Source organism: Hemiscyllium ocellatum, chromosome 9 (genome assembly GCF_020745735.1).
Source record: "Hemiscyllium ocellatum isolate sHemOce1 chromosome 9, sHemOce1.pat.X.cur, whole genome shotgun sequence".
NCBI classification, from domain to species: domain Eukaryota; kingdom Metazoa; phylum Chordata; class Chondrichthyes; order Orectolobiformes; family Hemiscylliidae; genus Hemiscyllium; species Hemiscyllium ocellatum.
In genome coordinates, this window is record NC_083409.1 from 41662226 (window position 1) to 41734314 (window position 72089).

Genomic DNA, 72089 nt, shown 5'->3' on the forward strand with positions numbered 1-72089 from the left:
ATTTACCCCACACTACGGACAATTTAGCACAGCCAATTCACCTAACCTGCACATTTTTGGACTGTGGGAGGAAACCGGAGCACCCGGAGGAAACCCACGCAAAAATGGGGAGAATGTGCAAACTTCACACAGTTAGTCGCCTGAGTCGGGAATTGAACCTGGGTCGCTGGCACTGTGAGGCAGCAGTGCTAACCACTGTGCCACCGTGCCACCCACTTCTCCAGCTTCCACCCAAAACATATTAAAACAGCCATCCCCTATGGACAAGCCCTACACATACACTGGATCTGCTCAGATGAGGAGGAACAGGACGGGCACCTGGTAGTTCTCAAGGATGCTCTCACAAGAACAGGGTACGATGCTCAACTCATCGACCGCCAGTTCCGACGTGCCACAGCAAGGAACCGTAATGACCTCCTCAGGAGACAGAGACGTGCTGCAACCGACAGGGTACCCTTCGTTGTTCAGTATTTCCCAGGAGCTGAAAAATTACACCATGTTCTTCGTGGCCTGCAACACATTATCAATGAGGATGAGCACCTCGCCAAGATCTTTCCCACACCTCCACTACTTGCCTCTAAACAACCACCAAACCTCAAACAGATTGTTGTTCGTAGCAAGCTGCCCGGCTCTCAGGACAACTCCATACAACCCTGTCACGGTAGACGCTGCAAGACGTGTCAGAGTGTGGACATAGATACCACCATTACACGTGGGGACACCTCCCACCTTGTACATGGCAGGTACTCATGTGACTCAGCCAACATTGTCTATCTTATACGTTGCAGGCAAGGATGCCCGGAGGCATGGTACATTGGGGAAACTGAGCAAAGGCTACGACAACGGATGAATGAGCACTGCACAACAATCAACAGACAGGAAGGTTCCCTCCCAGTTGGGGAACACTGCAGTGGTCCAGGACATTCAGCCTCGGACCTTCAGGTGACCATTCTCCAAGGTGGACTTTGGGACAGGCAGCAGAGAAAAGTGGCTGAGCAGAGGCTGATAGCTAAGTTCAGTACCCATAGGGCGGGCCTCAACCACGACCTTGGATTCATGTCACATTACAGGTGACGACCATTGCACTATACACACACACAGATACCCCTACACAACACACTCTCACATACATACAGACACTCCTACACGCACATACACAGGGGCACATATACACACAGACGCGCACACAGACACCCACACACCCACACACACTCCCACACTCAACAAGCACCCCTCAAGACTTATGACACTCTGCACTCACGACACACACACACACATACCCTTTCTCACACTCACAACCCCCAACCCAGACAGACACGTACACACACACACAAAGACCCACATGCACACATATACTTTGTGGGGCGAATCTGTACTTGCAGGGTTACATTGTACTTTGCTCAAAAACTACATGCATTCATGTAGAACTCTGAGCTCAAACACTGCATGAATTTATGTAAAACTCCGTTATCTCACTTTTTAGATTAGAATCAATCTAAACATCATGGCATAGACAGAGAGCACAGGGGGACAATACCTTCAACATATTGTCTAGCTATCACCATTGTTAACAGCTAACCCGCGAATGCAATTTTGTATATAAAAAGATTTTGTGATTTACACATGAAAGAAGTGAAACTCTTACTGTATTCTAACAGATGAAAGGCTTAACAGACAATCAATTTTTCAATGTATAATTTCAGTTACATCATACTGTAAATTTTTGCTATAAATTCTGTGTTAGGAGTGAGCCGTCCACTATCACCAGATGAAGGAGCGTCACTCCGAAAGCTAGTGTACTTCCAATTAAAACTGTTGGACTATAATCTGGTGTTGTGTGATTTTTAACACAAATACAGAGGTTGCCTTGTGTGTAACAGAAGTGAATCAACAGCAACAATTACCACAAGAATAACATTCACTATGGGATTGACACTCCCTGTAGAAGAAACATCACCCGGAGAACAAGCACATACCAGATGCACAGCTGACAATAATGCACATGCATAACATTTAGAGGTATGTGCAAATTAATTGAAAGTATTTGCAGTACGCATCCAATGGCTATAAATGGGACTGATTAAAATTAACGTATGGTTTTGTCAATGAATGATAAATTTCTTTGCCGACCATGGATAACAAATATCTTATAATTTACAGCAGGAAATGGTGTCACATGCACATTTTTCTTTAGAAAAGGGAAGATGTTTGGATTATTATATTTCTGCTTAGTGAACTAGCTAGCTTGCTGTAGTCATGTGGTCTCTACCTCTGCTGTAAGAACTTTCACTTTAGTTTATAGCAATCACTACAACACATTACTTGAAATGCAGGGAGTGATAAAGAAAAAACTTCAAGGATAAATTGAAACTCTCCTTGAAGTAGGGAAGCATTGAAATTATTGACTTGGTGGAGAGTGATGTCAATGGTCAGAATGATGGAGTTAAGATCAGTGATTTATATGTATATTTTAATATAATTTATTTTAGAGTTTAGAGCATGCACTAATGACATGTGCATTTGGTCTGTGTCTATGAGGGTGTTTAATGATTTAACTTGTAATTCTGAAGTATTGGTGATTACTTTGAAAAAAAGCACTTTGAGAGAGATAGTTCTTTGAGACTAATGGGAATTTGTTTACATTGTGAGAGTTTTAGCAAGTGAAGAAAGAAAATAGCTGTGCACTAGATTTCAGGTGGATGATTCTCATTTTATTTGTCTTAGCTTAGAAGAAACAACCATAGCTAGGAAAAGCCTTTCCTTTGCAGTATGGCAGTTTTGTGGAAGTCTTGGCTGAAGCTTGATGTGTGGAACAGTTATCCCAAACAAGAAAGATCATTGAGAACTGTTAAAAGAAAGATTACCTTGATGGAAGTATTTTAATTTTAAAATTTCAGATTAAAATGTTTCGTTGAAACCCTGAAAGATTTATTTGAAGATGAAGTCTTAGCTCAGATGAATGAAGACTCAAGGAAGAGAATAAATTAGACAAGATAAATGTGATAAAGAAGGGAATTCTGTCTGATATGAGTGCTGTAAAGGAGTGCTATTCTGAATAATAGGGTTATCTATTAACCATATGTTTCAAAATCTTTGAACAGGCGTTCTATATAAATAGTTCTGTTTATTCTACTTTATCTTCATTTCTTTTGTGTGATAAGTTTCTGTTTTACTATTGAAACCAAATCGGCAACATTGCATGTCTGCATTTCAATGAAAAATTGCATTGTTCAAACCAAAAACAATAAATTATGACCAGTCATGCCATCAGTTGATACCATAACAATGTTGACAATTCATCGAACTATCTTCATCACATTCAGAGTGACAACATCTTAATGATGAGGAAGGGAAGGAAGAAGAATTGGAACCAAATCCTGCCTCATGAGACATCCTGTTGCATGTGTCAAAGACCTGTCCGTCACATGAAAACCCGTTGCTGAAGCCAGCATCTCTGTGTAGATGGTATTTGTAGATCGAGGAAGAGCTGATGCTGTACAGTTAAATGTCAGTAAGTCAACATCATGTGAAATCGGAACAATATAATTGTACAGCATGGAAACGGACTCATTAGTTCAACTTGTCCATGCCATCTAGATATCCTAAATTAATCAAGTCCCATTTGCCAGCATTTCACCCATTTCCCTCTAAACCCTTCCTATTCATATACCCATTCAGATGCCTCTTAAATGTTGTAATTGTACCAGCCTCTATCATTTCCTCTGGCAGCACATTCTATACATGTACCACCCGCTGCATGAAAAAGTTGCCCCTTAGCTCCTTTTTAAATCTTCCCCCATCTGCTTTTGGGCTCCCCACCCTGGGGAAAGGACCATGTTTATTTACTCCATCCATGCCCTTCATGATTTTATGAACCTCTGTAAGGGACCCCTCAGTCTTCGACACTCCAGGAAAAATAGCCCCAACCTCTCCCTCAAGCTCAAACCCTCCAACCCTGGCAACATCCTTGCAGATTTTTTCTGAACCCTTTCAAGTTTCACAACATCCTTCCTATAGCAGAGAGATCAGAATTGCATGCAATATTCCAAAACTGCCCTAACCAATGTCCTGTACAGCTACAACATGACCTCCCATCTCCTATACTCAATGCACTGACCAATAAAACAAAATCTTCATGATACATAACGTGGCCCTAAGGTCGCAGCCTCATGACCTCATAATGACAGCAGAAAAAGTGAATGAGGGATTATACCGTCATAAGACTAAGTCTTGAATTCTTTTAAGCTAAGTGCAAGTTGCATTGAGTTTTCTGAAAGGATCCTCGTCACAAGTCTGCATGAGATTCTTGTCTGTAGCTTAGCAACATTGCTTCATTAAATCAAATCTTGCCATAGCCCATGTTGCTCAGACTCTTATAAGATTTCACCTGTGGTCTTTTTAAAATGCTTTAAAATGCAAGTCTTCCTGTGTATCGGACAGGTTACAAGTGTAAAACAAAAGGCAAAAATACTTGGAGCAATCCCAATGAGACTCTGATACTGTCCATTTCCCAATTGCTTTTTCTGATGACAGGAGCCAGATCATCACTTGGATAGGTTACACATTTCATAAAACAGGGTCTTATTGTGAAATATACTGAATCTTTCTGCTTAATTCTTTTAAACTTGAATCTTTCCAAGCTTTTCCTCTCTAGGTATCTAGTATTCACCCCAAGCAATTGCAAGTGGCTTAACAAGTCTGCTAATCTGATATTGTCCATTTCTAAGTTTTGCTACTCTAGAGTTACCTTTGCAAATCTTTAGCTTAGCACAGGCATTGCACTGTGATATTCCAGCTGATTACTTTGACACAAATAGAATTATATTTCATCCAACTTGGACATTTTGTGATTTCACTGTATCTAAAAACAATACCATTGGTCAGAGCAAAAAGGTAGTCAGGGCGAATTTAAGTTATGGTTGCTCTTCCCCTATTTAGCACAATACAGTATGGTATCAACTGAGTTATTCTTTTTATCATTCCTGTCCATTACTGAGTTAGATTGAAAAGTTTTCTCCAACCCTTGTATTTTGGATTCCAATTTTTGAAATAAACCCTCGAAAAAATCCTTTAAAGAAATCAAGGAAGAGGCTAATTAACAAACCATTCAAAATGCAGTGAAAGTGGACTTTGCAACTGCATCCTTGCTCCCACACACCCTGGGAATTAAGGAAAACAAGACAGGAGGATAATCAGATTCAAAATGACAACTTCCATCAATTCATGTGAATTACAACTTCCTGTAGTAACTTGGTGAACTGGGCCCTGTGGTTTTTCCTTTTCACAGGTGAAGCGTTCTTTGGAGCAGACAACTTTAGATTAGATTACCTACAGTGTGGAAACAGGCCCTTCGACCCAACAAGTCCACACCAACCCTCCAAAGACCAAAACCCATTCCTCTACATTTAACTCTTCACCTAACACTACGGGCGATTTAGCTTGGCCAATTCACCTGACCTGCACATTTTTGGACTGTGGGAGGAAACCGGAGCACCTGGAGGAAACTCACGCAGACACGAGGAGCATGTGCAAACTTCACACAGTCAGTTGCCTGAGGCGGGAATTGAACCCGGGTCTCTTGCGCTGTGAGGTAGCAGTGTTCACCACCGTGCCACCCTGCCACCCAACTTGGAAGCAGTGAACTGTTGTTTGATGGAAGAATGGACCCTGAAAATTCTCCAGGGGTCAAGTTGCTTGTGCAGAGGAGAGACCAGCAACAAAACGGCGAAATATCTCAAATCAACCACCTTCCTCACTGGGGCTCTGGATATCCCTAGGACCTGTGTGAGTGCAGCTACAAACTCCTGGATGGTGGGATGTGGGAACGTGTAAACCACACTCAAGGTGGATTCATCCCTCTCCGAGGGATGGCATTCTGGCTCAGTGGTTAGTACTACTGCCTCATAGTACCAGGGATCCAAGTTCAATTCCAGCCTTGGGCAACTGTTTGTGTGGAATTTGGGCATTTTCACCATGTCTGTGTGGACTCCCTCAGGACGCTCTGCATTCCTCCCATAGTTCAAAGTTGTGCAGGTTAGGTAAATTGGCCACATGGGGATATGCAGTCTAAGTGGGTTAGCACTGCTTCCTCACAGCAGGTTTATTACTGCATGCTTGTAGGGTAGTGTTTGGGATGCTCTTTGGAGGGTCATTGTGGACTTGATGGGCTGAATGGCCTGACTCCACATTCAGGAATTCTATGATATGATATGATTCAGAGATGGAAGCTTCAAATCAGGCTGCAAACTGAGCCTGGAATCCTGTTCTCCCTCTGCAGGTCAAATAGAAACAGACGTAGAATTCCACAATTGTGTGTCGAAGCAACTTCAGTCATGTGACAAAGAAGCAGACAGCTCATCGTCAAGTCCTTTGTGCCAGCTTTAACTGGGACGTTCACATTCTGCAAGGGACTCAGAAGCCACAATGTTACCTGTTTTCTAACAGAAACAGACTTTAAACCTGAAAATACCGATGAGGTATTAGCTCTCTTTTGAGATTTCCCTTCATGCTCACTGGCCATGATACATTTATTAGCTTGTTCAACTTGGACTCAATAAATTTATTTGATAATTTAGATCTAAACAGTGTTTGATTTTGTGATACTCCATCAATCACTGAAGATGGGAATAGAATCCTTGGGGTGCTTTTGTTAATTTCATAATCAAAACAGTTCTTTGAGAGCTTTCCCTCTTAACTATCCTGAACACTTTATTGTGTAATACCTAGCTATCAATGTGAGGGATGATATTTTTAAAACCACAGTCAGTTGGGACTCAACTGCATGAGAAATATAAAATACAGAAACCATAGCATTGTGAGTAACAACATTCAAAGGTAAGTTATATTGCAACTTGTGGATATTCAAGATCTTTACAGAGCTTTGTTTGCACTCTCATTGAAATGCAATAGTGAAAAGTTTCAATGTTAAATTTAAATGTGACAACAACTTCATTCAGAGGCTAGTTTACAAAACCACTGTCTCACCAGATAGTTTGGGCTGCACTTGCTGTCTTCAGTTCAGGAAGTGTGAGTCAAGCCATTTCCCAATGTCACATTCTTGACTTTGGAAAATACATCCATTCAGCCAGAATTGTGATCTCTGATCATCCTGTATAAGTTGGAATCATGGCAGTCACTAAGTTTATATAAACTTGAGGTGGGAAACGAAGCTGGGCAGCTATTGAAGCCAGGAGATTTGACTCCTCACCTCTATCCACCTGGAGGTCATCTCAGTGTTCCACAAGATTGTTCTCATGCTCTCTTTTTGCTTCACATGCTAGTTCAGCCTGTCTCATATCTCCTATGCTCCCTCCATGCTCTTTCATACACAGAATGCCCTCCCATATCTCCCATGCTCTTTCATTCCTCATATCTCATGCCCCTACCCCTCTAGGACACATAACCTCTCCAAACCCACTTGTCCACCATCAACTGTGCACCAAAGTCACAATGGCGAGGAGTTTTACAAATGCACAGGCAACCAAAAAAGGTCTCAAAACGCCTATTAATAATATGCCCACATGGAAACTAAAAACCTCATCAAACACACAGCTATTGAAATACTCCTTAAAATAAAATACTTCCTTATCTCAACTGCTCACTAATCTGTCAAAATAAACATGCATTCACATGAAAAAGTCAATTCCTATGCTGAGAAAACTGGCATCTAAACAAAGTACAGAGACCGCTTGCAACTGTGTAACAAACCTTGCTGAGCTGAATTGAATCATAGTGCTTGGAACTCAGCCATCTATTCATAAGGAGATTAACAAATGCAGCTGAATAAACAGACTCCACAAATGCCAATAGCCTGTTAAATTTACCTAACCAGATTTGCTGCCATCTGTTCCATGTATTTAAAAGGCTTGGTGGAGTTTCAATCAGAGGAGTCTGGCAACTAAAAATTAAATTGTTAATATCCATAACACAGTCTGCAGATTGCCCATTTAAAAGAGATTTTCAATACCATTAAATGCAGAAACACATTCTACCCATTGGAGCTACTCTGCTCCATTCTGTGGTATCCAAGCCCATACAGGAGAAGAGGATGAACATCATCAACAATGATGCAAGCTGTGAAGTGATGTGTAAGCCATGGTTGAACAGCTAGAGGTTTATGAAGCCAGTGAAAGATGGCTGGTTGCATTGATAGGTGTGTGTGGATAACATGGAGTAGCAGGATGTTCTGCATGAATCATAGGTACAAATGACTGGTAATGTGAGGCTGGTAGGGATGTGTTGCATTGATTGCAATGAGAATCTGATCCATTTGTAGATGTGAGAGTTATTCATTGACGTTGAGTCTCCAAATATGGTAATTGATCTTCTTATTGGACTGTTTCTAGCTCCTCTGTCCTAAATGCCAAGAACTGAACTCCCTACTTACATGTTTGATATGTTTTCTGAGAGATGCTGTTAAAGACTTTGTCTTCCCCAATGGAACTGGGACCGCTTCCACCTTGCCCACAACCATCAAAGACATTCAGTACTGGACCCATGATCCTAGACCCATATCAATGCCCTGCTGTTCTATTTCCTTGTTTGAAATTGCAGCAATAGTATTCAGCAGTAATTCTTTGTCACTCAGTGCAGTTTCCTTTTACAAAGGATATTAACTTTACGAGCAGAAGGCTGGCTACAGTACCTGAGCTGAACAAATGCTACTGGGCACAAATACTGAAATGTCACACCATTCAATACATTCCAGTGATACAACAGGCAGTGAAACACAGCGTTTGCATAGCTAGCAGGAGAATGGCGCAGCTCGGACAGCAACATTTAGATTTTTGAATTTAATCACACATCTGCCACTTGTCTGAAGTTGCTGTCACATTTGCGCATAAACAGCAGCAAATGCCATTAGCCTCACTGTGAGCTTGACAGCGTAATCTGCGACACTCTTTTCCAAAGGTTGGTGCGTGGAAAATTCACCTAAACTAACTGGCAAAGCATTTCCATGGTGTGTGAGATTTGCAAAGATAAACCGGCCTGTGATAACAACTGCAGGCAGAACTGTTGGGTCTTTCTATTCTGTGTAGTGTAATTGCAAAATAAAAGAAAAAAAAGGCTTGCTTTTGCTAGATGAGTCTTGCATGAATGCTGCCAGATGGAGACTCTTGTACTCAATAGATTGTGCTCATTTGTGAACATGCAGAGAAATTTCTAATGCATAAGTAAAAAGGAAATCTGTATCAGGTATGAACTAGACAGATGGAATAGTCATGGATGTTTCTTCAGATGACAGGATGGTTGTCACCAGTGGAATATCTCCCAGTCAGATTTATATTTATTGGCTCCCTCATTACTGTGCGCATTTTGTGATGTTGTCATGGCACTTTTTAGTTGATTTATGCATTACATGCATTATCAGATAGCCTTTGTTTCGAATCACCTTCTTCTAAGTCCAAATACTCAGCTTGCATTTAAGAAGGAGATTATGGTAGTGAGAGATGCTTGTCCTCATTCTGTTTTTTATTATAAAAAGGCTTTTCTCTACTGATTTCTTGAATCTGTTATGATTGGTACATTTAATGTGCTGCAATGTCACAATACAAAGCATCACCATTATTAACAGCAAGCATTCTGTTTACATAACACAGTAGTATCTCTTTATATCTAATGCTTGGATACATGATCTTACAATCATCTAATGCACACAAAATAAAGCACATAAATATTCAAAGTATTTGGGTGTTTGCTTCTAATTCTAATATGGTCCCATTTTTGGAACTTTTCCTGTTATTTTTCTTCCATAGATACATTTGCCTCTGACTTTTATGATCTCCTTTTCCTATCTGTTTAGTTTTCACTTCAGGTTTTACCAAATGTTCATGTTTTACTGAGATTGTATTACAGAGAGCTGCAATCAGAGCATGGCAGGGTGTCACCAAGGTTACAATCAGAGGGCTCGAGTCTGCAATTAGAGGGTATGGATATTTGGGTTTTCAAATCAATATAAACATTAATATAGCTGTCTGAGCTAAAAGCTGGATGATTTTAATGATCTCTTGTTTAGCCCAGATAACTAGTATGTACATTCAGGTAAGATTTGGAACAGACTTAGCTTTTTGATTGAAGCCATTAAGAATTCACTGTGAGGCTGCATGTTTTCCTGAATGAAGCTGAAATCCATACTGGCTGCCATTCTGCAAGCCAACATTACAGAAGGAGCCATGAACAGACATTAAACCTTTAGTTTGTCCCTGCAGAGTATCTAGCATTTGTTTCAGGCTCAGACCCTTTTGCTTCGACTGAGAGGATCATTTATTCCTCTGGGTCATAACGTAATATTGGAGGCATGGGGACCTGTTTATCGCTGAGAAAATGGGCAAGGTGCCTTTGAATCTAGACAAGTTATACAGTAAGATGTCACAAAATTATGCACTGTATATGCCTAAATTTCCAATCTTCATTTGTGACAGCCAAGACTTCCTGTCGTTATGTCATCATGAAATTAACACTTTTATTGCAAGTATCTAGCTTCTGAGATGGTTTTAAGCAAGTATATTATTATTCTGTAGCAGAATTTTAAAACAACACTCTGATTTGCCCTTATGCAGTACAGTAACATCTTGCATTGTACCTTAAAGACAGGCACATCCACAATGCTATGTATAAGGCTTGCAATACTATTCCAAAGGGTAGTTAATGAGCAACTACATTGCTGTGGATCTGCAGATATCCCATAATTCCCATGATAGCTGAAGTGAGACACGTACCCACAAAAGTCATGTTCTACACGCTGAACTGATGGGCAATTGTTGGACCATTCAAAATCAAGGATTCCCATGAGATCAGAACAAAATGGGTGCAGAATTCTTGGAGAGTTGTAGGGTGGGAGGAGGTAAGAGGTAGAGAGGAAGGTGAGGCCATAAAAGGATTTGAAAACATGAATAGGGCTTTTTAATTCAGTACAAACCCATTGTGCAGGAAACATTGATTTTTCATGTCAGTGCAATTCATGGTTTTGACTCCTTATATGTGAACAGTCTGATGTTAAGAAGAAACAAACATACATTTATTCTGTTAACTTTCAGCATATTAACTATAAACGTTGAGGTGCATGGCTCCTGTCTTAAGTCTCTTACAGGCTCTGAGGAGTAACAGTTCATCTGCAAAAATGCAGATAAGGATTACACAGATGCTTTACAATAATGGAAGAGGTTGTTGAGCCATTTCTGCCTGTGCCAGGGTTGGCTCCATTCTTTGATCAGTTTTCTTGAGTCTCACTTTCCATTTCCTTTCCTAAAAACATTAATGTCTTTGCTTTTTGAATATTGTCACCCTGGGACCAAAATATGTAGTAGAAGTGATGGCCATTTAACCCACTGAGACTGCTCTGTCATTCGAAGAGATTATCGCTAATCCGAGACTGCTCTGAGAGAAGACATTCCTCCTCATTTCTGCTCTAACTGGGTGACCTGTTACTTTGAGTTGGCACCCTCTGGTTCTTGACTCTACTCCAAGGGAAAACAACTTCTCCGCAACTACTCTGTCAAGTATCTTTCAATCAAATCACCTCTTATTTTTTAAACTCCAATGAATACACGTCCAACCTACTCAACAACCTCCTCATAAGGCAGTGTCTCCATACAAGGGATTAACCTAGTGAACTTTTTACTTGCTGCATCAAATGACACAATATTTTTCCTTAGATAAAGGGATCAAAGCTACCTACAGTATTCCAGATGTGTTCCAACTAGAGCCTTGTGTACTTTTAGCAAGACTTCCCATTTATTTAGCTCCTCTGTTCTTCCTGTCAAAGTGCATAACCTCACATTTTTTGCCATTATATTCCATTTGCCATGTCTTTTGCCCATAGTGACATGGTGGCTAAGTGGTTGGCACTACTGCCTCAAAGGGACCCAGGTTTGATTCCAACCTCGTGCGACTGTCTGTGTGGAGTTTGCACGTTCTCTCCGTGTCTGCATGGGTTTCCTCTGGGTGCTCCAGTTTCCTCCCACAATTCAAAGAAGTGCAGGTTAGGTGAATTAGCCATGTTTAATTGCCCATAGTGTTCAACTATGGGTAGGCTGGGTGCATTGGTTCGGGGTAAATATAGGATAATAGGGTAGGGGAACGGGTCTGCGTGAGTTACTCTTCAGAGGGTTGGTGTGCACTTGTTGGGCTGAAGGGCCTGTTTCCACACTGTCGGGATTCTATGATTCCCTCAACCTGTTTTTATTCCTCTGCAAACTCTTTGTGTCATCCTTACCGTTTGCCTTGCCACCTACTTCTGTATCATCTGTGTGCTTGGTTATGCATATTCCTGTTCCCTGTATATATATATATATATATATATATATATAATATATATATTTATGTATAGCCATAAATACATATTGCAAATAATTGTGACTCCAGCACTGATCCCTGAGGTACTCCACAGTTAATGAAGGGAAACTCCCCTCTTTAAAAGCCCCTCTTGGTGCGTCAACAAACACTTTCACTTTGTTTTGACACACAGCAATATCATACATCAATTAAAAAAAATTGTTAAAGTTCAAACTAAAGGAGTTAATTACAAGATTTTCTTGTGTCAGGGGAAGAAGAATTTTATTACCAAGTAACTAATGGAATAAAATATGGCATCAAACATATGTACAAACAACAGCAATAATTTTGTTTTATTGCAAAAAGAGTGTCTGCTATAAACAGGGAGAATAAAGATTACTCAGTTTAAAAGTCCATAGAGTCCTCAAAGTGTTAGGCCATGGTTGTTTAATTGCTGATTAGCATCCTCAGCAGTGGTGAAGCCCATAGCTATCCTTGAATTCTTGGTTAATGATTGTTTCCTCTGTTTGCTTTTTCAGTAGGCACTGTTTAAGATAATGAGAGAGATATGTGCAGAGAGAAAGAGTAATGAAGACTTTCCAGGTAATTTGCTGTAGAGTCCATCATCCCTTCTGTCTGCTGGTCTACTAAGGCCTTGCTTTAAATATAGTTTGCTGTGCATATACCCTGAATCTGACTCTATTGTCTTTTGAAGTTGGCGTGAGCCTTTCATCTTTGAATATGTGAAATAATCATACATGTGTGAATCAAAGCAGGAGATGTGAATTTCTTGCTGCTGACTCAGTTACTTAGTTTCGACGTCTTTATTATTTTCAGATTCTGGAATTGGCAGCCATGCAGGAACAAACCTTCTGCACTCTGCAAGACTAAGTGCTACCGTTTTCTCTCCACTACCACACACTCACTTTACCACCAAGACTTCCTGCCAATGCTCATGTTCAATCACTCTCACTCACACCATTTCATGAGACAATTAACCCTGCTTGCTTTTGTGCTGCCTACTCGTTCACTTGGGACTGCTTCCTCCATCTGCACGAAAACTAAAATCTGCACCAGCCACTTTCACCTCACTCAATTCTTCCCTATGTTTCATTCCAAGAGACAACAGTCCACAATAGGGTAGAGAAAGCTAAGACAGGTGGTGGGATGCCTGATATCTTTCTCCTCACCCCCTCCCGAAGAGGAGAGAATCCTTACCTTTGTGGAAAAGCACCACGACAAATCATCTGATGATGCCAAAACCTCCATATCCCAGCAAACCAAATAAGATTCATTGTCAATGCTGCATCTCCCATCATTTCGCTGTGAGTATATTCTGAACATGCTCAAACTTGCAGCGATTTTGTAATTTACTCCCTTGCCTGTCTGCTGGCAGCATAAGTGCCAACCACATGCTCTCTGCCCTACAGAGATCTGCCCCTCCAGAATGAGCCAGCTCTGAGGGAGAAATACCAGATCCCGCCCGGTTAGCTGCAGCAAGGCCACCTCCTGCACCCTTGACACCGCACTGGGGCTGTAGATAAATAGGATACGGGAGAACATACTGACCAGCATGTCACTGCTGTGTCTCTACAGCAGGCTGACGAAGAGGTGCTGGCACTCAGAGGCCTGTCAGAGTCCCAGGAACCTGCCCAGTGCCCAGGGCTGGAGAGGAGCCTTGTAGTCTTACCCAAGCTGCCTGGAAACTCTGCATTATCAGGCTGCTCCACTTCTGTAGTAGAGCTCGATGCTGGTCACAGGCTTCCAGATGCCTTTGTTCCTCAGCCATTCCTATGGATGCTCTCAATGCAGTGGCCACAGAGACAACAATGATTCAACCTACTGGGGATAGTTCCAATGAACTTATGTGGGCAATATCAGAAACAAGACAGCTCCTCAGTAATGGGATCATTCAGCACACACAAACAACACTTGAACAACATCCTCAAAACATTGAGGTGTGGAGGCCTCCAATAAGGAGGGTAATAGGATGCCTCTGCATGGACTTTGCTCATCATTGACCTTATTCCAATGAATGTTGCTCGCGAGCTCTGACACTTGTGGTGCTTATATGTGTGGTAGAAATAATGAGAAGGTCTCCTCTATACCTCCAATCTCTACATTACTGAAGAAAGGCAAAATTACATGGAAGATAATGGTGAAGACATAACACAACATGTGAATTGAGCAACTCCATAAGACTATAATATATAGAAGCAGAATTAGACCATTTGGTCCATCAGTCTGTTCGGCCATTTTATTGTGCAAAAACTGCACATGCTGGAATCCAAGGTAAACAAGCAAAAGGCTGGAAGAACACAGCAAACCAGGCACCATCAGGAGGTAACCTTTCTCCAGGGCTGGGAGTGGGTGTGGGGGGCAACCTGCAGATAAAGGAGTGGGGGGATGGTAGTTGGTGAAGTAGGGATAGGTGAACCCAGGTAGAGGATATGACCTGGTTGGTCCATGGGAAGAGAGAATCCAGTTGGTAGCTGGAAGAAAGAATCAATCAGAGGAATGGAAGGGAGTAGGGAGATTATTTGAAGTTTTTTAAGATTACTTTCAGTGTGGAAAAAGACCCTTCAGCTCAACAGGTCCACCCCGACCCGCCACCCATCCAGACCCATTCCCCTAACACTAGGGGCAATTTATCATGCCCAATTCACCTAACCTGCACATTTTTGGACTGTGGGAGGAAACCGGAGCACCCAGAGGAAATCCACACAGACACAGGGAGAATGTGCAAACTCACACAGTCAGTCGCCTGAGGCGGGAAATGAACTGATGCTGTGAGGTAGCAGTGCTAACCACTGTGCCACCATGCCACCCATAAGTTGGAGAAGTCAATGTTGAATCCTCCAAGCTGTAGGCTGCCCAGGCAGAAAATGAGGTGTTGTTTCTCCAACCTGCGGTCTGATTCACTGTGGCAATAGAGCAGGCCACGGATGGTCATGTCGGAAAAGGAATGGGAAGGGGAATTAAAATGGGCAGGTCGACCCCTGCAGGCCTGGCTGAGATTTTGGTGAAATGGGCCCTGAATTTACATTTGGTCTCTCCTAAATGTAGAGAAGACCACTTCGAGAGCGACGGATACTGGATATCATGGCTGACATGTTTCTCAACCTCATTCTCTTACCATCTCCCTATAACCCTTGATCTCCTTACTAACCAAGGACCTGACTATCTTTTGCAGCCATGTTCTGGTGGGTCCTATGATATGGCGGGCTGTTTTGGCAGCGGCTTCAGTGACAAAGTGGGTTGGGGCCCGATGGAAGCATGGTGGCACAGTGGTTAGCACTGATACCTCACAGCACTCAGGACCCAGGTTCAATTCCATCTTTGGGCGACTGTATGTGTAGAGTTTGCACATTCTCCCCGTGTCTGTGTAGGTTTCCTTCAGCTACTCCAGTTTCCTCTCAGAATCTAAAGATGTGCAGGTTAGGTGAATTGGCCATGCTAAATTGCCCATAGTGTTCAGGGATGTATAGGTTAGGTGCATGAGTCAGGGAGAAATGTAAAGTAATAAGGTAGTGAGGCATTATTGAGCCTAATTGTCTGTTTAGGGATTCTATGATTCCAAAGGTCTGGAAGCTATATTAGCATCATGGTGAATCCTGCCCAGGATTCCTTATCGTAGCTTCGGTGTTGGGTTTCTTTGACTTCAGGAGCTCTGGAGTTGTGAATTGAACTAAGATGGACATTATCTTAATTAAAATAAATATATATTTTTATTCACTTATAGGATGAGGGCATCACCAGCCATACCAACATTTATTACCCATACCTAATTGTTCAGTGTCTGGAGTCATATGTAGGCCATTAGTGAACCAGATGGGTTTTTCCCCCAAGAATGGATCCATGGTCAGCATTACCTTCTTAATTCCAGATATTTATTGAATTCAAATCCACTATCTTCGATGGTGGGATTTGAACCGAGGTCCCCAGAGCATTACCTAGGTCTCTGGGTAACAGGCCAGTGATAATACCACTAGGCCATTACCTCCCCTACACATACTTTCTATACTAAAAAGGCATCAGTTTGTGATGATGTAAACATTGTTCACTGCATTTTCTTTTGTGACAATGCAGGTGACAATAAATTACTATTCTGTTCCATCTCCGTCTTAAATACGCTCAATGACTCGGCTTCCACAGCCCTCTGTGGCAATGCGTTCCACAGGTTCACCAGTTGAAGAAATTCCTCCTCCCAGATATTGTGCAGACTATGGAATCTTGGAAGCTGAATGCAAATTGTAGACCGAGGGTTAATCTTTACAGGTCACCTGACATTACTTGAGTTTCACAGCCATTGGTAGGATTAATTTGAAATGTTGAATGATATGGTTGAGACTGCTTGAGGCCAGGATTTACAGTTGGCACAGTGAGTGAGGCCCACATACTGAATTATATGATCACAGATACCTTAAACCCACACTGCGTGAGTCTGTGTTATGCTATTGGCTTCTTGAAGTGCCCTACATTGCTCACCAATTGAGCTTGCTGTCTTAGCCGAGCTGAAACCTTAATCCCCCCATTCTCAGATCTAGGGATAGTCATTTTCTGATTCAATTGCCCGCTTGTGATTTAGATGAGGATGATCAACCTCTCAGCACAATTTGCCTTTCTGCTTCAATATGCCTTGCCCACCCTGATCAAACCAATCAGAATTTATCTTCTCCATTTCCCACTCTCATTTTTTTAAATTTAACTCTACATCTACTCAGAAATAGAGCTCAGTTGTGGCAAAAAACAGTTCTGCACTATTTTTCTATTGAAGCCAGAGGCATGGTGACTGTTAATGACACCCCCTTCTCCCAGTGCCTCTTGCCAGCCCATGCTCTATTATCTCACACCTTTTACATGTGGAGTTGCCTTTCTTCACAGTGGTTATTCCCTTTGTATCCCAACATGCTGCCTTCAGTCCCCACACCTGACTCCCCTAGTGTCTGTGACACAGCTGCGGTTGTTGACAACTCCCTTGATTGATAGTGGGCCATGCCCAGAACCAAATGCGAAGACACCCCTGACTGGTGAGTGGTTATATCTCGGCTGATCACTGGTGCAGCTGCTAATCCTCAGACTGATTACGTTGGATGCACGGGACTGACCATTTTCCACTGTCCAGACCAGAATAACATGGAGGCCCTGACTCTGATCAGTTCAAAAGGCCAACTGAATACATTCAAGCCCCTAAACTGAGATCAGGCAATGCCCTTGACTTACTGGCCTGGTACTCTCTCTCCATCTTCTTTGACTTGCCTGACATGCCCCCACTCACCCACAATCCGTATCGATATTATTGACTTCTGTGGGTGGTACGGTGGCACAGTGGTTAGTGCTGCTGCCTCACAGCGCCAGGAGACCTGGGTTCAGTTCCCGCCTCAGGCAACTGAGTGTGTGGAGTTTGCGCGTTCTCCCCGTGTCTGCGTAATCTAATCTAAAGTTGGAGTGCTCAAGGTACGGAAAAATGACATTAGAGGGAGCTTTGCTCTGAAGTGATGATCTGTTTTAAAAGTGAATTGGAGACATGGTGAAGTTGATGTGTGTCCAATGCCAACCTCCGTGGATGAAGACTGCAGTCAGTGTCTCTGCTCTGGAGCATGCCCACTGTTCAAGAGGGAAGCCTGGAGGAGGAGCAGCAAGCTGAAGTTACCAGCTTCTGCTCTGTATTTCATGTTGGGAATAGTCACCATGTAGTTTCTCTTTGCCATGTGGGGCAACAGCAAATTGCATCTAACTTAGACAAGAATGACGTAATAATGAGATAATGATACATGCAAATGGGTCTCTCACCACTTGCTAGCAGGAATCCCGTCTCGTCACTCAAACCCTGGGTGGAAAATTGGACATTTTTCTCACAATGTCGAGAATTTCATTTATTCCAATCTCACCATATTTTTCAAATTGTGTCACCATTGCTCACATCACCCAGGGGCTGGGATGATTTAACTCTATGTTCATTTGTTACTGATCTGAGCATTAGTAGAAGAATTTAGTAGTACTTGTCCTTTCAAATCCTTCAAATTCCCCACTTCTATTTTATTTAACTATAATCTTCATTTAGTGCAACCTTAGCTGGATGTAATAAGTTGGAGTATTTTAAATAGATGAATCATTTATTTACTACAATTTGTAATGTGCTTCTTTCATGCTGGTTAAGTACATTTTGTAACATGCATCATTACCTCATAGAGGTGATACGATATTTCCCAGTCAGTAGAATAAAAATGGTAATTTGAAGATTACAAATATAAGAGAAATAAGAAAGTGACTATTAATCAAGGTATTAATTTAAACAACAAATGGAAGTACAGATAAGTTATAGAATCCCTGCAGTATGGAAACAGGCAATTTGACCCATTGAGATTAGAGTGGTGCTGGAAAAGCACAGCAGGTCAGGCAGCATCCGATGGCAGGAAAATCAATGTTTCGGGCAAAAATTCCTGATGAAGGGCTTTTGCCCAAAACGTCGATTTTCCTGCTCCTTGAATGCTGCCTGACCTGCTGTGCTTTTCCAGCACCACTCTAATCTAGACTCTGACCTCCAGCAAATGTAATCCTCACTGCCACCCATTTGCTCATTGAGTCCACCCAGACCCACCCACCTGTTCTGTAACCCTGATTTCCTATGGCTAATCCACCTAGCCTGCACACCCTGGCCACTGTGGACAATTTAGCATGGCCAATCCACCTAACCTGCACATCTTTGGACTGTAGGAGGAAACTGGAGCACATGGAGGAATCCCACACAGATGAGAGCAGAATGCAAACTCCACACTGGGTGGAATTGAACCTGAGTCTCTAGTGCTGTGAGGCAGCAATGCTAACCACTGAGCCATCGTGCCACACCCTCCAAGTTGAAAAAGGGCAGAGTTGGAAGCAAACGTATTGCTGCAAGTAAGAAGTTGTCATTTTCTGTTTTTGATTGAAATTACTCACAATACTTAGGTAGTTTGGTGTTCAATTCACAGTGCTAAAGAAAGGAAGGCTTTTAGACCTTAAACTGTTTCTTCCATTGACGCATACAAATTGCCCTGTTGTGGATTATTACACACACTTGTTATTCTGCGAAGGAAATCTCTGCAACTTCTCTCCCTAGCTCTAAATAGGATAATGGAGTCCTTCTCCTCGATCTTTAGTTACCTTCAGACTAATATTGACATTTGCATTGTCAAAATGCATAGAAACCTTTGCACTCAGAGATTTATCCGAGACAGTTTTATGTGTATGTACATGTCAGCATGCCAGTCCCTGTTGACTATTTGAAGAAAGTGAGCACTGCAGATGCTGGAAATCAGAGTCGAAGAGTGTGCTGCTAGAAAAGCACAGCAGGTCAGGCAGCATCCCAGGAGCTGGAGAATCGACATTTCGGGCATAAGCTCTTCATCAAGAATGATGACATGCCCGATGAAGAGTTTTGCTCAAAACGTTGACTCTCCAATTCCTTGGATGCCGCCTGACCAGCTGTGCTTTTCCAGCACCACACTCTTCAGCCCTGTTGTCTATTTGTGTATTTCCTGATGGACTGCCACTTTAAGAGTCTGATCATGTGAGGTCATGATAACATCATTGATCATTTTGGCCCGGCAAACAGTTTAGCCTAAACTTGCTACCTATAAACTCCTCAATATAAAGCTCCTGCTGTAATATTGCTTCAATCTCCTGGTCCTTCCTGGAATATAACCCAAGAGGAGAATTGGCAACAAAGATTAAAACTGCTGCAAGATCCATGAGGTCAATCCGCGGATTCGGCAAAAGCAAAAACAGAATTGGCGCCCTTATTGAAGATCTTGGAGATACAAAGAGGTCAAAAAGAAAAGAAGAAAAGACACCACCTCTGCACTGAAGTAGGTACAGTCACCAAGGAAAAAGAATCAAATTCACCCCAGGAGAGAGGTGAACAATACAGAGCAAGCTCACTGCATGCTCCATCCTGAAAGAACAGTGAGTAACGAGTACCCAACATGGAGGGAAATGTTTTGCGTTAGTGGTGTAGACTTGGAAGAACTAGGAAACCTCAGGAACATCCTGCTTTAAATGGGACAAAACGAGGTATGCTAAAATCTTCATGATACATTGTACAATACGATGTCATTCTCAGTTTAGAACTAGAATTAGGTTTTGTTGTCACATATACTCAAGTACAGGGAGACATGGGTCCAATGAAAAGTGTACAAAGTTGCCAGTTCTGGAACCATCTCAGGTGAAAGATGCCTAGATACAAAATTTGAGGTGTACATTTTTTTAGAAAGTAAGAACTTCAGCATTACAGTCCTTCTAAAGTAGATAAGGAAAGAAAAGGTTTAGAAGCAGACGGAGCAGATGAGTCCACACTGGGCTTCCCTTCAAGATAGGGAATCAATGCTGGGCTTCACCTCAAGGCTGGGAGCCTACACTGGACTTCCCATCAAGACCAGGAGACTGCACTGGGTATCACCTCAAGACCGGGTGTCTGCACTGGGCTTCACTTCAAGGCTGGATTCTGTGTAGGGCTTTACCTCGAGAATGGAAGTGTGCACTGGGCTTTACCTCCAGGCTGGGAATCCACACTGGGCTTCACTTTGCTGCTACCGATGCCTTCTGAAAATGAGAGGTAAATAGAAAGAAAAAAAAGATGAAAAGAGAAAAGCAGAAAAGAAATGGATGAAGCAGACGAGCTCCAGCTCAGGAGCCCTACACTGCCGCCATCTTGGATTTTTAAAAAGATAAGATATCCTGGCTGTGTGGGCTCGTATGATGAAAACACAGAGAGCTGAAACTCCTACACAAAGAGACAGACATTTGATTACTTTATTAAAGTGAACAAACTTGAAACAGATACAGTCATCAATGCATTACTGCGTGTTATGGGGAGGGGTAGAATCTTTTAACCTCCTGAGGATTTGATAAAACCAGAAAAGCTGATTTCTGAAACTCATGAAGAAATATTAGGGATCCCACAGAACCATCTTCACCAAAAGCATTGGTGTTTGCTTGAAGGTGCAGGTTCCACAGACACAGCAAGCACGATGGCGAATTTATCCCTCTGTTTGTAGCAATTTTGGAGAGGTTAGCAAAATTCTGAGAAATTGTAGGCAACTTCAATGATGCTATCAGAGCCAGACTGGTCTGTGGTTTAAGATGTGGAGCAATCCAGAAAAGATTACCTGACTAAAAGGAACCTAGATTTAAAGAAAGCACTGGAAATAGTATTCCTGATGGAACTAACAGCCAAGGAAGCTCAAGCCATGTGAGTTTACAAAATGGCTGCTGAAAGCTGAGCACCAATACAGACCCAAAACTGCCATTGATGTGGAGAAACGGGTCAGGCAGCAACAAATAGCGAAGAAAGTTACCTCAGATTACAACAGGATCTTGATCAGACGGGCCAATGAGCTGCCAAATGGCAGATGGAGCTTAATTCAGATAAATGTGAGGTGCTGCTTTTTGGGAAAGCAAATCTTAGCAGGACTTATACACGTAATAGTGAAGTACTAGGGAGTGTTGCTGAACAAAGAGACCTTGGAGTGCAGGTTCATAGCTCCTTGAAAGTGGAGTCACAGGTAGATAGGATAGTGAAGAAGGCTTTTGGTATGCTTTCCTTTATTGGTCAGAGTATTGAGTACAGGAGTTGGGAGGTAATGTTGCGGCTGTACAGGACATTGGTTAGGCCACTGACAGAATATTGCATGCCATTCTGGTCTCCTTCCTATGGGAAAGATATTGTGAAACTTGAAAGGGTTCAGAAAAGATTTACAAGGATGTTGCCAGGATTGGAGGATTTGAGCTATAGGGAGATGCTGAACAGGTTGGGGCTGTTTTCCCTGGAGCGTCGGAGGTTGAGGGATGACTTTATAGAGGTTTACAAAATCATGAGGGGCATGGATAGGATAAATAGACAAAATATTTTCCCTGGGTTGGGAGAGTCCAGAACTAGAAGGCATAGGTTTAGGTGAGAGGGGAAAGATATAAAAGAAACCTAAGGGGCAACAGTTTCATACACAGGGTGGTATGTGTATGGAATGAGCTGCCAAAGGAAGTGGTGGAGGCTGGTACAATTGCAACATTTAAGAGGCATTTGGATGGGTATATGAAAATGAAGGGTTTGGACAGATATGGGCCAGATGCTGGCAGGTGGGACTAGATTGGGTTGGGATATCTGGTTGACATGGATGGGTTGGACTGAAGGGTCTGTTTCCCATGCTGTACACCTCTATGACTCCATGACTCTATTCAGAAGCTGCGTTCAGAAACTCCAACAATAACAGGCACATTGAACAGGCATGTCTGTGGAAGAATTATGAACATACTGCAAAAGTAAAGAAACCAAAGAGTAAGATGAACATCTACATGGTACGAAAAGGGGCATGAGAAGCACCCAGACTCACAGTCCACAGAGGAGCTGCGATTAATCATATTGGCCTTTACTGGTGACAGCGATCGATACTGAGTCAATGCATTTTCCAAAAACGTCAGGAAGTGTTGGGAAGGAATTACACCAGTGATGAGGAAGTGGGTACCAGCCATCATTATATTGCTGACTCGACCGGTCTCCTACGCCGTATTGATGAGAGGAGTCACGCGGATCAACTCTTGGCAACGAATGAGCTAGAGATAACATTAGTTGAAGGTCCACTAATAACTGCCAAATAAAGACCTGGATGTACCTGAGGACAGAGCAGTAAATGGAGCATCTGAGCAAGACAATGTGCAAACTTTGAAATATTCAGTTGTCTCAGAAAAACAAACGACAGATGTTCCTAGTACACTTAACACATCTGAGGTTAAATGCAACAGGAAGTATAAACAGACACCTGAGGTATGCCAACAGCTAAATAGGAATCAATATCCTCCTGAATTCCTTGCCTATTGTGATGACTGATTATATAAGCAATTGTGAATATTATGCATGTTTTCATTGCAGGAATCTCTGACATAAAAGGTGAGGGATGCTGTTGTATTTGTGTAGGTGTGGTGGACTGTCAATTTAAGAGTCTGATCACCTGGCCTAATGATGACATCACCAACCATTTTGGGCAGAAATCAGCTTTGTCTCACCTCATCTCCTATGGAGTAAATATCTCCAGAACAAAGTTCCTGCTGTTTATCACTTCAGCTTCCTGGTCCTTCTTGGAATGTAATATTCTCCCAATTTGTGATTTCTTGATGCTTTATTTGTTCTCAGCAAGAACCACATTTATTGCCCATTCCCAGAATCAGTTTATTACATACACAAGTCCTAAACTACGTTAAGCTTAAAATGCTTTATAACATTGACCACAAAGTGTATTATTCTAACAGCAATGACAATGGAAACAGAAATATCAAAATTTCTTTATTTGCAAATATGCATGAGCAAATGCACAATAAGAAACCAATAATGTAACTAAAACATATAACTTGCAATAAGCCTATTCACCTGCATTTAAAACACTTTTCAATAAAACTACATGTTTTCTTAGTTAACATAAAAGGAAAAAAAAGCAATACAAGAACAATTACACAATTGCTAACCAGAAAGTACAATTCAACCTGAGAAATCTTAAAATATTTTATTTTGTGAATGTGGGCAGCATAGTCCCAGATGATACCCACAAACAATAAGCTGTAAAATTATTCACTTTCACTGTGCATAGTGCTTAATGAAGACCACACTTCTGAAAGCATTGTTGTTTACAATTTGTTCTTTTTTTTACAATTCATTCTTGATGTATTTCAGAGGCAAAAAAAGTCATTTCTCAAGCAGTTTGTGTCCAGCAGACACAAAAAGAGACACAATATTACATCTTCAATAGGGAAAGCCAACTGATTGTGTTCTTGGATGATGACAGTTACAGATCCTGGTGGTATAAATGTCATTTACATGAATAATGTTCCTTGATATAAGTTTGGAAATATTTTATTTTTCAAATGACCACTAACATCATCAGGATAATCTTTTATCATAAGCATCGTGCTTTCACACAGATATTTTTTCCTGAAGTGCCTAAACCAACCAAGACCAAAAGATATTTTGCATCATTATCATCATTCTTTTTGTTCTTCAAGTTGGTGTCAAATGCAAAAGTTTAAACAATTTAACTCAAAACTTTTCTCTTGGAGAAAATATTTCCTCATCATTAGGTCTAATACCATCATTAAGTGCTACTTTTCTCATTTGTTTCATTTTATTCACATATTTGTCATCTTCATCAAGCAGGTTTTGCTTTGCTTTGAATTCAATTTCATCAGAACCTTTTTGGGTTCCTTTCAAACAGTGGAAGATGTGTGAGTAGAGTTTTGTACAAGTGACAAGGATGCATCCTGTGGGGCCTTGCTGGATTTGTGCAAATGGTCTAACAAAAAAATTCCAAAGATCTAAAATGATCACAGAATCAATAACCTCCATTTCCTCCTGCAGAATCCAAGCTGTTTTCCTTCCAATATCTTTTTCGTTTACCAGTATGATAATAAACAACAGCATCATTTATTGAACTATATGTTGGTCTATGGCTGGAGTAGTTTTTGCATGTGTCTCCCTACCAAGTGAATTCAAAATGTCAAAGAGCTGCTTTGATGCCATTCCACATGGTTAAGAGAAGGGGTTGAGTAACCAACCAGTTTAAGAAATATTAGATTAGATTAGACTTACAGTGTGGAAACAGGCCCTTCGGCCCAACAAGTCCACACCGACCCGCCGAAGCGAAACCCACCCATACATTTACCCCTTACCTAACACTACGGGCACTTTAGCATGGCCAATTCATCTGACCCACACATCTTTGGACTGTGGGAGGAAACCGGAGCACCCGGAGGAAACCCACGCAGACACGGGGAGAACGTGCAAACTCCACACAGTCAGTCGCCTGAGTCGGGAATTGAACCCGGGTCTCAGGCGCTGTGAGGCAGCAGTGCTAACCACTGTGCCACCGTGCCGCCCACTAACGAGCTGAGTTTGTGCTTTCTTTAAGAGTGAAATGAAGAGACATTAGCTAAAGAAAATTGCATAAGAAATTTGCAAAAACACAAACCAATTATGCCAGTTGAAGAAGGAGTTTTAGCATGGATACGGGGATTTTGTAAAAATGCTGAATCCCTCTTCCTTTTATTTGTAATAAGATAATTTCAAACAGTTCTTGCATGCTGCGATATAGATTGTGGTTTTTTTTTGGTGTAATAAATGTTAATGTTCTTTGTAAAAACTATATCAATAATGTCTTGTTGCTATGTCCTGTGACTGACCTCAATGATAAATCAAAACAAAATAAAACTTATGGTCTATCAAGCCAGGTTCACTATATGATTGGACTGGTCTGTCCTATCATCAGATGTTGTCATGACCTTGTTCTCTTCTCTTACTGAAGATAACTTTGTTGTCATTGCTGAAGTCAGCCAGCCCCCAGATGGCTGTACATTGGCAAGTATCATTTTCTAATTCAGGGAATTTGGAAAGAAATCAATGGACACACCATCATCGGTTGACACCGATCTTGCAGGAACAATTTGTTTATCAATCTGGTGTAAAGTGATCAATCTGCAACATCCTGCAAGCATGGGAGCTTCCCACATTTGCTGCTTCCAGATTATTTTATAGAAACGGATCAACTTAGTAATAAGCTATTTGAAGCCAAGGACATTCCCGTGATGTGGCAAGACAAACTTTACATGCTTCACCTGAAAGTCAGTCCATATTCTGCTAATGTGCTCCAACTACAGTAAGACATTCAAGTATGTGCCTCCAGTACTCTGCACGTTTCTCATCTGATTCTCCAGGTCTTAATCTCATGCGAGCTCACTAAGTTTCATCTAATATGTGAGCAAAGCTGTTCTGTGATCCTCAGAGTTCTGATGATTTTGGATTCTAACAGGACCTTTGTTCATCATTAACCCCATCACTAGTTGGTGCTGCTGCTGATGTTGCCGACTGTAGGAGAGGACACAAGGCATTCCTGATAGTATTTTTCACCATGAACTGTTGGAAATGAACTCTTCGCACAAAATCAATTTTGGTTTTTGAATGACTACTTCAATTTCTGAAATGGACCAGAAAACAATCAACAATGTTGACACTCTGAGTAACCTTTCTGAATCCAGAATGAATATCATCCTGTGCCAAGTTTACCCAGAGACCATGATCATGGACTTTGTGCACCTGTTGTCTTCTCCTAGAATGATAGACTCTGGATCCTCCATCAGTTATGGTAGTCACATTCACATCGTTGATTCTAGTCAAAGAGGTAGATGCTTGTGGGCTGCTGTGGGTTTGGCTGGTTCTCTTCAATATTACAGTGAAGTAGCTGTCAAAGTTCAGTTATTGTTTGTGCAGCCCTTCAGGCTGCTACTTAGTTTTTCACTTCTGACATTCACTGTCAAAAGACCTGTTCATTTCAACAGTTTCTCTGTAATAATGGGAGAAATAAACTCCAGACAAATCCTTTGAACTCAGTCCTTTATGTTTATACATAAAGTAGAAATAAAAGAACGCAGTGTGACAAACTTGTAATTAAACATCACATGTGGGACCAGGAGTGTGCCAGTTGATCAAATATTCTAGAAAATCAAGAAGCCATATTAATTAATGTAAAGTTGAGATGCAGGATGTATATGCATCGTACACTGTTATACTATATGTACAGCATAAATGGCTTAAATAATGATGCAACTTTGCCTTAAACAAAATGTCTGAGCAGTGAGCCTTCTGAGTCACACCCTCACCTGCTCAGACACCGAGGGAGATCGTGGTATTTGTGGAGGAATTGATTCGAAATTTAATCAACTCTTGATATTTCATGTAGCCATTTGGTTGAACAAGTATACTTGCATTGAAATAGATAATTTTTAAAAACAATTAATAATAGGACAGAATAACACAGTAAACTTTGCGGTATTTGAGGTATGGAGTTTTTGCTGGTTTATTGAGAATGACAGTTCATAGGGTGCTAGTTAAAACAAAGTTTGCTGTACTTGCATTTCGATTAATATATATATAATTCATTGTTCTTGAGGTAAGAAGGGGGTGCTTTTCACAATTTATATGCTTTTAGAAAACAAATTTATTATTTGAAAATAAAAAGAGTTAAACTTCAAAACTACTTTAATATTTATAATTATCTCAATAAAACAATGCAAGCGACTTGTATAAGAGAGGGAAATGTATATATGGATTATGTGACTGTCAAAGGTCAGAGAAAGGGTGTCTCTGGATTGTTTCTGACTCACATTGTGATCCACTTCATCGGTGTGAGACAAAGGTGTCTAGGAGTGCAAATACTGCATTTCAATGGGGGCTCCAAAGTTTTTTATTAGTATTTAACATTGGTGGCTGTGTGGAATGCTCTGCCCCAGAGGGCAGTGGAGGCCCAGTCTCTGGATTCATTTAAGAAAGAGTTGGGTAGAGCTCTCAAGGATAGTGGAATCGAGGGTTATGGAGATAAGGCAGGAACAGGATACTGATTAAGGATGATCAGCCATGATCATATTGAATGGTGGTGCAGGTTCGAAGGGCAGAATGGCCTACTCCTGCACCCATTGTCTATTATCTATTGTCTAAGAACGACGATACAATACAGTACTTGCATTACTATATAAATATATATTTATAATTTCAGAATGCAAGCGTGTATGAATGTAGTTTTGGTTGCGAACAGGTAGCTGTTTGATCACTAGTTGAATTTAGACCAATTATTGATGGCACAGGCCTTCTGCCTACCAACAGTTGTGTGATTGGCTATCAGGTGGGTGAACAGCTTGGAAATGTGAATGTTTGGGAGAAGTCATTCAATCTCCACAAGGACAGGAATTGTTCCTTTTCTTTGCAGTGAAACCTGCTCAAGCCTGAAGAAAGTAATTTTACCTTTCCACAGCAGTTGCTTTAAGCTATGGCTCAGAATCTTTAAGCCAGCGACTTTCTAAACGATGAAACAACCATTCTGTAGCTTCTGCAAGCAAATAGTGTCACAGAGATGTATAGCATGGAAACAGACCCTTCGATCCTACTCGCCCACACTGACCAGATACCCCAACCCAATCTAGTCCCACCTATCAGCACCCAGCCCATATCCGTCCAAACCCTTCCTATTCATATACCCATCCAAAAGCCTCTTAAATGTTGCAATTGTACCAGCCTCCACCACTTCCTCTGGCAGCTTATTCCATTCACGTACCACTCTCTGTGTGAAAACGTTGCCACTTAGGTGTCTCTTATATCTTTCCCCTCTCACCCTAAACCTATGCCCTCTAGTTCTGGACTCCCTGACCCCAGGGAAAAGACTTTGCCTATTTACCCTATCCATGCCCCTCATAATTTTGGAAACCTCTATAAGGTCACCCCTCAGCCTCCGACGCTCCAGGGAAAACAGCCCCAGCCTGTTCAGCCTCTCCCCATAGCTCAAACCCTCCAACCCTGGCAACATCCTTGTAAATTCTTTCTGAACCCTTTCAAGTTTCACAACGTCTTTCCGATAGGAAGGAGACCAGAATTGCACGCAATATTCCAACAGTGGCCTAACCAACGTCCTGTGGAGAAGCAGAACCTAGGAGCATCACATCCTGACCATGCCAGTGAACCCAGTAAACAGGTTCCATGAAACTGTCTTCTCTGTCTTACCATCACACCCTTTCTTTTTTATCCTGTCTACGTCTGCCTCTATGTTTGTAATGAGGTAGAAGTCCCAGGAGCTGGCAAGACTATGGCGACTTTGCCTTTGTGGGTGCTTTTATGACAGTATTAGAGTTTTAACTCTTGGAATTATATGTCAGTGGTTCATAATTGTTTATCTGTGGTACTTTGCAATCTCGGTGGGCCTCTTCTAGAGCTGTGCTGTTTTCTGTTGTTTGTTTATTTTCTATTTATTTGTTATAAATCATGATTGTTGTTAATTCAGAAACCTGCTACAGGATTTCTGTCAACAGAAAAACATACGAACAAGGAAAGGACAGTAGGCCACTCAGCACTTTGAGTCTGGTCCACTATTCAGTAAGATCATGGCTGATGATAGTAACCTCAATTCTACATTCCTGTATATCCTTGATAATCATTCATCCTCTCGGTGATCATGAATCTATCGACCTCTGACTTAAAAGATATTTAAAGGTTCTGGTTTGACTGCCTTTTGACGTAGGGAAATCTGAATCGCAAACCTCTGAGAGAAAAGAAAAAGTCTCCTTGTTACTGTCTTAAGGGTGACCCCCGAACTTTTAAACTGTGCCCTTCTAGTTCTGTCACCCTGGGCCTGTAAGACAGATATTTTAAGGAACTTTGCATGCTTTTAGAAAATCTTTACTATTTGTGATGAATCCAGGAATAGTGGATCTTGATTTCCACAGCATGACCTGAGTGTAGTATAGCAACATGTTCATGCTGAAAGTCATGAGGGGACTGAAAAGCAAACAAATAGGACAAGCATAAGGTGCCTCACTTCTGTCAGATCGCAACCAAAGTTTAAATTATAATCAAATGCCTCAAGGTGTGGTCAACAATTTGTTTGCCTTTTTCATGGCTGATTGGAAGTGCCCAGTGTGCATTCAAGAGTTCAAACCTACTTATTTTTCCACAACAAAAACAGGTTGCTGGTGAAACTAAACAGGTCTGGCAGCCAACATGGGGCGAAAGCAAAGTTAATGTTTCAAGTCTGGTGACCTTTCATCAGAACCGATAATAACTCTGAATGAGTAGTATTTAGGCTGAAGATGAGGTTGGGGTGGATGGAGGGTGGAGGTGAATGGATAGGTAGAGACGAAGCCCAGAGAGAGAGGCGGGGCGGGGGGGGGGGTGGTGGAGAGAGAGAGAGAGAGAGAGATGAAAGGAGTAGGTAAATGAGGGGATTAGTGATAGTAAGTGAGAATGGGCAGGCTTTCTGTCATTTGGCACATGACTGTGTTCCATAACTAACATTTCTGTCTCGGGCCTGCTGCAGCATTCTCGCCAGCCTCAGCCTAAGCTCAAAGAGCAGCCTCTGATTTTCTGCTCCCTACAGTTCAGTAACTTCAAAGCCTGATTCTGTCATTCCAACTTTATTATCCCCCCCGCACCCAGCTCCTGCCATAACATGGGCTGCTTTCAGCACAGCCTTTCCATTCTCTCCTACTCTCAGCTCTCATTATCACTTATTCAGCTTCTCTTCTGCACTGGCTTACTATTAATCATCTCATCGTTTACCCAACCATTTCATACCTCTGTCACTCTCTTTGCCCTGTCTCAATGTATCCACTCACTTCCACCAACTATACATCACTCCTGAACCTCATCTTCAACACACACACACACACACACACACACACACACACACACACACACACACACACACACACACACACAAAAATCACCTTTCTCTAGCTGCTATTAGTTCAGTTCTGTGACACCAGACTGTGCCTTCTCCCCACAGATGCTATCAGACCTGCAGAGTTTTGCCAGTAATTCCTGTTTTAGTTTCAGATTTCAACCATCTGCAGTTCTTTGTTTGATTTTACTTTTTCACCTTTACTGAAGGGCATTTGGACCCATTTGATGTTTCCTGTTCTAATCGGCATCCATCTGCCATCGCTTAGCTCAACCATTTAACGGGTGCTTTGAATGCTATCTATCTTTTTATGTTTATCATCTGGCCACATGGCTTCTGGTGATTAGGAAATCCCATCATGTTAAGACAATAAGCCTTTTCCATTTTCTATACAAATCATGTGAACAGTAGAGGTGCAGTGATGTGTGTTATGAGTCCCACAGGAATTCCTGCTTTTACTTCATCTAGCTGCAAGGACGACGTTCTGGTTATACAAAATATCACTTAGTTATTGGTGCTAACTTGACACAATTACACTGCAGGTTTAAATTAATAGCAGGCAGGTCATCAACAAGAGAAATGAATAGCAGACAGCAAATTGATTAGCTGAAATGATACAAAAGTGTGCGCCCACTGCCAAACCAAGCGATATCGATGACGGCATTTTGTTTCAAAACTGTCAGTTAGTTACTCTAAATAGCTTCACAATTGTCTATATGTGCCTGTTTAAAGAGTATAAAGTAATACAAAAGTGTGGAATGCAAAAAGCTAATTGTCCCAATCAGCCTATTTCCTTCTATATGTCATGTGTAATCTGCACTTTTATGTCTTCTTTTTAACTTGTTTAAATCTCTAGAGACAGGCAATTAATCAGGTGAAATGTTAACACTGTCCAATTTCAACGGATGACATTGCCACATTCCGAATAATGTGCCTCAAACAATTGAACCATATATAGATAACTTTAACATCAGAAATATCAACCCCATTTCTAGCTAGATAATTACTAACACTTTCTAAACTGGTAATTAATGTAGCACAGAGGTCTAGTCTGTCTCTCAGTGTACAACTTCAATCTATGCCATTGTTAATATTAAGGTGATTTTGTGACGTTGGAAACAGCTAAATCAATTTGTTTTTTGAAGAAATGAACTTTTTGAAGAGCTATAGTGCAGTTACATGGTTCTGGAGATATAGCTCTCAAGATTAAAGGTATGTTACAAGCACATCTGCAACACAAGATGTCTAATATAGTAAAGAACACATATATACTTCACAATCAAGAATTCTTACTTTTGAGTCTTAACTTCAGTCTTCTTCAAATAGTAGAAGGTGTTAAACTTCAAAGTTTGTGCGAAGATTTGTAGCTCGGGTGCTTGTTGTTGTGGTTCTGTTCGCCGAGCTGGAAGTTTTTGTTGCAAACGTTTCGTCCCCTGGCTAGGCGACATCATCAGTGCTTTGGAGCCTCCTGCGAAGCGCTTCTTTGATGTTTCTTCCAGTATTTATAGTGGTCTGTCCTTGTCCTTGTTGGGTCAACACTACTATCATAGGGCAAGCCAGACAGAGAACAGCCAGGGAATTCCTAGAGGCATGGCATTCATCCACAAACTCCATCAACAAACACATCGACCTGGACCCAATATACCAACCACTACAGCGGACAGCTGAAACTGACAACCGGAAGCGGCAAGGACAGACCACTATAAATACCGGAAGAAACATCAAAGAAGCGCTTCGCAGGAGGCTCCAAAGCACTGATGATGTCGCCCAGCCAGAGGACGAAACGTTTGCAACAAAAACTTCCAGCTCGGCGAACAGAACCACAACAAGGTGTTAAAGTATTTGTGCTGAGAAATAACTGATTGAGCAATAGCCTGTCATGCCACAGTGATTCAAAAAATGGCTAGTCACTGAACCACAGATCAAGAAAATGCTAAACAATGAAAAAATAGTGAAGGACCAGTTGACATACGATTTCTGAGACTCATTGTGGAACCCAAGAACAAGACAGAATCCACTAACTATGTTTCCATTTTGGATACTGCTTAACGCGATTGGTCTTTGGAGGATGTTAGTGGGAGGCAAGCTTATGGCAATGTAAGTGGGGGGTGGTGAAGAAGATAGGAAGGGTAAGCAATTCAATAGGGGAACGAACAGCCATTTGTGTAGCTGTAAACATGACTCCAGGACGATATATTGTCAGGGTCAAGGATGTCACACATCAGCTGCAGCATATTCTTTTGAGGGAAGGTGAAGAGTCAGGTGCCGCGATCCACATTGGCACCAACGACATGGGTACAAAGTGGGATGGGTCCTGAAAGTAGAACTTAGGGAGCTGGATAACAGACTGAAAAACGGGAATTCCAAAGCAGTAACTCAGGAGAGCTCCCAGTACCAAGTGCAACATGAAAATAGGGCGATTGAGTGAATGATCACATGATTCAGGGCTTTACATTTTTAGAGCATTTGGACCGGATCTAGGGCTTGCACAAGGAGGATTAGATTAGATTCCCTAAAGAGTGGAAACAGGCCCTTCGGCCCAGCAAGTCCACATTGACCCTCCACATAGCAACCCATCCCCCTCTGATTAATGCACCTAACACTATGGGCAATTTAGCATGGCCAATTCACCTGTGGGAGGAAACTGGAGCACCCAGAGGAAACCCACGCAGACACAGGGAGAATATGCAAACTCCACACAGACAGTCACCCTAGGCTGTGATTGAACCTGGAATCCTGGTGCTGTGAGGCAGCAGTGCTAACCACTGAGCCACCAGGGATGGACTATATCTTGTCAGGAATGGGGCAAATATCATTGTGGGAGATTAGTGCCATTGAGGAGGATTTAAATTAACATTTCTGGGGATGGGCTTCTAAGAGGCAAATCAGATAAAATAAAATCAAAGTGCTCATGAAAAGTATAAAAGCTGTAAGTGTCAGTGAAAAGCAGTAGAAACAAATCCTAGAACAAATAATAGTATTAAAAAGGCAGAATTAAAATAACTTTATCTGAATCTAGGTAGCATTCACAATGAGACAGATGAATTGATGACTTTGGTAGAGTTTAAAATATCTGATTTAATTGCCATCATGGAGATGTGACAGAATGGTGACCAAGACTGGGAACCACTTATAAAAGAGTATTTGTGATTGTGAATGGATGGACAGAAAGGAAAAATGAGTGGGGCAGTTAGAAATGAACAGGATCATTGTATTAATGAGAGAGGACCGCTGGGTATAAACAAAATGTAGAATCTGCTTTAGTGCAGCTAAGAAACAGCAAGAGACAGGAGAGATTGCTAGGAGTGACCTAAAGGCCAACATACTGCAACAATAATGTGGGGTTATCATATAATTAGGAAATTAGAGATGCATGTAATCAAAGGGAATACAATAAAAGGTGACTTCAATTTACGTAGAGGCTGGGTAAATCTAATAAGTACCAATGTTGTGGAAGAAGAATTCCAGGAATGTGTTCAGGATATTTTCCTGGAACAATTTGTTGGGGGAACGAACTGGAACAAAGGTTATTTTAGATCTGGTATTATTCACAACAAAAGAGCTAATCAATACTTTTGTTGTAAAATAGCCTTCAGGGAATAGTTTTAATAGTATGACTGAATTTGCCATTAAGTTAAAAAATTGTGGTTCAGTCTGAAACTAGGACCTTTATTCCAAACAAAGGCAACGATGAAGGTATGAGGAGTAAGTTGGATATGATAGGTTGAAATAATAATGTAGCCTGTGATTACTTCTGTTTCACAGAGTTGTCTATCGTCAATTGTCAAAGGCTGAAGACATGGTCAAGTCTGTTTGTGACTAGTATTTGCACCCCACACAGTTGGAAACACCATGCTTTTCCCATGCACTTTTGGAATGAACTTTTTGAAATGCTGTGAGAGTTGAAGTAGGCATAAGGAAATGAGCAATATAAGACCAAGTGAGCAAGTCTGAGATAGCAGGAGACACTGAGGTCTGCAGATGCTGGAAATCAGAGTTGAGAGTATGTTGCTGGAAAAGCGCAGGTCAGGCAGCATCTGAGGAGCAGGAAAATCATTTCCTGATAAAGGGCTCCGGCCCGAAACGTTAGGTTTCCTGTTCCTTGGATGTTGCCTGACCAGCTGTGCTTTTCCAGCAACACACACTCAATCTGAGGTAGTCTCTATCCTGAATCATGACCTAGTTGCCAGTCTCTATGCAGAAAGCATCCTGCAGCAGCAGTTTCAGTTTCCCACCATCCTGAAATCCTGGAACAAACCCTTCCCAACAGCAATGTAGGAATACCTTCACTGCATAGACTTGTAGTGGTTCACCACCACCTTATCAAAGGAAATTGGAGATGGGCAATAAATATTGGCCGCATCAGCAATACTCATGTCCTATGAGTGAAATAAATGTAAATTTTCAAAAATGCTTTTGGTAATCAAGCTGGTGTTTGAACAGCTCAATTATTGATGTACAGTGAATTGAGACAATGAAGCATTTAGCTGATCCACGAACACAGCAGTTGGTACTTTGTTCTGATTTCTCCCGCACTGACTCGAAATAATGCTTTTACCTTGTAATAACCCTGTGCTGTGCATTGCTAATGTATCCCATATCTGGTCTTGTGTTTCATTGGAATTGAAGTATTAATATAGCATCGAAACTTCATCGCAGCACCCTTCACAATCAATGATCACATGCTTGTTATCTACCCGGCTAAAACAAAAACGATCAAAATATTCTTCTCCAACTCACTCCATCAGCCACCTGTATATTGCAATGGAATATTTCATACACCTCTGAAACCAGTCTCTGTCTCAAATTGTAACAAATAGATTGCAACGTTATCTAGAATCCTGTTGAAACTCCATAGCAGATGAGTCCACATGGCACATAGTTAATTCTGCTTTCAAAAACCTGTATCCAACACCCACTATTAGTTAGGCATGATTTAAAGGCCACAAAATCCATTTATTTGTGCTGTGTGTGCTGTTTCAAATTGCCTGCATGCATAAGTTTGGTTCATGCTGCACCAAATGACATTTGTACATGTCATTTCTGCAGACACTTGTACCAGCAATGTGCAGAGTAATCACATTGTGATGTCAGTCAGCTTGTTACACTAATTTGATCATAGCAATGTAATTTTCAATGCTTCAGCTATTGCCCTCTCTTAACCTCACATACCTGAATTTGTCTTAAGCAGCAAAGATGATTCTCCCACCAAACCTATTTAAAATGATCATTAAACACCTTCAGATTAGTGGCTGGTTTGTTCCTATGAGAATAGAATTATTTGGAGGCTTCTATTTACTAATAAATTTGGTAAAGGGCTGTGGTGATGGATTTGTTTTGCAGTCTATTAAAGATATATTATTCCCCTTAGCCTGCAATGTGATAGAGAGAATGAGCAACGATATCATAGAGTAGGAATAAGGGGTGAATGCACTGAGCAGGAAGTTATTCTATTTAGGATCTTCTGTGATTTTCCAATTCGACCCCAATGTGGAAAAATGTATGCAATGATATTGTTCCACTGATGATGCTGTACATTTGCCACCTTTTGCAGGCAGTTCTGCAGATTCAGAGTTGTGGGAGCAGTGGTTGTAAAGTGAGACTGTGCTGATGAATCTCTCATGTTGTACTCTCATGTTTTCAGGCTGGAGCTGGTGACGTCTCCACATCTTGCTATTCTCCATCCACTATTGTTTATGTGAGATGACTGATGAACTATGCGAAGAGAAGAGAATATATTGCAGTTTCTAATGTATTCTTTCTTTCCAGAGAGAAGCAGGGAAAGCGAGTGTCCTGAATTTTCCAAGATATTGACTTTCCCATGGTGCAGGGACAGACCCCACATGCAACTTGAGAGATGGACCACAATTGCAAGGGTTCGGCATCCTCACTGTGGAGAAGGTGTGCAATAACGACCCAGAGAACCTGTTCTAATCTGATTGACTGTACCCTGAGGTGGCTGTAACTGTGCTGGTGCTGACTATTGATGCAGTGAATGACAGTGAATGTTCAGCAGAGTAACTGAAAGGACAAACCTCTTTTGCACATTTAAAAAACATACTAAGCTCAAACATACATTAGAATCTTTATTGAATAACACTCCCTAAATAGCCTCTCTCAGATTAAAATATGCTGTAATGCTTTGCTGTAAAGTGTAGAATGGAGTACATGTGAAAGGAGGAAGAATAATGAGAAAAAAGATGTCCTGGTATTCAACTTTGATGGTGCTTCAGCTTTATTGTGGGTAACCCGATGCTCTTGAACCCCATCACATTCAGGAGTGGCATGAGCAGAATATCTAAAGCAGGGAGAGGCTCTGGTCTAACCCCTCCACTCAATTCTGCAAACAGAGAAATAGAACTGATATATTGAAGGTTTGCACAGCATATAGGTGAATTATGAAACAATTACCATTTTGCAGCCAGCTTGGCAGTTTATGCAGGTTAGTTTGTAATAAGTTTGCGTTATGCAGTTTGTTATTCATTGTGACTGTATTACCATTTTCTCAGCACAGTTAGGTGAGGACATTAGGTGCCAGCCTTGCAAACAGCACATGCATACCCAGAAAGAATAGAGATATTACGGACTTGTGACAGTAACACAAGGTGGATGTGATAATCTCTGCCCAGCTTCAGTACATTATGCATGGTAAAATTGAAAAGAGCTGTTTTGTCAGAGCTTAGCATGTTGTCTGTGTCAGCATGGACCAGGATGAGAAAGCTTGTATTTTTTGGCAAGCCATTGCTTTAAGGCAATATTATCTTACCTTTCTCTTATTGATGTACTCAGATTTTGAAAAGTCCCCATTTTTGAGTCATAGACTCATAGAGATGTACAGCATGGAAACAGACCCTTCTGTCCAACTCGTAAATCTGCCCTTTAGTTCTGGACTCCCGCACCCCAGGGAAAAGACTTTGTCTATTTACCCTATCCATGCCCCTCATAATTTTGTAAACCACTATAAGGTCACCCCTCAGCCTCCGACGCTCCAGGGAAAACAGCCCCAGACTGTTCAGCATCTCCTTATAGCTCAAATTCTCCAACCCTGGCAATATCCTTGTAAATCTTTTCTGAACCCTTTCAAGTTTCATAACATCTTTCCGATAGGAAGGAGAACAGAATTGCACGCAATATTCCAGCAGTGACCTAACCAACGTCCTGTACAGCCGCAATATGACCTCCCAACTCCTGTACTCAATACTCTGACCAATAATGGAAAGCATACCAAACACCTTCTTCACTATCCTATCTACCTGCGACTCCACTTTCAAGGAGCTATGAACCTGCACTCCAAGGTCTCTTTGTTCAGCAATACGCCCTAGCACCTTGCCATTAAGTGTATAAGTCCTGCTAAGATTTGCTTTCCCAAAATGCAGCACCTCACATTTATCTGAATTAAACTCCATCTGCCACTTCTCAGCCCATTGGCCCATCTGGTCAAGATCCTGTTGTAACCATGATTTCTGTAGTTTTGAACTGCTATCCATTCTGATATTTACTTTTTGCTAAATGCCCTGCATAATCTTTACATAAGGAAGTTGCCTGGGGCTGCCAGATAGGATGAATCTCTTTTGCAATATCTCTGCCCCAAACATCTCCTTTTATATTCCAATATTGAAGTTTTCCCCTTTTCAAACCCAGAAAAATACCTTTATTTTTAAAACCTGTTTTTCTAATTGACCTGTTCAGCAATGTTATGATACATTCCTGGAGTAGGTGAGTCTTCAACCCAGGTCTCTCAGACCAAGGGGGAGGGACACATTTAAATGCATGTTCAATGAATGCAGCTGTGTGTTATTTTTCATTGCCCTTCTGACATTCAACTCCCACAGGTAAAGACATTCTGGACAAATGAATTAATCTTGGGAAGTTCTGCAAAATCAATTTGATGCATCTTCAGCAGGTGTTAAGCTCTCCAATCCAGTGTCACTGCAGTTCAGTTCTTTCGTATAATACAATTGTGTGTTTGTGACAGAAACCTTCAACAACATGGCCACAAACTCAGATTCGGTTCTTGCAGACATTTAAAAAAAAACAATTTTTTCTTAAATTCAGAGAGGGTAGATTTTCATTACCTTTTCATCATAGAATCCCTACAGTGTGGAAACAGGTCATTTTGGTCCAACAAGTCCACACCAACCCTCTGAAGAGTAACCCACCCAGACCCATTTCCCTAACCTACACACCCTTGGACACTAAGGGCAATTTAGCATGGCCAATTCACTTAATCTGCACATCTTTGGATTGTGTGAGGAAACCCACACAAATAAGGAGGCAATGTGAAAACTCCACAGAGAGTCAGCCGAGGGTGGGATTGAACTTGGCTCCTGGCGTTGTGAGGCAACAGTGCTAACCACTGAACACAGTCCAAGATACTGTAGAAACTAACCTGAAATAATCATATAAATATCTTGTCTCCCCCAAAGCCTGTCCACCTTTTTCAAGGCACAATTCAGGGGTGTAATGGAAAACTGTGCACTTGTCTGGATGAGTAAAACTTCAACAACACACAAGAAGTTGGACATTGTTGAACCATAGGCAAGTCATAACACAGTAAGAAGCCATTCAGTACATCATGTCCTCACCAGCTAAATAAACTAGCCCCCATTCAAATCCTACTTTGCAGCATCTGCTCCATGGCCTTACAGGGGACAGCTTTAGGCACAAATCAGGTCCTTTTAATTGAAAACCACCAACAGGGCAAAAGTTTCTCAGGCCCACTGCCCTCATGTTCCCTTTAATCTTTATATAGATCACTTTAGATCTGTGCCTCTGGTAATTGATCTCTCCACCAGGACAGACATGTCTAACCAGTCCATTCTATCCAACCCCTCCTTACTATTGAACATTTTAAATAAACCACCCCTTACCCTTCTCTGATCTAAGGAAAATAGCCGTAGTCTATCAATATTTCCTCAGAGCTACAATTTTCAATTCCTGTCAACATTCCTGTAAACCTCCTCTGTAGACTCTCTAGAATAATTATGTTCTTCCTACTGTAATGTGGCAACCAGAACTGTACACAATACTGCAGCTATGTCTTAACCAATGTCTTATATGTTTTGAGAATTATCTCCCTATTGTCATATTCCCAACCTTGTATAGTGAATGAAAGCTTCCTATATGCCTTCCTTGCCACCTTATCTACCAGTCTTGCCACTTTTAAGGATCTTGGACATAGACTCCAAGACCTTTCATTCTCTCTATCCCTCTTCATAGCCTCCTGTTAATTATGTATTCCTATGCTTCATTTGTCCTCCTCAAATGCATAACCTCACACTATTCTAGATTGAATTCCATTTGCTACCTTTCCGCTCACTCGACCAAATCATTGATATTACCCTGTCTTTGACAGCTATCCTCTTCACATCAACGTTCATGTGTTATCAATTTTCTGTGTCTTTTCTAAATCTTTCTCAACTGCGCCATCTAATTATGCAAGTCAAATTAACCTGCTTTACTCGTACCTCAATCATCATATTAGAGATTTAGCTCTTCCACTTCTCTCACAGAGTTGCAACAGTATCTACCAGCTACACAGAGCACTGCAGTGATTTACCATTACTTTTTCAGCAGCACCTTTCAAACCCCTACCACCTAGAAAAATAAGTACAATAGGAAAGGAGCACCAAGGAAAAATTAAAGTTCCCCTCCAAGTTACTCACCATCCTGACTTGGAAATATATTACTATTCCTTCAGTGTTACTGGGCTACAATTCTGGAGCTCCCTCCCTAACAGCACTGTGCTGTACCACATGGGCTTCAGCAATTTCTGAAAGTGGCTCACATCACCTTCTTAAGGTGGATGGGAATGGATATTGACCTTATCAATGGCAATTGTATTCAGTGAACATACTTTTTTACACATTGATCATCTAAAAACGGAATACAGCTGAAATTAAAATCTGAGCCTGTGAATTCATCTGGGACTACTGTAACTCCCTTCTGGCAAGTGGCAATGATCAAATTCTAGTCAAAAGGGATATCCAATGCAAGGCCGTTGGATGGAGCTGTCCAAAGTGCTGATTACAAATCAGTACACAGCGGCGCTGCTCACTGTGATGATGCTGTGTCTTTAGAATTGGAGATGCCGGTGTTGGACGGGGGTGTACAAAGTTAAAAATCACACAACACCAGGTTATAGTCCAACAGGTTTAGTTGGAAGCACACTAGCTTTCGGGGCAATGCTTCTTCATCAGGTGATTGTGGAGGGCTCGATCGTAATACAGAATTTATAGCAAAAATTTGCAGTGTGATGTAACTGAAATTATACATTGAAAAATTGATTGTCTGTTAAGCCTTTAGAAGGGTGTTTTCTCCTATTTCTTTTGAAAGACCAATTGACTGAGAGGTGGAGAGATGTCTGTAGGAAAGTAAAAAGCTTGTGAGGCCTTGCAGTCCTTTTTTGGAATTGGAACAATGGATACGCCTTGGATGGGCGTGGCCAGTTGGCACAGACCAGGATTTCTAGTTTTCTTTTTCATTTTTAGCTTTAAGCAGTTGCTGTTGTGGGCTTGAAGAAGTAGAAGCTATCTTCTCCCTTTCTAAGCTGCAACCGAAAGCTGTGATGTGGGATACCTGTGAAACAAACATTTTTTCTGGTTCATTACATCATGTGCCATATTGTTAGGGTACACTATACGAGCAGTATGTCATTGCTATTGTTGTGAATGGATTATATTAGTCTGGGTAGGTCACCAGTAAGGGTAGGTACAGCATTAAGGATGAAGTTAAATGCAGCTCTTATATTTGCACAAGCATTTTGGTTTACATTACTGTTGCATAGAGCTAACAGCGTAGAATTTCCCACGGTAAGGGATATGGAGTCTGACTTATCTGTTGCTAAAATGGCTTGTTACCCTGTCCAAAACTAATAATCTTCTTTAAATACACAAAGGAGCCAATTTTGACTTCACCTACTATCAGAAAACTCATGATATCAGGGACAATGTAGGTTTTACAACCCTCAAGTGCTATTTTGTCCAGAGACATTATATAGGTATAAACGAAGATGTGAAAAGGAGAAAGTGAGTCTGCAGTGCTTAGAGCAGGGTCAACAATACACAAGCAGGATATGGATGGCCTTGGTGGGGGTATTAAGGGAAATAGGTCATGCTTTGAATTTGTGGACCTCAATACTGAGTCCTGGATACTGTAAAATGCGAAGTAGAAAATGAGGGTCTGTTTTTCCAACTTGCAAAGAGCTTCATTGGAACACTGTAGCAGGCCCAGGATACAAGTGTTAGTAAGGGAGCAAGGTTGTTTATTGAAATGGCTAGCAACTAGAAGGTTGGGATCATTCCCATGGACAGAGTAAAGGTGTTCAGCAAAGTGGTCAAGCAAGACTTTTAGTCTTGCCAAAGTGAAGGAGATGGTGTTGTGAGCAGCAACTACAGTAGACGATACTGCAAGAAGTACAAGTACAATGCAGTTTCACCCTAGATAGTGTTTTTGAAATAAGCCCAGGCACAGGCTGAAACAATGGTCTGCTGGGGCACTCCTGTTTGTGGATTGAAAACTTGAGTTTTTTTGTTGTTTTAATTCTATGTTGTCCCCTACTGTTCAGTCTCTTCCCATTTTCATTTATGATTTTCCTGCTGCTTCACAATAGTTCCACAGTTTCCAGTTTTCTGGCCCTAGCTACCTCCTTGTCAGCATGGATGTGCAATCCCTCAGCATGAGTCCTACAGTAAAACAGCCCAAAAGCTGCCTGCTTGTTAGGACAGAGCCTGACCCATCCCCATCTACCTTTTTGATGCTGTGAAGAGTCATCTGGAAATGGAAAAAGTAACAGTGGATTATTTGAAATTTCGGATGAAAGCTGAACTTTGAGAGTTAACAGATAAATTGAAGGTAGACATAAAAGCTGGATCTTGTAAGGATGAAACTTAGAATATTTTGAGCAAATACAGATTCAATGCGGCTAATTTTAACTCCAATAAGTTGATGAATTTGGTTAAGGTAACTGGTACAAGCTTAAAAACTACAAGCCCCCCTCCTCATCCGTTTTAACAGAGGCAGGTTGGCCTAATTAACATTTTTTAAGGTGTTTGCATGCTAATATTTTAACCAGCCAGTTATTTGCAGTTCACGTTAACTGGGTTTTTCTTACCTTACAATATTTGACATATAGAAGCAAACAAGAAGGGCTGGGTTGAACAGATGCCTTTATAACACTACTTGTGGGTCCAGGACTGCTATCTCCAGGCTTAGAAAACTGATTGTAAGGCCACCCATTTGTTTCTTCCTTCTATATCCCCTTCCAGTCTATGTTCCACACCTTGAACGCCAGCTCAATGCCATCAAGACCTACCCCCAACACTAGCAAACTCGCTGACAGCAATCACTACTTAACCTCTCCTGTTGCACATTTAGGTTGCAGGTCTTCTTCCTTGAGGAATGGCCAGCTGCAAATCAGGTTGCTTTGTTGAGGAAACGTCTTGGGAGAAAAAAATGTATAAAAATTAATTCACTCCCCGCTTCAAAATTTCAGTATATATTGTAGCTAATGTAGTTTGTTGATTTGCATGTAAAATGGGAGGCTTATCTATTTATTCGCTGCATGAGGGCATCGTTGGCTAGGCAACATATATTGCCCATCCCTAATTGCCCAGATAAGAGTCAACCACATGTGGGTCTGGAGTCACATGTACGCCCAATCAGGTAATGCTGGCAGCTTTTTTTCTCTGAAGGGCATTTGTGAACCAGATGGGTTTTTCCAACATTTCATCACTGCATCTTAATTCCAGATATTTATTGAATTCCGTTTCAATTATCTGCTGTGGTAGGATTCAAACCCAGGTCCACAGGACATTAACTGGGTTAAGAGTCCAGTGATAATACCACTGGGCCATCGTTTCCCCATGCTAATAACCACTCCCGTTCTGTAGGACTCTTGCATTTCAGCTGTAGAATTTCAACTTTCTAACATGAACAAGCAAAGCTATAGAGCAGTTCTGGCATCTTGTTAGTGTACATAAGGCATTGAAACAGAATGGACTCCTTAACCCAGCAAGCTCCTAACTAAACAGCTTCAGCACCTTGGGCTAACAACTTTGCTACCTCGCTCCTCAAAGTCATTCATACATACAGAGAAAACAAAGATGTGGAAGTACCTTTGTTTCTATCACTTCTGTCAATGTCCTCATGTCCGAGAAGCCATTTAGTAAAACTGATCATCACAGTGCTACATGATACTGGCTTCCATTCCAACTGTTTCTCAGCCATCAAGCAGAAAGCCCATGATTCTCCGGTGACAAATAGTAAATACTAACTTCAGCAAACTGAATATATATTTTTTAAGGTGTCACTATATTTTGGTTCTTTTGAAGAGGAAATGCAGAGTATATAATGATTATAAACAAGGGGAATGTGTGAGACCATTTAGCCCCTCAAATCTATTTTACCATTCATTAAGATTGTGGTGGAGCTGTGATTTATAATCTTACCCTGTCTTTTCCCATGCCCCTTTTACTTGCATACCTTGTACCAGAATTCAAAAGGTAGGCACTGTTTAACTCTATCAAGCAAAATTGAAAAGCTTTGACAATAAGAGGGTAACAGCATCTCATCCCCTCAATAGGACACTGACAGGATAAGGTCCAATATTTGTATTACCTTGCCTAATATTACTGTGCAATAAAGTAATATTGAGTAGGATGTCAAACCATCCTTCTGTATTCAAAGTTCCAATCTCACCTCTTTCCACTTTATTATCACTATGTCCAACATATTGAAACCCCATGCTTCTTTCTACCCTCTCTAGCCCCTTGAGTTAATGAGAGTTGAGTGGGAAGCCTCCTCTGGCATATTTGTAATGGCTTCATATTTGCAATGCCAATGCCTTCTTGTGATCAAATGCAACTGCTGAAGTTAAAAAGAGCAGAGACAAACTCAACCCCATGCTCAGTCTTCTGACCATCTTGTGAGCTCATGACCATCCACTGAGCAAGTAGCTTGTATTAGGAATATACTTTGCATTCCTACATTAGAGAATTTATGGGAGACAGTGCAAACTTAGTCATATGCTAGCAATGCAGTGTTCCCTGGGAAAAAAAATGTGTGCAAGAAAAATATGTGAAATGTCACCAGAGTGCTGAGCATGTGTTCTCTTTAAAGCTATACTGAGTTTTCAGTTATCATATACAAAGTAAGACCAAATTGTCTTAACAACCTTTCAGAAACCAGCAGAGTTCTCCTTCATGTGTTCTCAGTGATGTTTTGCACACAATGTTACATTTAACCTTCCATTGGTCTTTATTATGACTGGCCAGTTTCTTCTTTTGGATACAAGGTGAGACTCAGAAATCAGTCAAATATTGTCATGTTAATTTTCATGATGTTCCTCTGTACCTCTGAAACTCACAAAATTAAAAGCTCTGTACTTGACAGAGCCCCTGGACTGTGATAAATGTAAAAAGCCGATTTTAATTTATGAATTTGCTCCAAGCCGTTATATTGTTGAACCACTATGAGACTAAACTCCCTGAATCTGTGCTGCCATAAGCAACAGAAGTCAATGAGGATCTGTTATGACCTGGTGAGGAGGTGTGAATCAGTTCATCTCTTGATAACATTCTCAATTTGCTGCAACAAACAATTCTTTGTAAAGTTTCAGCCCATTCTTAAAAAAAAGGTTTAGCCCATTCCAACAATAATGTAGTTCACCAGTTAACTGGTATAAAATAGGGAGCTCCTTGCAGGCTTTTCTTGAGTGACAAAAGAGCAATTTTGTAAGTCACTAATCCAGGAACAATAATAATAGCATGACATCAAGCATACACACATGAACACTGGCATAAAAGTTTAAAAAGTAGAGAATGTCTGCTACAATATTTAATTTAAAAGTACTTGGCATCCTTGAGGTGTTAGCTTTTAACCTGGGACCAGTATTGTTTAAATAATGACTTCCATGCTTAGCAGTAGCAAGACTGGCAGATATTTTTAAATTCTTGGTAAGTGGATCCTTCTCCCATTTGCTTCACTACTGGAAATTATTTTTAAGAGAGATGGAGACTATACAGAGAGAAAGAATCTTTCAGTTCTGTTGTTACAACTCAATTTTCCTTCTCTCTGTCTGCTTTGCTAAGCAGCTACTGAAATATGGTTTATTAGTGTTTTCATGAGTTTGGCTTGAGTGTTCTTCTGACCTAGAAATTTTCAAAGGGAAAAGATTTACTAACCCACGGGAGACCCACAAAAAAAAATTGGCCAAATTGCACCAGGACACCCAGAATTCCCGAGCAACACACAAACTGAGTCAGACTGCACCCAGACTATGGAATACACTTTAAGTTCCCATGGACATGACAGAGATCTCAAAGCCCTAAGGGCAGTTTCACAACCCAGCAATACCAAAGCCACACAAAGAGCAGGACAGACAGAGAGGCACCACAGGACAATGGAAGCACCTCACCACTTCAGAAAAGACTTTAATACCTACCTGTGAAGACGAATGGAACCATGATACTGTCAGGATGTTGCACTGTGTGAAGGAACAGGACATTCATCCAATAAACTGTTTTCCAATTCACATCCTTGCAATAAATTATTCCATTTCCGGAAACATTGTAATTTCCCATTTCTTAATCAGTGTCATTGTACAGCATTACTATAAAACTGGTCTCATCCTCAGCTCTGGGAAGAGAAAATCTGATCTGGCTGCACAGACTGTCAGTTCTGTGTCAGCCTGGGTCAATTTCTCTTCTAGCAATATTGCTTGCGATAAACCGTTTGTCAATTTCACTTCGAGCTATGTTTTGTGATCTCTAACCTATTGGGCCAATTTCTCTGACATGTTCAAATCCAAAATGTATAACATACCACACAAGTGCAAATTAAGTTTCTTGATGCCTGACTCAACTGTCTTCTTTTATTGTCTTTTGAAAAATTATAATTTTGGTTCAAAGAATTTGTTTTTTCCATACTGGTTTCCTGAATTTGCCTCAATATGTAGTCAGGTTATCACGTGAGCCAGTTTAGGTTGACGCTTATTCCATAAAAGAAATTGAGCCCATGAAGGTCTTGGATATTAAAATCAAGGGATAATAGTTGAAGATTGATAGTCCCTATCTTGACAGACACCCATATCATTAATCTTTGACTCAAAGCATTTAACCTTATGGCTATTTCGCTAATTTTATTTACAAGGTGTCAGTCTTGGTGTGGTTGGTAGCAATTGCACTTCTGCATAAGCATGTTGTAGATTCAAGTCCCACTTTAGACAACGTGATGGGCACGTAATGATAGACTCACACTTCAGCTAAGTACTGAGGAAATGTTGCACTATCAGAGACACTGCCTTTAAAAAGAAACATTAAACTGAAGTCCCTTTGTCCTTTTGGGTGGATGCAGGACATCAATGAGGAAAGGACCTCCCTAGTGTGCTGGATGATATACATCTTTCAACAGACAGCATTAAATAGAAAAAAATGTTTATTATCTTAATGCTGCTTGTTTGAGCTTCCATGTATAAATAGGCTGCTGTGTCATATATCTCGCAACAATAACTGTGTAATGTTGTACAGCATTTTGTGATCTCCTGAGTTCCTCAAAGTGGGTATAAATGCAAGTTATTTTCTTTCTTCTTCAAAATTATTTTGCATTTGTGTATTGTTCTCACACTCAGCAATTGAAATGTGTATTTTATCATTTTGAGGAAGAATCATCTGAAGGATGGGGTGATTCAGGGTGATGGGCTCGGGTCTGACAGTTTGAAGGACCATGTCCTAGACCATGAGTTCCTGAAAGGAACTGGAAGCTGGAATGGGAGTGAACTTTCAATAGGGGAGAATGGTTTTGTTTGATCTTTTAAAAGGATAGGATACGTTTGTTGAGCCTATACTCATTTGAGTTTAGAAGAATGAGAAGCAGCCTTATTGAAACTTATAAGATTCTTAGGGGGCTTATAAGGGTAGATGTGGAGAGATTGTTTCCCCTTGTCAGAGAATCCAGGACCAGGCGACATAATCACAAAGTAAGGAAGCACCTATTTCAAATCGAGATAAGGATCAATTTCTTCTCTCAGAAGAAATTGTGAATCTATGGAATTCTCTACCACAGAAAGCTAGAGAGGTTAGGAATCAAGAGTACGGGGATAATGTAAGACAGTGGAGTTGAGCATTATCAGGTCAACTAAAATTTCATTGAATGGCAGAGCAGATCCATTGGACCAAATGGCATACTTCTTCTACATATGATCGTATGGTTTTTTTGATGTTGTTATGAGTGGAAATGAAACTCTCTGGTTGTGATTGTTACATTTTCTACCACGTACAGTATGAAGTATTGATCTCTAAAAGTGAGTCAAAATGATTCAGTTTTTATTGCTGTAGGGGATACAATAAGTGCAAGGCTGGAGTCAGCAAGAAGTCTTTCCTAAATAGGTGGAGATCTGCCAAATGCCCATTTCACCTTACATCTTATTAACAGTAGGTAAAACTGTAATGTACAAAGGTTTCAGAAGTTGTTGGATCATTGTTTCAAAGAGGATGTCATGAAATGAGGAATTAACTAGAAAAAGACGTTTTATTTGCCACTTGAAACTTTTCCTGCTATCTCAAATGAAATAAATCTCATTCTGTATTGACTGCTACAACATTCATATGATAGTAAAAGCTTAAAGTGCTTTGACTGGTTTGGCTATCTATTTGTTGAAGTGTTGACAAGAACTTACATAAGGTCTACCTTTGTCTGCTATAGTTCATTTAAACCTTTGCCAGGTAATGTCATCAAGAAGTTTTGAAAGTTGACTCAGTGATTTGTCCCAAGCCCCAGACCCTCCTAGGGATAGCTTTGCCTGGAGGTCAAGAGTCTATGGGGATATTTAATACTATGTTTAGTACATCCAGCAGTAACAAAGGATATTTCTATTTACATACCACCCTAAGAAGGGTGAAAGCCCCTAACAAAGATCAGCGACCAAAATAATTTGTCCGTTCTGAAGAAGGGTCATTGGACTTGAAATGGTAACTTTGTTTTCTCTCCACAGATGCTGCTGGACCCACTGAGTTTCTCTAGCTGTTTCCGTTTGGTTTAGATCCCTAATATCCACAGTTCTTTGTCTTATGTTAAATAATTGGTACGGCACGCTGTATTTTTGGATTCAATGTTGAAAGTCTATCTCAGGTAAAGAAATTGAGATTCTGAGAAGGAATTTTTATGAAAGTGTTTACACATGTGCAAATCTCAGTGCATGGCGTGGGTGCTATAAAGATGATATATAGTTAGTCATATAGAAGTGATGGTGAATTAGAAACTGTGAGCCCAGTAGGAGCTTGTCAGAAAGGATAAAAATGTTACGTGTCAACCAACCAATTAATCCTGAACTACTTGAGTAGTCATAAATCAATGAAATTGAAATAATTGATCTCTACTTAATCTGATAATGTGATTATAGTTCTAAAGGGAAAATGTCCGAAAATGGTCTATGCAACTAAGCCTTCATCGTGATGGTAGAGGAGAATTATCATAGAATTCCTGATGACACAAAAATGTAGGACTTCTGTTTTATTGTACATTTGTACAGTAGAATCCCATCAAACATGTTCTAGAACTTAAAACCAAACAGATTCTTGGAAAAGGCATCATTTACTCAGTTCTACCTATCAGGTTGATGGGCATCAAAACAAACAGAAGGTTCAACCGGATGACCTTCCCAAGTTCTTAACAGCCATTATAATGCAGCACAGCCCATTACTATTTTAAATTAAAAACCCTGCAGGTAAGAATAGAAGTGTTCCATTACTCAGATGACAACTGGAAGCAACGCAAAGGACAAATTTTATTCTTTATTGTGCAATTTTCCCAAAACATAGCAAGGGAAAGAAAGGTTGTGAATGAATGATTTCATAACAAAATGTCCACATTGATAACAAAGTGAGAAATTGAGGTAGAATACTTGTTTTAATACAATTGGCAATTAAGGCAAAAAAGTCTTAAAATTGTTTTATTTTCTCAAATGCCATTGAATATAAAATCTGCCCCGAACCCATACGACATGACATTTTAAAATGCTATTTATTTTTAAAAGGTTTTGCTTGAAATGTGACCTTGATACATTAACGAATGTAATGTGGTGCAGTTTGATTACCACAGTTGAAACTTTCTCACATGAAAAATAATCATTTTGCATCAGTGTCAATGCATTACCTGTGAGTAATACTGTTTTAAACCACTGTAAGTGACTTTTGAAACATGTGCAGAACTATTTATCACTGATTTGGTAGTCAGTTTCTTACAATTATACAAAGAACATTCAAATGTTTTCAAGTCATGCCTATTAATGTTCTTGGACCCAAGATAGATAGCCCTCCTAATGGCCTAAATACCAGGGCAAATAAAGGAAACTTGGCATGGTGATTAATTCACCATGGGAATGTTGGCCAGATTTGGGGTTGGATCCTGCTTCTAGGATGATTTTTAAAATATTATGCAAAAATATTGGGGAAACCAAAGTTGTGCTGACTGTATTGAAGACAGTCAGGACTGCAGATGCTGGAAGTCAGAGTCAATAGATATGAAGCTGAAAGAGCACAGCAAGTCAGGCAGCACCCTAGGAGCAGGGAAGTCAACGTTTACGACCGAAATCCTGGACTCAGCCCTGACGAAGGATTTCAGCCCAAAACATTGACTTTCCAACTCCTCAGATGCCATCTGACCTGCTGTGCTCATCCAGCTTCATATTTATTGACTTTGTGGTGAGTGTAATTTGTACCTAGAACTCTGTGATTTTTTTGCACAGGTTAAGCCAATGTTGGATGAGGTACATCATGAAATTCAACACAAATGAATGGAAGTTCTACTGTATAATTTAAGATCCTTTTAGTAAGTATTCATTGACATATTTTATCTCATAAAGGGATTAACTAGCTATGATAATGTTATAATTGGCTCTGTTATCAGGGGGTATTATCAAGTTAATTGTCAAGATCATCCAGTGACTCCCACACGTTGGCAAGTGTTCAGTAGATTTTGTAAGAATCAGCAATCTGAGCATGTTTTCAATCGGTAAAGCTATGCAATGCTGAGCTAAACAAAACAAAACTGGTCAGCACAGAACCATCAAATGTTACAGCACCAAAATCAACCATTTCCCCCATCGTGCCTGCGAAAGCTCTTTCAAAGACTTAAACAATCAGATGCATTTCCTTGTTCTTCTCCCATTTAGCTCTATTACGTGCTGCTGTCATTAGCAACAGCTTCTGAGTAAATCATAATATTAATGCTTTCTGTTGGTTGAAGTTACTATAATACTACACAGTTTCTGGGAGTTTTATCATTCAGAACTGCACTCAGAAGGTCATTCAGAGCAGTAGAACTGTTTCTCGTTGACCTTTCAATTTTGTGGGGTGACATTTCAATAAAATTAGCAAAATAGAATTTATTGGGGGTCCTGAAAAACGTACCTGTTTCCAGTCTTTTGTTCTTTTTAATTTTATAAAGGGAATTATGCATTCACTTATTTTCTTTTGGTAGTTGTATTAGCAAAGGGATGAAACCACACTATTCCTTCTTTTAAAAAAGATGCACCTGCAAATTACATATGGTCACTGAGGGTTTTCTCTGCAGGTTAAGCTACATGTAACAAAACAGCAACTTTATTTGAAATCTTCCCCTGTGCTTTGTTGTAAGTGCTGGGTTTTGAATTCCATTTTTTTTATTCTGAGAAGCGATGTTTGTGATTTAGTATTATCACAATCATTTAATTAGTCACCAGTCATTCATTATGATTGTATCAGTAATCAACTTGGTAAAGGTATTAGGGTATCAGTTACTGGTGTTTTATCCTAGAGAAAAAGGGATTAAGAGGTTTAAAAATTTAAAAGGGTATAATGAGACCACAAAAAATAGGGGCAGACAAAGGCTATTTGACCCATTGATCTGTTCTACCATTCAATAAAATCATGGCTGATTTGATAATCCTCAACTCCACTTTCCTGCCTTTTCTTTGTAACCTTTGATTCCCCTACTGATTAAAAATCTGTCTAGCTCAGCTTTGAATATACTTAATAACTCAACCTCTACACAGCCCCAACAGTAAGGAATTCCATTGCTTCATTAGCCTCCAAAAGAAGAAATTGCTCATCTTTGTCTTAAATGGGAGACTCGTTAATATGCTCTTTGGTACTAGACTCTTGCACAATCAGAAACAACCTCTGCATTCACCCTATCAAGTCCTCTAAGAATCTTGCATGTTTCAATAACATATAGAAGTATATAAGATCATGAGAGGCATGAATAGGATGAATGCACTTAGTCCTTTTCCCAGAGTTAGGAATCAATGATTAAAGGGTATCAGCTTAAGATTAGAGGGGAAAGAATAAGGGAACCTGACGGGCAGTGTTTTTACATAGAAGATGGTATGTTTGTGGAATGAGCTGCCAGTGGAAGTGGTTAAGTCAGGTACATTAGCAACATTTAAAAGGCATTTGACAAATACATGAATAGGAAAGGTTAGGAAGGATATTGGCCAATTGCAGGGAAATGAGGTTAACCTTGAAGGACATTTTGGTCGGCATGTCCCACTGTGGGCCAAAGGGTCTGAGTCCATGCTGTAGGACCCTGTGAATCTATAACTTAACAATGGCATTTCTTTCACCTCTGTCTCTGGTTTTGAATTTGGAGAATAATTTCCAACCATCCAAAATTATTTTAGAACAGTTACAACATGTGCAATGTTTTAGGTTGTACAGGACCAAATCAAGATTTGATTAAAAAAACTACTATCCCAAATAGATTATATTTTAAAATAACAGAAATGGAAATTGCTGGAAAAGCTCAGCAGGTCTGGCGGCAACTGTGGAGAGAAATCAGAGTTAATGTTTCAGGTCAAGTGATTAGAAACTGAGGAACTCGGTTGGCCTTTCTTTCAACAGAAAAGTTCTGAGGAAGGGTCACTCGACAGGAACTGCTAATTCTGATTTCGCTCCACAGATGGTACCAGACCTGTTGAGTTTTTCCAGCAATTTCTGTTTTTGTTATTTTAAAATATATATTATATGAGATAATAGCTTTGTTTAAACAGACCTTGATTTCCTCATGTGCAAATTAAAACATTGCACATGTTGTAACTGTTCTAAAATAATTTTGGATGGTTAGTAATTATTTTGTCAATTCAAAACCTGAGACAGCAGTGAAAGAAATGCCATTGTTAAGTTCATACATGAAGCTTTCGTAATGTCACTACACAGAATAATCGGAAAGTACTTACAAAAGATTTCTCTTCAGTACTTCTGCAGTGTAAAGAATGACAGAGCATTAACCATGAAGGTTACATGTAATTTTCCCAGAAAAGTTAATGGTTTCACAGTTCTATATCTATAGATAATAGGACAAAATTACAAATTTGACAATCACGTAGAAACATTTACAGACTAACTGTACGTACATCATCACTGCGATTTATGGAAAGGGTTTATTTCCCAGACATTGAATCTGTGCTAGTACACAATAGCAGAGAAAACAAATATCAGTGTCACTGAGGTACTGTTGAAGGAGGTTTGGTGAGTTACTGCAGAGCATCTTGTGCTCTGGTGGACCTGCTGCCTCTGTGTGTTAGTGGTGGTGGGAGGAAAGGTGGTGAATTGGATGGCAATCAAATAGACTGCTTTCTCCTAGATGACATTGAGCTTCTTCGGTGTTGTTGGAGTTGCAGTCATAAAGGCAAGAGGACAATATCTTATCACATGCCTCACTTGTGCTTTTAGATGGTGTACAGGCTTTAAAAAGTAAGAAAGGGAGCGACTCTCCACAAGAATCATCAATTTCTGACCTGCTGTTGTAGTATTTATATGGCTAGACCAGTTCATTTTCTGCACAGTGGTAATCCCAGTATGTTGACAACGGGGACTCAGTGATGGTAATGTCACTGAATGTCAAGGGGAGATGTTTAGATTTTCCCTTGTTTGAGATGACCATGAGTGGTATGAATATTGCTTGCCACTTGTCAGACTAAACCTGAGTGTTATGCAGGTCTTGCTGCACATGGACACAAACTGCTTCAGGATGTGAGGAGTCACAAGTGATACTGAGCATCAGGGAACTTAAAACTCTTGACCTTATGACGGATGGAAGATCATTCATGAAGCAACTGAATATGATTGGGCCTAGGACACCACCTTGAGGAACCCTTGCAACGATGCCCTAGAACTGAGATGACAGACTTCCAACAATTTCAACATCTTTCCTTTGTGCAGCAGTTCAGGCAGCATCCGAGGAGCAGGAAAATCAACATTTCAGGCAAAAGTCCTTCATCAGGAATTCTTGATGAAAGGCTTTTGCCTGAAACATTGATTTTCCTGCTCCTTGGATGCTACCTGACTCTCCGAGCAATATTGTCTGTTCTCATCATTGTAAAAGCCCAAATTGAAATGGGTTTGGTAAGTAACTATCCAAGCTGCATCTGAGTTCAGTTTCAGATGCACAGAACTATTTTGTCAAGGTTTAAAAATCACACAACACCAGGCTATAGTTCAACAGGTTTATTTGAAAGTACAAGCTTTCAGAGCGCTGCTCCTTCATATGTAGCTAGTGGGGCAGGATCATAGGACACAGAATTTATAGCAAAAGTATCATACCATTGAGGTGATGTGTTGAATAAACTTAGATTGATGTTAAGTCTTTAATCACTTAGTATGGGAATACAGGTTTCGATATACTGGTAAAACTTTAGTTATCTCGGGACTATGAATTGAAACAAGTTCTAGGATTTTCATATTAGTCAATCGAGTTGAAGAGTGTGGTGCTGGAGAAGCACAGCCAGTCAGGCAGCATCTGCCGAGCAGGAGAGTCGATGTTTCGGGCTTAAGCTCTTCATCAGGAATGAGGCATCTGGACCAACGAGGCTGAGAGATAAATGGGAGCAGGGTGGGGCTGGGGTGAAGATAGCTGGGAATGACATAGGTAGATGAAGGTGGAGGTGAAAGTGATAGGTTGGAGAGGAGGGTGGAGCAGGTAGGCGGGAAGTAAGATGGACAGGTAGGACCGTTCAAGAGTTCACCAGTTTCCCCATTTCCCCTCCCCACATCTAATCCCAGTCTCAAACCACAACTCTGCACCACCCTCTTGAACTGTCCTACCTGTCCGTCTTCCTTCCCACCTATTCGCTTCACCCCCACTCTGACCTATCACTTTCACCTCCACCTTCAGTCTCCCTATCGCATTCCCAACTACCTAGCCCCCAGCCCCACCCCTCCTCCCATTTATCTCTCAGTGCCCTTGGCCCACAAGCCTCATTCCTGATGAAGGTGTTATGCCTGAAATGCCTATCGGATGCTGCATTACGTGCTGTGATTTTCTAGCACCATGCTCTTCAAATCTGATCTCCAGCATCTGCAGTCCTCACTTTCTCCTACATTAATCAATTGAAACCTGCAACCCCATTCTCAGTGATTAAAGACTTAACAGCAATCTAGGTTTGTTCAATACATCATATCAGTTGTATGACACATTGATCTTTTGCTATAAAATCTGTGTCCATGATCCTGCTGCTCTAGTAACCTGATGAAGGAGTAATGCTCTGAAAGCTAGTGCTTCCAAAGAAACCCGTTGGACTATAACCTGGTGTTGTGTGATTTTTAACTTTGTCCACGTCAGTCCAACATCGGTTCTTCCACATCTTGTCAAGAATTGACGGACTCCCTCTAAGAAATCACAATGTTGATTAGAAAGTGGATGGAAATGGTATATTCACCAGAGAATCAAATTCAGCGTCAATTAACCCATTTTCAAATTTATTTAAAACCTCTTAATCTGTTCCAGGCATATTGCGAATGTTTTCAGAGAATAGCAACATGATTGCGAAAGTGGTTTTAGTAAATTCAAGAAGGGAAACAGTAATCAAACTGACCAGAATAAGAGAGGGAAATGATAATCACAGCGAAGAATGCTGACCTTCACAAAGTGTCATTGGCCTGAAACATTGGACTGTGTGTCATGCCCCTGCTCTGAGTGTGCGTTTAGGAGGGGCATTGGTGAGGTGCACTCCTGAAATATGAGATATACCCAGCTAACCATCTTTCCACCTAACCCCAAGCTGCCACCCACAATCCTTTTGGGTGGGTTACTGAATGCCAAAGCCAACAGCCCACCAACCATATCCAGATAAATAAGCATGTGTCAACTGAGCTTGGTATCAAGACATTCAATGGGGATAATGCGCTGCCCTCACCACAAGATGTTTGGCGTGGGCGGGAGTAGGCAGTGTGTTTCTTGTGGATAGGTTGAAAAAGGGTGGGAAGGAATCAGGTACACACCATTCTGTGCCCTGTGCGCTATGCAGGCTCTTTATCCAGGATATGAAGCCAAGCCCACTTCTACCCTGAGGTATCACGTCTCTCACAAACCCTTCCCCTGCACACCACTATCATGTTCCTCTCTGACTGCCCTCCACCACGACATGGGCTGCAGGGTGAACCTCCTTCTGATGTGTCAGCTGCCCGATTGATTTTCCTTCTGGGGTGTGGGGTGAGAGGTCTGCATTCCGCCCTGTCATAGGTTTCTGCTCTTTTTCTCTCTCCTTCAATGCAATCAGAGCTTTCCTGATCTGAAATGCTCAAGAGTATCAGTTCTGGTGCTTTATTCTTTTCAGAATGCTAATCCAATTTTGACCCACAACAGATATAAATGTTAGCTGCATCTCATATGTGGTTCTGTCTCAATATTGTCATAGGAGTGTAAATAAATGTTGTGACTAATAAGGTATTTAATTGTTGGCAATAGTACAAGACCTTTTGATGATAAGTAGTCTTGTAATTTGGTGCATGTTGGAAATAACAATTTTGCAGTGATTTGAGTAAAAGATCCAAAATAGTAGCTTAGACACTATAATGTTGACTTTTTTGATGTTTTTAATAATACTTTCTAATAAACATTGCATTGAATAGTCACAAAAATACTATATCTGTCCGAATTTAGGACGTGCAATTTGGAACAGTGAAAATAAAGATTACATAGATGAAATTATCACTTCATTGCTCTTGCCACAAATTGTATTGGCACTCTTAAAAGTGCCATAGTATAAGATGAATTGAGAAACATAGGAAGTTGGCAGCAATAGGTCATTTGGTCCATCAAACTGCTCTGTCATTGTATATGATCACGGCTGATCGTAATTTAACATCATATTCACACTCTTTCCACATATCTCTCACAGCTTTAGTATATATAAACCTGTATTTATATGTGGGGACTTGGCCTTCTATGTTACAGAATTCCATAGGTTAACCAGCCTCCGAATCAGTAAAGTTCTCTAAATCCCAATCCTTGTATTGTGACATAAATTCAAAGGTCTTATTATCACGATCAATAAATCCTAACCTTTTTGTACGTGAGCTCACCTTTGTTGTAATAGAAAACAAACTGTTGTTTTCTATTTAAAAAGAACTTCTGTCTTAGCATTTATCAGAATGACTGGTGTTGTTAGTTACATTGTTTTATGTTTTTTTTTAGTTATCTCTGACCCAGTTATAAATGGACCATTCTTTAGCCAAGTGATTGTAGGAATGTGAGTAAATGATGTGACTAACTATCATGTGAATAATTAATAATGTACAAATGATAGAAAAATAAGAGAAGATTCAGGACCAAATTGAGTCACATACCTGTCATCCCTTTGACTACTTTAAAAATGTTCATCTTCACTGCATGTCTTTATCTTGCAACGTTCATAACAATTTGTGAGCTAATTCTTGGTCAAAAAGTGTGCTGGGAGAGCACAGCTGGTCTAGCAGCATCTGAGGAGCAGGAGAGTCAGCGTTTTGAGCATAAGCTCTTCATGCTAATTCTTGAGTTGGGTTGAGGCATTGGCAGCCCTGTTCAAAGAGGATCCAAGAACTAACTCGCTCTTGGAGGTAACAGGGCTATTTGTGATGAGTATGAAGGGCTGATTGTCTGACCCCACCCTCCCCCAATCACCACACCCCACCCCAGCCCCAATCACAACTAGGGATGGAGGGTTCCATGTTGCAACTTCTACAGCTCTTCCTCCATCATTAAAGCATGCTCACAATTTAAACTGGAAATGAGAATTGTTGGCATGTTTGTGACTGTTTAAATTTCTGTGTTTAGTATTCTAGAACTGTACCTCCACACACATCATCTATTGCATCCGCTGCACCCGATGTGGCCTCCTCTATATTGGGGAGACAGGCCGCTTACTTGCGGAACGCTTCAGAGAACACCTCCGGGCCGAGTGGACCAACCAACCCAATCACCCCGTGGCTCAACACTTTAACTCTCCCTCCCACTCCACCGAGGACATGCAGGTCCTTGGACTCCTCCACCGGCAGAACATAACAACACGACGGCTGGAGGAGGAGCGCCTCATCTTCCGCCTGGGAACCCTCCAACCACAAGGTATGAATTCAGATTTCTCCAGTTTCCTCATTTCCCCTCCCCTCACCTTGTCTCAGTCGGTTCCCTCAACTCAGCACCGCCCTCCTAACCTGCAATCCTCTTCCTGACCTCTCCGCCCCCACCCCAATCCGGCCTATCACCCTCACCTTGACCTCCTTCCACCTATCCCACCTCCATCGCCCCTTCCCCAAGTCCCTCCTCCCTACCTTTTATCTTAGCCTGCTTGGCTACTCTCTCTCATTCCTGATGAAGGGCTTATGCTCGAAACGTCGAATTCTCTATTCCTGAGATGCTGCCTGGCCTGCTGTGCTTTGACCAGCAACACATTTGCAGCTGTGATCTCCAGCATCTGCAGACCTCATTTTTTACTAGTTATTCTAATACATTAGTTCACCAAAATGAAATTCAAAGTGAAATGATAAAGTAGTGCTGGAGGTCTGTTGCCCGTTTCTGTGAGACATCAGTATATGCATAGATGAAGGTACTGCAGCAAGCTCAATAAAACTTAATTTATTAAGTATTTAAGTAAAAGATACATGTCTTTAAGTACTAAAGATATATCGATCACTGTCTTTCACTACCCTGTGTTCTGTAACCAGCACCAAACATTATTACCAGGAGAGTTTGGAGCTGGCTAGACTGAAACTCTTCTTGGTATCTTAACCATACCTGCTGACATATATTACCACCTCATAGTTAAAAATCACACAACACCAGGTTATAGTCCAACAGGTTTAATTGGAAGCACACTAGCTTTCGGAGCGACGCTCCTTCATCAGGTGATAGTACTGATTTGTCGCTAGTGTGCTTCCAATTAAACCTGTTGGACTATAACCTGGTGTTGTGTGATTTTTAACTTTGTACACCCCAGTCCAACACCGGCATCTCCAAATCATGACCACCTCATAGTTGTTAGTCTTGGAGCTACATATAGAATCAGGGGTTTCCTGGGCTATTTTTTATACAGCTCAGACCTGCCAAGTTCGCATTCTGATTTGTTTGAAATTGCTTGTGAAACTTGTCCAGTTCCAAATGGGTTTTAACTTAGATGGCTAGCAATTGTCACATTCCTTTGGTTTCTGTAAATGTTGATGGTTTCAATCGTAAATTAGCCCCTGATTGGTTTTCGCTGCAGCTGGAATGTCAGTCTGTTAATTCTTCCTAACCTGCAGCTGGAACTTGGGTGCAATAACCTATTTATCTCAGAGAACCGCTTTCTACAATGTCTTCTGTCTGGCTTACAGCTAACTTGTTCCAGTCCATCGGGTGGAAGGATTTATTGGAATATTTGAATGATGTTATCAAGTTCTATGCATTCTTACCTGAGATATGAAGAAGGATGAAGTTGAAATATATTTTATTTCAGGACATTGAGCGATAAGGAAAATGATATAATTTTGTAATAATTGATATTGTATTGGAGGTTATAGGATTATAATTTCATTGTGTATAATAAAAAACATTTATTTGCCTTGCAAGAGATCTCTGCTTAGATTTGTTTTAAGGCTCACTATTTTTTACATGTTACAAAACAAATGTACCACTGGATCCATTCAAAGCCACTGACAAGACTGAGGTCCCATGCAAATGCACAATTTGTTGCTTAAATGTAAGGAGTTCGGTGTGGGGCAGGGAGCAGGGAAAGAAAGGAAAGGGATAGGGAGGCAAAAGTAACATATCACCATGATGAATGGAAACAGTGTTTTAATGGGCAGAGTGATTTGGAAAACTTCAGATTTGGTCCATAAATTTACTGAAAGGATAATAACCAAATGCAAGGCCCCATAACTATCCATCCATTATTATGATCCATGGTCCATGTTAAGCTATTTTCCCTCATAGTAAGGATGAGAAAGAGATGGCCAACTTCTCTCTTGTGATGAGATTGAGATTGTTAGGTAAGTTGATATTGAAAGAAGGCACTATTTCTTAGAACCTCTACACAGTGGAAGCAGGCCATTTGGCCCATCAAGTCCACACCAACCCTGTGAAGACCATTCCACCCAGATTCACCTTCCTATCCTATCCCAGTGACCTTGCATTCCCCACAGCTAATTCACCTACCCTGCGTACTATGGGCAATTTAGCAAGACCAATCGACAAACTTGATGAATGTGAGGACTGCAGGTGCTGGAGATAAGAGTCGCGAGTGTGGTGCTGCAAAAGCACAGCAGGTCTGGCTGCATCTGAGAAGCAGGAGAATTGACATTTCAGGCAAAAGCCCTTAATCAGGAATGAGGCTCAGGGGTGGAGAGATAAATTGGAGGGGGGTGGAGATGTGAGAAGGTAGCTGAGAGTGTGATAGGTGAATGGAGGTGTGGGTAAATGTGTTAGATCGACGGGGAGGGTGTAGCGGATAGGTGGGAAGGAAGATGGACTGATAGGCAGGTCATGAGGGCGGTGCTGTAGAGGGGAGACAGGACGCCTACTGGCAGAGCACTTCAGAGAACATCTCCGTGACACCCGCACCAACCAACCCCACCACCCCGTGGCTGAACACTTCAACTCCCCCTCCCACTCCACCAAGAGCATGCAAGTCCTGGGCCGCCTTCATCGCCACTCCCTGACCACCCGATGCCTGGAGGAAGAACATCTCATCTTCCACCTCAGGACCCTCCAACCCCGTGGCATCAATGTGGATTTCACCAGTTTCCTCATTTCCCCTCCCCCCAACTTATCCCAGGTCCAACCTTCCAGCTCAGTTCTGCCCTCATGACCTGTCCATCTTCCTTCCCATCTAACCACTCTACCCTATCACATTTATCCCCACCTCCATCTCCCTATCACACTCTCAGCTACCTTCCCTCCAGCCCCACCCCACTCTCCTATTTATTTCTCCACCCCTGAGGCTCCTAGCCTCATTCCTGATGAAGGGCTTTTAAAAGCCCAAAACGTCGATTTTCCTGCTCCTCAGATGCTGCCTGACTTGTTGTGCTTTTTCAGCACCACACAATCGACCAACTTGTACAACTTTAGACTGTGTGAGGAAACCAGAGTACCTGGAAGAAACTCATGTAGACACGGGGAGAATGTACAAACTTCACATAGATTGTTGCTTGAAGGTGGAATCGACCCTGGGTCCCTGGCACTGTGAGGCAGCAGTCCTAATTACTCAGCCACTATGCTACCCATGAATATATCTAACATGCTGCAGTTAAGTAGCACCCAAAATGCATTGTCAAGAGCTTAACATTTAATAAAGTAATGCTGATAGGGAGTTAACTGTTTTCCCCCTACCCCCCACAATTGATTTATGAGAGGCTATCTATTTTCTTTTAAACGAGAAGTGTTCAAATATGTAATTAACTTTTCATGCCTTAATTTGTTGTGGATGATCCAAAGCACAATGGTGGAATTCTAATGAAATTTGCATTGTTAGTTTAACACGAATGATGCTTGGACTTGGATAGGCATGCACTGAGTTTCTCATTCAGTAGAACGTTAGAATGGGTGAAAAGCAGTGGCGTAGTAATTGAGAAAGCTTTTGCAAAATTCCACGGCACCGGAATCCCCTATTTTAGACATGCTACTGAAAGCTGAAGGATCTAATCATTAGCTGTTCTTTGACATTTGCTAGTGAGACTGAATCTATTCTAAGCTAGAAGGAACAGTGAACCTGCTGCGGGATCTAATAGAAAATAATACGCCAAGGGAGGAAAAAAAAGCATTTGTTAAATTGGCTGGTATATTGGCTTCATTTGGACAGCTATGTTCATCATCGGGGCTCTCAAGCATTCAGTATTAACAATGTTGGCAGATTCATGCGTGCCCTCTGAAACATTTAGAAAGAAGCAGTCAATGTGATTAGGAAATCAATGCATTTGTTGGCACAGTTGATTGTTCTAGGAGACAGGAAGGCCTGTTGGTGGACTTAAGCCCTGTCAATCTGACAAAATAAAAATAAATTCTCTAACTTGAATAAAAACATGATGGGAAAATATTCAGCAAGTAAACAAGAACATATGTTAGAATAAAGGACATTGTAGAAAACTACTGAGCAAGTCCTTTCTCATTTTTGTGCAGGTGAATCAAAAGGAAAAAATCTATTTTTGTCCTGACAATATCACACACACACATTTGAATTGTGTACATTGATGTAATTTATCATTTATAGGCAGACTTAAAAGGTTTCTCAATCATGCATTCACAAAGTCATCATTCTTTCAAAACCAATGCTTGCAAATTCCTGAAATAGGCTCACAAGCATGGGCTATGGGAAAAGGTAAACTGTTGGATTTTCCAAGTAGAGAATACAGTTATGTGTGTTGCATACCTTATGGTATTACCTTTACTTTGGACATCAATATTCCCTGCTCAACTCACAGCTGAAATGCTTTTTTGATATGACAATTTTTTGAATTTGTTATCATTTTTGGAAGTTTGACAGTTTGTTTTATTTTTCAGTTTGTGGTTACGCTGAAGTTAGTTCTTGAAGTGCAGTTGGCTTTATATAGGCCTCATGAGATAATTGGCCAGATTTCCCTCCTGGATGTACCGCTTAACTTCACTGTCAAACACAAATGGGTGTCATTTAATGAGAGGGATAATTACTTTATTCTTTCACTGGATGCAGCCATCTCTGGAAATGCCTACATTTACTGTCTGTCCATAATTGCCCTTGAAGGGTTTATTGGGTCATTTCACAGGACAGTTAAGAGTCAATGCTAGTGTTGTGGATCTGGAGCCAGACATTGGTCAGACCAGATGGGGACAGCAGATTTCCTTCCCTAAAGAAAATGAGTGAACAAGACAGCGTTTTGAATTAATCTATATTAATTGCCAGGGTCACCATTATTTGTCAAGCTGTATATAACCAATTTATTAATTTAATTTGCAATCTACCAGATGGGGTTTGGGGAATTAAACCCTTCTCAGCTGAACATTAGCCAACTGGGCTTCTGGATTACTCGTCCTATAGCAGTGGTAGTGTGCTTCTGTCTCCCTTCATGTGGTTCAACGTGAGCCGCCTCAAATTCCAATTCCAAATAGTAATCCTTTAGAATGGAATCTTGCTGAAGAAGTTATGAATGTGGTCAGCAATCATGGTTGCTGATCTATTGGCACTTATCATACCAGCTTACGTGTAATACCTGTTGGACTGTGCCACTAAACACCTGTCAGGTATAAGAAGTGTTTGGTCAACCAATGGTTTATATCTGACAATAACTTAACAGTTGCTCCCATGTCTAACTTTAAAAAAAAAGTGTGTTGAGGAATGTTGTGGTGCAGTTGTACTGTCCCTATCTCTGGACTTGGAGATGTCAGTTCAATTCACACCACAGAGGTGGGTGATGGTATTTCTGGACAGGTTGATTAGAACATTTTTTTAAAACTGAGAGCTGCCCAATGACAAAAAAAAGTCAGCATGCCAAACTATATAATCTGGGGGGCCTATTTTACTGAGGTAAACTATTGGGTTTATCTTCTTCTGAAGACTTTTCCAACTCTTTGCCTCTTTGTGTTGATAAAACTTCAGTCTTTTGCTTCTCTATGACTGTATCCTGCTTTGCACATTTTCTGAAAGTGACTACTTCATGCATACACGTGTTTAGTTTGACAAAGCTGTGTGCTGTTTACATTTGTTATGTTTCTTTGCTTCAGAACATTGACAAGGACTTTTATATGTGTGTCTGTTTTACCTACTGCATTGACTTATTTGGTGTGTCTTTTGTGGTTTTATGTATTCTAAATGAATAGATTCTGCAAGTCTGCTGTAACAAGTCTTGTCTCCTCTTAGGACTAACCCATTTTGTTTCCAGATGTCTGTTTTATTAGGCTTTTGAATAGCTTTCTCTTGTGTTAAATCGTCTTTGCACTCTCATAAATCTGACAAAGGCTCATCAGTGATGACTGCATCAATACAGTCTCTGATGAATTCTGACTTTAAGTCACCATAGTTTCATCTCTCCATCAACCTGTAAAGATCATTAATGATATTATCTATTTATTCACTTGAATACTGCATTCTTTTGTTAAATCTTGCCCTTTGAAGAACTTTTTTTAGCTCTGTGGTTGAAATAATTATCAAAGGATTTCAACGCCTCAATGAATTTTATTTGTGCTTCATCCACCTCTTGGGAAGCAATACCATCATTTGCTATTCTCTCAGTTGTGTAAGTATATGCAGCTTCTGTCTTATGATTAACTTATATATTTGGAAGATATTCTATACCTCAAGAATTATTTTCTCTAGGATGTCCAATCTTATTTTCCATTTTTTAAATTAAACCTTCTTGGCAATGTTCTTTCTGATGCCATAGCTTCATAATGTAAATAAGAAATGGTCTTATTTAAAGATGTGTAATCAACAGTTCTCTAGTGCTTTGCTGCTGAATGTGAATGTTTTCCTATGTTTTGTACCTATACTGCTGATTTTCCCACATTATCTGGCTATTATGGATATTTTCTTCATGTTTCCTGAAAAATGATCTGTGTTAGACTAGAAGCTTTTTTAAATTGTCCAATGCTTATCTGCCTTCAGTGGCTTGGTCAAGGCTTTTCCTGGCTTTCTGCTCCTGAAATATATGAGTTTTCTCTCATGGCCCACTTAGTTTCAGTTTCAAACCCATGTGTCGTTTTATGCACTGTGGTGGTGTAACACTATCTTAAGTTATGGCCCTTTCGGCCTTAATGAACGCAGTTTAAAGTTTGCCAATTGGTACAAAGACCTTTTTGGCTTTGCCTTATACAGTTCTTGATTTCTGGCAGGCTCACCAACTCAGCTGCCTCATGATGCAGCTTATAACTCCAACTTTGAACTGTGGACTTCTTCTTTTCCTGTGGGTCTTCTATCAGGTCTGAAATCTGTGTCATTCCCTGAAGTATTCTCCTGTGTTGAATGTCACCAGGATGTCTGTGGGATTTTCTGTTGAGAACAATCAGATTTATCTGTTTGTCTTGAAGGCTTCAGGGTAAGCAGGATGTTGTTTTTTTCTGAAGCTGTGAACACTAATGTAGAATTAGATTTTATTTTTATTAGAATTGGATTTTATTGTCACACGTATTCATATAAAAGAATGCGTGAGTGCTGTGAAAAATGTACAAAGTCGCCATTCTCTGGCATCATCTTGGTTACAAAACCAGAATAAAAAGAGACAACAGAAAAAATAGAAAAGAGCCCAAAGGTACATCCAGATCTTAACGTCCAAAGTCTTATCTTCACAAATTTCTTTCAGTTGGCACCACTTCAGAGTCATGCACATCATCACTGTTCTCTATGTTGTGAGGACAAATATAAACCGTTATGGCTTGAAATAGGAGAACTCATTTTTTTAAATTCGATTTGATTCCCTACAATGTGGAAACAGGCTCTTCGGCCCAACCAGTCCACACCAAGCCTCCAAAGAGTAACCCACCCAGTCCCATTTCTCTCTGACTAATGCACCTAACACTATGGGCAATATAGCTTAGCCAATCCACCTGACCTGCACATCTTTGGACTGTGGGAGGAAACCCATGCAGACACTGGGAGAATGTGCAAACTCCACACAGACAGTGGCCCAAGGCTGATATCGAACCTGGGATCCTGTTGCTGTGAGGCAGCAGTGCTAACTACTGAGCCACCCTTTTAACAGATAATTCCCCAAGAAACAAACCCACATTTCTTTGTTTTGAACTTGCATACACCAGTGCTTAACATGGCATTTCAACATGCTGCAATAGCACAATTGATCTACAGAAATGGCAGCGGTGGGTTTTGAACCCACACCTCCTTAGAGGCTGGAACCAGCACCTTAGCTGCTCAGCCACACTACCAGTATCATGGAATGGAGGGAGTGAGTCTAGGACAAGATATCATAGTGTCAGGATATAAGATAGGCCACTTTAGATTGGTACAAGGAGAACTTCATTCAGATCTAACGGAAGAATCCTGTATCACATAAGACCACGTCACTGAATATACAAATAGATTTCTAAACACTGGAGTTGTCAAGGCTGTGTGGAAACAGCGTGACTATGACATTGAAGTAGAGAATCAGCCATGATCATATTGAATGGCAGAGCAGATTCGATGGACTGAATAACCTATACCTGCCGATTTCCTATGTTTCTACGTTTTCTGGACCGTAGACTATGATGTTTTTAAGGATGGCTATATAATTTCTGGTAAGAGCAGTGGAGTGATATTTTCATCTATGTAATCCTCATTTTCACTGTTCCAAATTGCATGGTTGTAGACCAGGACAGGTACACTATTAATATAATTATTCAATGCATATATAAGTATTTTTAATTACTTCTGTTATTGCACTTGGAATGATTGCTGGTCATGCCGAGCCTTGGGATTGGGATTTGAATCTTGAGATTAAACATTTGTTGTACTGAAAAGAGCACTCCTGAATCTGCAGGAGATCAAGGAAGCAAAACTTTTATTTGAGTGTATGCAAGTCAGCAGGTTTCATATGCCTGTGAGCCTTACTCACAGAGTTAGTAGCACATACATCTGATGCTCAGCTTTCTGTACATTGTAACAAAGTTTCACAATTTCATGACCCATTGGCTTAGTAATGTCCAGAGGGCAGGACATGAGAGGGATCCTAAATAATTTTTATTTTTTAAAAAAGCTACATTATTTTGTTGAAATTCTTTCATTTTGTAATGTCTTTTGCTAGACTGTAAATAGCTGCTATCAAATGCAGAATGGACAAGGTGACCACTTCAAGAAATTGCTGGCAATAGCCAGGACTAAGGCAAACATATCAGTTCTTGAAATGCAACGTGTCTTGTGAACACTCCAGTCAAATGAACAAAGTGACATAATAGAAGATTGGCTGGTTATCAGAATGTAAAGTCGTTGTAAATGGCTCTATTTCAACTTGCCAAGATGTAATAAGTGGTGTGCCACAAGAATTAGTGTTCAGACCTCCACTGTTTACAATTTATATGAATAACCTAGATGAAGGGACAATAGATATGGTTGCCAAATTTGCTGATGACAAACATCGGTAGGAAAGTGGCGAACAGGCCACAAAGAAGTTACAAAGATATGTTGATAGGTTAAGTGAGTTGGAAAATGATTTGGCAACTGGAATATCATGTAGGATGATGCGAAGTTGTTCACTTTGGCAGGAACAATAAAAATAGTGAGAGATGGCAGAGCTCTGAGATGCAGAGAGAACTGAATGTCCTCAAGCATGAATCACAAAAGGATAATATGCAGGTATAGTGAGTAATTAGAAAAGCTAATAGAGCATTACCATTTGTCACAAGGGGGGGATTGAATATAAAAGTAGGAATAGTTACAATTCATTCATACAGGGCACTGCTAAGATTGATTCATATTGGTCACCTTGTTTAAGGAAGGATGTAAATGAATTACCGGCAATTCAGAAGATTTTACTAGGCTAGGCAGGTGACAGGGAGGGCCGAAGAGGCCTATGCCCTAGTGACACCAGCAATGTCTGTTAGTTATGAGCAGAGCCAAGCTACAATCCTCAGTGCACATGAATTAGTTCCAGAGGCAATTCAGGAGTGTTCATGCAGAGCGATCTGGAATTCAAAAGGCAAAGGCAAATTGCTTTCAACCTGCGGGACTATTCAGTAAAAATGCTGTGCACTTCTGATGAATTATGGGAGATAAGATTTTCTATCTCCTCACGTGAGAACGCACTTTGAGGAGCAGACAGTCCCACACAACTGCGATCGCTGCCAGAAGCTAAGAGCTCACCGATAAACTCAGCAGCTCAGGTGAATATTTTCAGAGCCATCCCTGACATCACTGGGATGACAGGAGGGGAGAACGGAGTAGAAAGGAACGATACCCAGAAGGGGAGTACAAGTGGATGTTGGCAGTGACCACCTCATATGTGGAAGGAAAACACCCAGGGTGTGGTCTCTTCCCTCTGTTAATACAATAGATTACTCCAGGCTGAATGCTAAAGTTGAAAAGGGAAGTAGCTAAGAATGGTGTACAACCCGCAGGGATCTTGCAGCAGAATCTAGTAACTTAGGAGAGTTGGCCCATTGTCTGGTCCGCCCAGCAATGCTCTTTGAAAGCTACAGGTGTTTCATCCTCCCAGATCCAGTGACTCCACATCCCTCTCCAAAAATGAGAATGTCTATTGCCTTGCTCAGAAACATAAGGTCTATTCAACCCTTAATGTCAAGAAGGTTTCTAAAGCATTCTCCCCAGTCTGGTTTGAAAGTCAAGGCCTAGATCAGAGAAATGGGTGGATTATGCATGTCTGTTCCCCTCCACGAGGTTAATCTACAGAGTGATGTAGTTACATATTCCATAATAGTCGTTCCATAATGCACTTTGGTAAGGAAGATAGATGCACTGACTATTTTCTAAATGGGGAGAAAATTCAGAAGTCTGAAGTGCAAAAAGGTTTTGGGAGTTCTAGTCCAGGATCCTCTCAAGGTAAACTTGCGGTTTGAGTCAGTAGTTAGGAAGGCAAATGCAATGTTGGCATTTATTTTGAGAGGACTTGAATATAAAAACAGATATTTACTTCTGAGGCTCTCTTCAGCTCACATTTGGAGTATCTCAGGAAGGATGTTCTAACCCTGGAGTGGGTTCAGAGGAGGTTCAAGAGAACAGTCCTAGGAATGAAAAGCTTAACATATGAGGAACGTTTGAGGACTCTGGCTCTATACTCGATGGAGTTTAGAAGGATGAGGGGGGATCTAATTGAAACTTAGAGAATACTGAATGGCCTGGACAGAATGGATGTTGGGAAGATACTTCCATTGATAGGAGAGATTAGGACCCAAGGACCTTAATCTTAATGACAAGGGAAGACCTTTTAGAATGGAGATAGGGAGAAACTTCTTCAGCTAGAGAGTGGTGAAACTATGGAATTCACTGCCACAGAAGTCTGTGGAGACCAGGTCATTGAGTATATTTAAGACAGAGATAGATAGGTTCTTGATTGTCAAGCAGATAAATGGTTACGGGGAGAAAGTGGAAGAATGGGGATGAGAAACTAATCAGCCATTATTGAATGGCAAAGCACTCTCAATGGGCTGAATGGCCTAATTTTTGTTCCTATATCTTATGGTCTTATGTCTGAGTATCAATTGCACCTGAGCTGCCAGTAGCAAAGATAGTTTCTACTTGAAATGGCCTGACCGTTAATTAAGTTGAGTAACTCCAACAGGCCTAGGTCAGACAAGCACCACAAGTGAGACTGAGTCTCACAGAAATTGAGGAAGGCCAAGCTAGAGCTCGCCAAAATAAATGGGGTCAATAAGGAACCCCTCAGGAAATAAACAGGGTGAAAAGGGACCTATTGAACAAAAGGGTTTCCTCTTGCCTTTCAGAGAAAGAAAGGGGTGCCGCTTCATCAAGGTTCTGCAAAGCTGCAGGAAGTGAGCAAGGTTGAGTGGCCACTGCAGGAGATAATGGAATCCAGAAGGGTTATAATAACCCAGATTAAATCCCAAGAAATCCAGAGGGCTGAATTCAGACCAAAAAGAGTCCAAGAATCATAAGGCAGACAGGGCAATGGAGCAGAAGTTGCAGAGCTTGAAGGAGACATAGCAGAACGTGTGGGGATCAGCACTGTCTTTATCCACAGAGTTAACGGAAGACTCAGGAATTTCCCAAAAGAGACAGCTACATGTGGATAGAAGAAACCTACATCCTTGCTGGCCAACTGGGAAGGCAGGCTAAGCAGAACTTTCTCCCTCCTAGACCAGATAATAGTGAGAGAAATGCCTCACCCAGTTGATTAGCAGCAGTGCAGAACAATAGGGGCCTGACAGCCATGTGAGGGCTGTTGCGTTCCAACAAATATGGGACCAGATGTCAACTAACCATTGTCGAAAGCCTCAGAACTGGAAAAGGCAACTCTCTTGAGGTTTGATCAGCTTAACAAACAATGGTCAAAAAAATAGGATTCAGAAATGGCAGCACCACTCAGTGGAGTTATTTGCTTCTGACTGTTATGAACTAAACCCATTCTAATATACCGTATACGTAAGTTTTGAGTCTGTACATGAGATGTTGAAAAATTTCCTGTAGCCTCATAGCAGGAAAACTGCCGGATAATATTGCAGAATGCACCTCATAAATCTAATGTACCTTTTGGACCAACATCAGAATTCCAATATATCTTCAGATTCTATGTTGTAAAATCAATACCATTCTTTGTCTTGTGTCACCTACTTTCATCTTCAGGAAAACAGAGAAGTATGAACCGAAAATTGCCAAAAGGAAACACAGCTATCTGTAAACCAATGGATGTTTTCTCAGAGAATTTAAGACACCAATCCAGTTTTGGATTTTAAAACAAAATACTATTGAAAACTTGTCTTCCCTAATTTAGTTTATGACCCCCACTAAATCAACTGATTTGTGGAATGCCATATAATTGAAATAAGAGTTATCTAGTTTGAATTGGCTCTGGATTGAAGTCAAATGTTGAGTGAAAACTGCAGTGTCAAAAACACTGCAGGAAGTTCTCTTCAATTCAGTGATGTTGCACTTGTCATTAGTTTCTGTCTGGGAGCTGCAGCATTACAAACTGGATGTTTCAGCTGAGTCGTATTTAGATTTTAATAAACTAATATTCCAACTTGCATTGACCTTCATCCTCAAAAGCAGCTACATTTTCTTACTTAAGTATTTCATTATAACCATGCCATTTTGTCATTCAGACATAGAAGCAATATTTGAAGGGCTGAACAATAACTAACAAGACAAAAGAAATAATCAGCCACCGCTTCCCAGCAGGATTTTGAAATACAACTATAAATATCGAGTTTAAGTGTCTTCTTATGATGCCATTTCCCAACATTCTTTTGAAGGCTATTGATTGCAATTGTCAGCCACAATATCACAAAGACAGCAATGAGATGGATGACCATTTATTATTTTAATTGGTGACTTTTGCTAAATAAGAGGTACGGGCAGGCCATCTAACAAACCACTTGGCCTTCTTCCATTTCTCATGCCATCTTTTCTGCTAGATTAACATCCTGAATGAAGCAAAGCAGGTTTGAAACCTATCTAACAATTCAGTACTTTCTCAGCAACGCAACACTCAGTCTGACTGAAGATTTGAAGGGATAGTCTGAAAAACATGATGGAAAACACTTTGACATGTATGCATTTAAGAACCTGGTTTGTAGTATTTGATCTCAAACTATGTTTAGTGTGAATGGGGAAAATGACAAGCCCTGATCTTCTTTTGTTGATTCTTCTGTTTTCTGAGAGAATCAAAGTGGATTACAATTACATTTCAGTGTTATTTTTGCTTAACCGAGACGCTTTGTCACCACACAAGACATGATAACATCTTCTTAACATTTGTGCTTAGTTACACATAAGGTAATCCCATTCTTCCTTTTCAAAATAACTAGCAGAGCAGGTTGTGACAAGCTTAATCCTTTTTAACACTTGGAGAAGTTGCTAACCTAATTAATCACAATCTGTGAAGGTAATAAGCCTGATACAATATGGAGGTTAACATGCCATTGTATATGGATGCTGAAAATGTGTTGCTGGTTAAAGCACAGCAGGTCAGGCAGCATCCAAGGAACAGGAAATTCGATGTTTCGGGCAAAAGCCCTTCATCAGGAATGAGGAAAATGTGTCCAGCAGGCTAAGATAAAAGGTAGGGAGGAGGGACTTGGGGGAGGGGCGATGGAGATGTGATAGGTGGAAGGAGGTCAAGGTGAGGGTGATAGGCCGGAGTGGGGTGGGGGCGGAGAGGTCAGGAAGAAAATTGCAGGTTAGGAGGGCGGTGCTGAGTTCAAAGGAATCGACTGAGACAAGGTGAGGGGAGGGGAAATGAGGAAACTGGAGAAATCTGAGTTCATCCCTTGTGGTTGGAGGGTTCCCAGGCGGAAGATGAGGCGCTCTTCCTCCAACCGTCGTGTTGTTATGTTCTGGCGATGGAGGAATCCAAGGACCTGCATGTCCTTGGTGGAGTGGGAGGGAGAGTTAAAGTGTTGAGCCACGGGGTGGTTGGTGGTTGGTCCGGGCATCCCAGAGGTATTCCCTGAAGCATTCTGCAAGTAGGCGGCCCGTCTCCCCAATATAGAAGAGGCCACATCGGGTGCAGTGGATGCAATAGATGATGTGTGTGGAGGTGCAGGTGAATTTGTGGCGGATATAGAAGGATCCCTTGGGGCCTTGGAGGTAAGGGAGGAGGTGTGGGCGCAAGTTTTGCATTTCCTGCGGTTGCAGGGGAAGGTGCCGGGGGTGGAGGTTGGGTTGGTGGGGGGTGTGGACCTGACGAGGGAGTCACGAAGGGAGTGGTCTTTGCAGAACGCTGA